The 72,089-nt window shown below is 37.9% G+C and overlaps 1 protein-coding gene across 1 annotated transcript; it reads left to right on the top strand.

The window, feature by feature from the left end:
- The first annotated feature begins 48,697 nt into the window (after nt 1-48,697).
- PCDH8 (protocadherin 8) lies at nt 48,698-54,552 on the top strand. The gene is made up of 3 exons (XM_074299206.1): nt 48,698-52,011; nt 52,174-52,381; nt 53,590-54,552. Exons 1-3 carry the CDS (start codon nt 49,378-49,380, stop codon nt 53,961-53,963), a joined length of 3,216 nt encoding a protein of 1,071 aa, XP_074155307.1. The 5' UTR covers nt 48,698-49,377; the 3' UTR covers nt 53,964-54,552.
- The last annotated feature ends 17,537 nt before the right edge of the window (nt 54,553-72,089 follow it).

Raw genomic sequence — 72,089 nt, 5'->3', positions numbered from 1 at the left:
ATTTTGCCTCATTAATAACTTCACTGCAGCATTAATTTGCCTAATTATCACATTTAGAATTCAACATGGTGGCTAATTAATTCAAAGCCTGAAAAACAAATCCAGAATTATAAAACATACCGACATGTTCCTGCTTCAGCATTTCTCCTTCCCTGTGTGTATATGTGTGTTTGGTAAAATTATATTTCATTATTCTGTTCCCAAGGAACATGAAGTAATTTTTTTAAATAAAAGCTTTTGCATCGGGTAAGGGTAGCATTCTCTGTGTCTTGAAATTTGATTTTTTGAGCTGTTTTCCATTCAATTGCTTCAGTTCATATTTCTATAAATTTTTTTTCTCCTGGGTTCTCCCCAAATTTTTCATGGGTGTGTATGTACCTAAAAAACATAAGGGCTATGTCTTTGGCATCTGGGGATGTTTTATAGCTCTCTTTTTCTAACTAATGCCATCAGCATTAGGTTAACCAGCAACATCTGTCCCCTTATCCTCCCTACAGAGAAAGCTCTTCTAACCTATTTTCTAGGAATTCAAAGTGAACATCAATCTGTACTGTCTAGAAATAAAAATTAAAATATTAACCAAATAGAAGATAACTTTTTTGCTTTTAAAGTTTTTAGCTTAAAAAAATAAAATTACAAAAACCTCCAGCTTCAAAACTCAGAGCAGACGCTGAGCCAGAAGCAATGGCATCCTTTCAACTACTAATTCATCCCTCTTGCTTAAATCTGATAGTAACAATGGGCCATATGCTGCCATTGTCATAAAAAGATACAGAAAAGACTAAGATCTACATAACATTATAAGAGAAAAAATAGTCATTTAAGTTAATGTGTTCCAGCTAGGCAGCCCTAAAGATTAAAAAAAAATTTCTTTGGTTAGAGCAGTAGCCATAGATACAAATGGCTGCTAAAGGTCTATGTGTTCTAGAAACCCAATTGGAGAGGAACGTAGAGAATGGCCCTGCTAACCACCTGGGAAGAAAAATGCAGCAGTCTTTGTTCTCCTAATACTCTGAAATAAATGTGGATTCTTAATTTAAAAAATCAAATACTTCTAGATTTTACATCACCTCTTGTAGGAGAGAGCATCACCATTATTCAATCACCTATCCAATCAATTATTTTCCTAAGATTGGAGATTTATAACAAGAAGAGACCTGGAAACCATCCAGTCCAACTCCCTCTTTTTACAAATAAGGAAGCTGAGACCCATGAAGATTACATGATTGCTTAAGATAATAAGTATCCCAAAGTTAGCATCCTTCCCACTGCATCCATATTGGACAAAGAATTTATTTTGTGAATTTAAATTGTTACTATTCCTAAATTACATATTTCATTGACTTTACAATCTAATACTTCCATGGCAATAAGTTCATATACCCAAACTTAAATTCATTCTAACCATTCGTAATAAATCAAATTCACCAGCTCACCTATTTACTTAGCCAAAGAGCCTGGTGAGGAAGGAGAGGTATGCAATTAATAAATGAAATCAGCACTTAGCACAGTGCTTGTCACATAGTAGGTATTTAATAAATATTTAAGGACTGACTGATTGTTGTAGTTTCCTCCTTGGTATACTAAAGACAACATGTGACCATATCTTTCTAGATCTCTTTAAATAATTTCTCTTCATACAAACAGCAACACTTTCACAAATTTCACACAAGTCCATTTTCCCATTGTAAGATGGCAGGACAGAAAAAACAAGGCCTTCTAGAGTTGGGTTCTCAGAGACATTGGTTTCAGTGTAGGATGAGAGAAAGGGGGAGGAGGTTTCATGGCATGTTAGAAGGTTGAGGGCCCAGGCCAAAAGAACATATGGGCCGATAAATCTAAAGCACAACAATCAATCCATGTCAAAGACATCTATTAAACAATACTATTCTGTGCCATCTCTTTTTCCTGTATTTTCCAAGGGATTGACTGATCAAAGTTTGTCCTTAGTTCACCCATGTACATCCTACATAAGGGAAAAATTTAATAGAATGCATTGATAAGGATAGCGCAGGCTTCTAGTCTTTTAGGAACCAGTTTAAGTCCCCAATTAAAGAGTCTTTCAGGCTACTCTGAAAACAGGCATGAATCCACATCGTAAAACTGCCACACAATCAGGCAAGATTTAGTGTTTATTCAAGAGACCCAGAGAAGTAGAATAACAGGGGGTCCGAGGTTAAACAACATGACCAAGGAGCTGTTTGAGCAAGCTGCACCTGCCAACATTAGAGCTACTCTAACCAATGTGTCTTTCCACTCACTGGCAAGGGCGCTGGATTCATACATAGCCATTTTTTAAATCTTAAGAATTTTCTAAGAACCCCAAAAGCATTTTTTTGGATCCTTCATGCTCAATAAAGACCGTGCAGGCATAAAATCCCTCATTTAAATTGCTGCAGTTTTAATATAAAACGTATTCTACAGAAAAAAGGTTTTATTACCACTAAACGCCTGCTGCAATCCAACAAAAGAGGAGACTGACCTTGATTTTGAATCTCTTGCTTTTCCTCCTTTAGTGTCTTCAGTTTGACTTGCTACATACACTTTCATTATTTCACTTCCTTTCCTAAGAAATAATGATATTCCCAAGAAGGTTAGAAAATGTGTATTGTTTTCTCAAGACAATCAAACATATTATTTTGCAAAGAAAGGCTAGTACAAAAATATTCTCTACCCTAGAGACCAAAGCAACTCAATCTTTGAAAATCACAAAGGAAGCCAGTTTTCTCAGCACTTGCAGACTCTCAGTATGAAAAATAAGGCAATAGAAATGGCAAAGCAAAAGGAGAGTAAAAGGGAAATAAAACTATTTGGTCATTCTAGCAACAACTTCCAAATGGGGGGTTCTTAAGAGAGATACAGAGACAGAGGGACAGAAAAAGAAAGGAAGACAGAAAGGTAAGGAGAGAGGGAGAGAAAGAAGAAGAAAAGGAACAAACGAACGAATGAACAAAGGAACAAAGGATTGAAGGATGGGAAGAAGGAAGGAACAAAGGATGGGAAAAAGGAAGAAAGGAACAAAGAAAGGAAAGAAGGAAGAGAGAGAGGAAGGAAGAGATAAGAGGAAGAAAGGGATAGAGGGAAGGAGGAAGGGAGGAAGGGAGGGAAGAAGAGAGGAAAAAAATACGCTGGCCAATAGAGTCAAATATTAATGATAGAGAGTAAATAAGAATATAATCAGATAGCTTAAGAAGATCCCAAAGACCAGTCATTAATGACAACATCATTTGAAAGGTTTCTAATAGAGTACCACAGGGAGTCTGCCTATGACCCTGTACTGTTTAATACTTTTATCAATGACTTGGATAAAGTATAGAGGGCTTGCTTAGCAAATTTGCAGATGATAAAAAGCTGTAAGTTATTACTAATGCACTGCATGACAGAGTCAGGATGCAATAATATCTCAACAGGATGGAACATTGAGCCAAGATGAGTTTTAATGGGAATAGATGGAAAGGCTTATATTTGGGTTCAGAGTCTCAAGGACAAGATGGGGAGGTGTGGTTAGACAACAGTTTTCTGAAAAACAAAAACATTTCCAAAATAGAACTCATTATTTTTCCACTAAATTCATCCATTCTCCTAATTTCTTTACTTTTATCAAAAACACCACCATTCTTCCAGGCACCATATTCACAAGTTGTTATGACTCATTCCCCAAGCTTTACTCTCACTTATCACCAGCCCCTTAACCAAGAAGTTGACAAGTCTTGGAGATTCTACTTCCTCAAGATCTCTCACACCCACTTCTCTCAATTTGTAAACAACCACCCTCGTTCTGGCTCTGGTCTCTTTTCACTTGGACTATTTCAACAGTCTTCTAATTACTCCTCTCTCTATTCATACTCCACAGAGCTGTCAAAGTGAGAGAACTAAGCTTACACTTGCCCATGCCCATGAAGTGTTACTGACTTGTAACATAAAAGACAAATTTGTCTCTTTGCCATTTAAAGCACCTAACTCCAGGCTATCTTTCTGGCCTGATTATACATTACTATTCTTCCCATTCTCTACTCTCCAGCCAAACTGCCTTGCCTACTACTTCCCACAGACCAAATTCCACCTTCTGCTCTCATGTCATTTTACAAGATGTTTACCCTACTCCAAGTCTAAAATGCTCTCCCTCCTCACTTCTACCTCTTAGAAATCCTAGCTCCATCCAAAGCTCCAGAGTCCCTCAATTGCTAATGATTTCCCCATTTCCCCCAAATTAATTTGTATTTGTTTATGTATATAATGTTCTCTCCTCTTCCTCCCTCTTTACCCCTTTCCTGAATATAAGATTCCTGAGGGCAGAAATATTCTATTTTGTTCTCTGCATCTGTAGCACTTAGTGTAATATCTCATATAGTAACTGCTTGTTGAATTGAATAAAAAAGAATCTCAAGAAAGGGAGACCAGAATAGTGAAGGACCTTCCCATTTTATGCCATTAGAGTCAGCTGTAGTAAACCAAAATGTTCAGTTCAAAGACACGAATGACCTTCAAGCTGTCACACTGAAGAGGGAGTAGAAATGTTCTAGTCCCAAAAAGCAGGAATTAGAAGCAACAAATAGAAACAAGTACAGATTTAAGGGGAGGAAGACCTTTCTAACAATTAGAGCTACACAAAAGTGGATTTGGCTTCCTGAGGAAGAAGAGGAATTGGGGAAGCTAGGTGGCACAGTGAATAGAGCACCAGTCTTGGAGTCAGGTCTCAGATACTCACTAGCTATGGGATCCTGGGGAAGCTATTTAACCCCAATTGCCTCCCAAAAAGTAAAAAGAGGGCTTTTCCTCCAATTTAAGATTTTCTACTAAAAGCTGGATGTGTTGAATAAACTATAGATAGAATTTTTGTTCAGATGTGGTTCGGATTAAATAGCTTTGACATTCTTTTCAGCTGTGAGATTAGGTGATTGTGTGGTGTTTGAACCAAACATGGTGGTGTTCAGTCATTTTTCAGTCGTGCCTGAATCTTCATAAGCCCATTTGATGTTTTCTTAGCAAAAACAGTGGAGTGATTTGTCATTTCTTTCTCCAGCTCATTTTACAGATTAGGAAACTGATCTAATAAGGATCTGAGACCAGATTTGAATTTGGGAAGATGACTCTTCCTGACTACAGACCTAGCTTGGTATCCACTGTGCCACCTAACTGTTCTAAATCATGGTAATTGTGCCTTTAATAGGCAAGAAAATTAACTGGAATATTAAAATATAGGAAAACTGGCTTTTTTGGCCCAATTTTTTATCAGTTTGACTTTTTTTAAACAAACAGAATAAAATTATACTGAATTAGAGTTAAACTGAATAGAATTAAACTATCCTCACATATAGACCCAGCAGCCTCATGGCACTAGGAAGGGGGAAGAATCATCTAGCCTAAACCCTTCTTTTTAAAGACAAGAAAATGAGGTATTAAATGGCTCTGTGGATGTCCCATGGGTAGCAAGTGGCTAAGTCAGAACTTGAACCCTGTCCCTGACTCCATATCAAGTTAGCCCACAGTATAAAATTGATCAGTTACACCACATCCTTTCTTGGTTTCTAGGATTTTACTCAGAAACAAATTACAGACCCCATGGCCAGAGAATTAGTCAGTGAAGATATTCTCCCAGAATCATCTGCCTCCCTCTCTGGCAATCTCCACAGGCAGCTGCACTGATAGCCCTAGAGTTGCCTCTGGGCATGTCATGTGGTTAGGCTGGAGTGGCTCTGGCGGAACATCTTTGTCCTCCTGGACACAGTTTCCCTTTGATTCACCTTAAATCAAAAGCATACAGGCGCTGTTATTGTACTAAAAAAAAAAAATTAGGTTATTGAATAAATCCCACATAGGAGCTTGACAGTGGTCACATTTAAGTAAAAAGGCAACTGTTTCCTTTTGTCTTTGGGGTAAATCTACATATTACTTCTAAAGCCCATTCACCTCCTAGTACAAAAATTGCTTGTACTATACTTTTCACGAGATGTGAGGAAGGAAAGTTTACAGCTCTTCTGTACTAAAATGTAATAACTTTCTCCACATTGCTGCACAAAGGATTTCTGGGGGAACAGGGGACCAAGTTTCACAGTTGCATAAATATAAACTAAAGTAAAAATCCATCTTTAAGCTTGCTAGCACATAGCCAACATTGCCATTTTTCAAGATTCTGAAGGTCATTCTTTACTATGTGTTCTTTCTGCTAGGCTTTAAAGTTAAGCTAGTTTAATAATTCATGACATCATACCCATTAAAATATGAGTATTCTCAACCAAAGGAAACAGTGGCTTTTCGTTTTTGTCTTTCACAGTGGAAGGGATTCAGACAAGCCCTTAAACTCCTAAATTTCCACAAAAACACTTGTTTCCTTCTTTGTCATTGGATATAACAATTTAAGGGGGTGAAACTTACCATGCACCAAAGGAGACAGGCAAGACTTACTTAACACTTCTGACAATGATTCACCTGAGTTTCTAAAAGAATACACATACCATGTTGGGGGAGAGGGGGGAGAATTAATACTGTAAGAACGAAATGAGCCTAATATTATACTGGGATAGTTATTTGTTTGAGTCTTTTTATTATTTATTATTATTATATTCTCCACTCACAGATTTGGGAGCTTACTGACAAAATGTCAAAACAGATACAATTTAAATATTTAAGAAAGGTTGTGAAACTGTTTAAAAATAAACCTTTTAAAGAAGGGCTGCATTGTACCTACGTTGACAGACTAAACTAAATGATACAGCTGGCCCAGCTCTTTAAAAGTCAGTAGACTGGATAATTATTACCTAGGTGAGAAATGAAAATTCCTCAAGTTATGGATCTTCCATGGAAAATGGTTTCAGGAGCCTCCGGCTTGTCTTAAGAGCTGTGAGAGAGAACAGAGTCTAATATAATAATAAAAGTTTACTTTTATATCCTATTTTAGAAAGTATTTTGCTTAGAATATCTGTGTGGAGAACATGAGTATTATTATTAGCATAGAAGGGGGTTCTCTCTTTCCTTCTCCCCCCCCACACCATATAACAACAGGAATGGAGAATAAGTGCTTCCTTCAAAAGCTTATCAAAGTTTCAAAGAGATTGTCATGGTTCTGACTATCATGGACATAACAGAAATTGAAAGGAATTCACTCTAATCTGAGTAAAATTGAAAAGGGTCTCAATAGATATTTGAGGGTCCCCTTTAAACAAAAACTCTAACAGCTTCTAGCCTGGGAGATATTGGTGCTATTGTGATCCTCATTTTATAGTTAAAGGAATTTAGGCAGAATTTAAATCATTTGCTCAGGGTCACACATCTAGTTCTGAAGGTAGGATTTAAACTCAGCTCTACCTGACCAAGCCCAGAGAGTTCTGTCACTGAGCCGCAGAGCTGCCTTTTGTGTTCCAGCCTAGTGTAACAATGAGTCTAACAAAAATGTCTTGAATAGTCCCCTAGTATGTTGTCCAGGTCAATGTCACATTTTAAAAATAATTCCTTGTGAAGATGAAACATCAGCAAAAGATGATAGAGGCAAAGAAACTACAAAGGACAGTTGTGGAGACTGACAGAGTAAAAGCAGTTTTTTGGGTGGAAATAGAACTGTGAGAGGTGCTGTAGATTCAATTCAGTTCTAGACCTGTGTTGTCTGGATTGTGTTTTCTCACCCATTTTGTGAGTGTATAGCTCTTCTGTGTATAAAGGATACAGAATGATTCTACTAACTGGTTTTTAATTTTTATTTTTGCTATTCTGATCAATTAAAAAAAAAACCTTACTACATATTTGATTTATGATTCCTCTCTGGTCTCTTACTACTTAGTAGTACCAGCAGATGCTTGTAATAGATAGGATCTCAGACTATATCTCCATGATTACAATTACCCAAAATACCTCTGAATGTGGCAGAGCAAAGTTGTTGCATAGTCACACAAAACTCAAGTTTTGTCCATTTTATGGATGATGAAACTAGGACTCAGAGAGGTCATGGTTATATAATTAGAAAGTAGCAAACTCTAGAGCTTTGCCACCAAAAAAAAAAGAGAGAGAGACGAGAGAGAGAGCCTAGCAGTGCCCACAGAAGTAACAATCAAAATCAGAGTTGAAAGAAGAAGATGACTTAAGAAGGGAAAGGGACCTATGTGCCAAAATGTTTGTGGCAGCCCTTTATGTAGTGGCTAGAAATTGGAAAATGAATGGATGTCCATCAATTGGAGAATGGTTGGGTAAATTATGGTATATGAAGGCTATAGAATATTATTGTTCTGTAAGAAATGACCAGCAGGATGAATACAGAGAAGCTTGGAGAGACTTACATGAACTGATGCTGAGTGAAATGAGCAGAATCAGGAGATCATTATACACTTCAACAACAATACTGTATGAGGATGTATTCTGATGGAAGTGGATATCTTCAACAAATAGAAGATCTAATTCAGTTCCAATTGATCAATGATGGACAGAGTCAGCTATACCTCGAAAAGGAACACTGGAAAATGAGTGTAAACTGTTTGCACTTTTGGTTTTCTTCCCAGGTTATTTTTACCTTCTGAATCCAATTCTTCCTGTGCAACAAAAAATTCGTTTCTGCACACATATATTGTATCTAGGATATACTATAACACATTTAACATGTATGGGAATGCCTGCCATCTAGGGGAGGGGGTAGAGGGAAGGAAGGGAAAATTCGGAACAGAAGTGAGTGCAAGGGATAATGTAAAAAATTACTCATGCATATGTACTATCCAAAAAAAAGTTATAATTATAAAATTAATTTTAAAAATTAAATAAAGTACATTAAAGGGGAAAAAAGAAAAAAAAGAAATAAGGAGATGATATAGTGGAAAGAGAGAAACAGAAAGAGAGAGAGAGAGAGAGAGAGAGAGAGAGAGAGAGAGAGAGAGAGAGAGAGAGAGAGAGAATCAAGGAGGGAAAGGGATGGAAGGAAGATTAAAAAAAGAAATAAGTAGAAATAGGGAGAAATGTAGAGAAAAGACTGACAACAAGCATTTAAATAAGTGCCTACTATGTGCCAGGCAATGTGCTAAGTGCTAAAGATGCAGAGAAGACAAGTTAGATTTATTTTTAACTTACAGATAGATTAGGCTGTCTATGGTACTAACTCCTTAGGCTATGAGAACAAGTCATACTCTCTTGGGCTCAATTATGAATTCCACAGTTGGTTAGAAGAAGGCTGATGAGCTCAAGGAAGACTGAGGGAGGCTTCAGGCATGTACAGTTGGTAGGAGGTGGTAGAAATTGCAGATGGTAGGAGATGTAGAAATTGTTTCAGGTCTCATTCAGGGATATATGGACCAAAGCTTAACCAAGTTTAGATCTAAACAATTCAGGATTTTACAATTTATGTAAACTGCATCAGTTTAACTCAGAGTCAGATTAAATAATCACCATCAGTCCCATATCATTGGTTCAGGGTAGTATAGTCCCATTTCTTAATGAAACCTCCAAATAAATAGAAAAGACCTTGCTGCACACTATGGTTGCTGAAAAACTGGCTTGAGCATGAGTTTCTGCCTCTATATTGTTTTTAAATGCCCTGCCTCCAAACCAGCAATCCTTCCCAATTTCCTCATTAATTGTAGCTCCATTCTCCCAGTCCTTTGAGCTTGCCATTTTAGAGTAATTTTACTTCTTTACCTCCATCTCTAATCTATAATTAAATCCCGTTGATTATTTTCTCATGATGCCCCTCATATACATTCCTTCCTTTCTGTTTCCATAGACAGGACCAGAATCTCAATTCTTATGACGTTGTGTAAGAACTATAATTTCAACTATATTTGTCTCCTATCCAGTATGTCTAACTGTGAATTCCATACTTAATTCAATCCTTTACACAGAACCTACAATCATTACCCAGCCCAATGCAATTTTCATCTTCTTGTTCCTCTGATTAATCATTTATGACATTTTCCAACTACTTGTCAATGAAGTCCCTTGGTCAAACTTTCAAAACTGTATACCAATTGCTTTTTCATACCCACATCATCCACCCCTACAACTCAACTACTCATCCAATCTCTTCTCTGGCATACCCAACACTACACAAATATCATTTTTCTGGACTCTTTATAAATTTGTACCCCAGGATCTCAGTCATGTCTCAAACATCATTTTGTTGGATCTGCCCAATACAAACTTATAAATCACACATACATAGGTGGGCCATATCTTAATTTCTTGAATCTTAAAAGAAAAATGTCTCAAGTCTGAAATCATGCTGTACATTGTTATACTGTAACCCAAGTTATTCACCCTAACAATGGCTTTAGTTGTTTTTATATGACTATTGTTGTTCTAATTGCCCAACTGTAACTGTATTTTAAACAGACCATTTTGCTTTCCTAGTTTCCTCATTTTTCCAAAAGTCAGAATGCCAGAGAGTACAAAGTTTTGATGGATGGAATTTGCTATCGGTTTAGAATACAAACATAAGCCTTAGGAAAAACATGAATCAGATGGTGTAATCTACACCTCTTTTTTCCTCCATTTTTGGGGTTTTTTTAAATTTGCACTAGTGGTGATATTACTTGACCCTTTTATGATTAAAGAATTCAATTATTCCAATCTCTCACTAAAAGGGGAAGGTACCTAAAAGATGATTTTGCCATCACTTTAGTGATCAAGAAATTGGGATCCAGAGAGGAAGAGTGACTTCCCTAAGTTTGGAGGAAGGATAGGGGAGAGGGAAAATAAATGAGCATTTATTAAGTATAGTGCTAAGAATTTCATGGTACTGTCTCACGATCTGCACAACAATCCTGGAAGGTAGATGCTATTATTATCCTCCCTTTATAGTTGAGAAAACTGAAGCGTACAAAGATTACACAGCTAGCCCAGAGTCACAGTTATCAAGTATCCGAGGCTGGATCTGAATTCCAAAACCAGTACTTTATCCTCTATGCTACCTAGGAAAGTAGCTACATTTCTAACAGAAGCTCTAATTGCAAGGAGGATTCTCTTTCCCTGGTTCTATGCTATCTTTACTAAACCACTGGAGTCATTATGTAACATATTTGCCAGCAACTTTTCTTCCTTAGGATCTTGTCTGATTTTAATAACTTAAGGAGTAACTATGGCCTTTTGTTTTAAGTTTTCCTTTTATTTACAAGCTTGCCTTTCTCTTGATTCTCCTCTACGTGTATCTATATAAAAAGTTGATCAGGGGAGTTTATGGAGGGATACACCCAGGTGGAGCAATGAATAGAGTGCTGACCCTGGATTCAGGAAGACTGAGTTCAAATCTAGTCTCAGACAGTAACTCAGACTGGAAAATCACTTCACCCTATTGACCTCAGTTTCCTCACCTGTAAAATGAATTAGAGAAGGAAATGTGAGCAAAGTGCTTGGCCTTGAAGTTCCTGCCCTAAATCATGAAGAAGAAATAACAACATTGCAGGGCAAAAGAAAGAAAGTGGAGTTAAGCATTCAGGGAGAACTCTAGTCTTTGAAAAAGTGTCAAGAATCCCAGAATCCAACTTTCTAGGGCTAAAAAGGAAAGTCACAGGACATCACCAGCCTTTGGAGAGAAGAACATTATTTTCGTGGCCCCAGGACTGGAGGAACAAGGAACAAGGAGGAACAAGGAACTTACTGAGTCATAATAAAGCTATCCCAATGATATCTCCTTGGCAACCCCGAGTTTGTCTCCATCTGTGGGAATTCAAGCTCTTAAAATAATACTGGAAGTCTGCCTGTATAGGTCCCTGAAATTAAAATAAGGACTCACCAAAATGAAGGGAGGGCTGCTTCTCTAGAAAGCCCAAATTCTTTTCCCTTCTAGGATGGAACCCCAACCACAGAGTGGAGCTTAGAATTGGGTAGATTGTGGACGTAGGACTCACCAGAAAGGGAGGAGTACCCTGATTGCTTAGGAGTTACTTTGAGTCCTTTGTGTTTCCTGCCTTCTCCCAGTGATGCTTTTCTATTCCAAATTCCTTTAAATGGTTACACTGTAACTGGAGGGGCTCTGATAAAATCAATGGAAGCCTAGATACAATCTACATTATAAGATTCTATGGGGAAACTCAGAGTGGGTAAAACCAAGCCAAAATTCAAGATGGTGGAGAGGGGAGGGGAGAAAAGCCCACTCCAAAGTCTCCAGGTTATTTGTTCATATAAGAGAGGAAAATAGAGACAGAAAGAGAAAAGATGATTCTTTAAGTAACACTAACCCTTTCCCTGTTTTGTTTTTGTTATTTTCCACTTACTATTACAAGATAATATGTCAAATTCTAGGAATAAAAAAACATAAATAAGATAGTGTCTAATGTCATTATATTCTATCAAAAGGATACAAGGGTACAGAAAATAGGATTTCAGAAGAAAAGATAAAAGTAACTAATTAAATGGATCAGGGAAGGGTTCAATGAGGAGGTAGCACCCTATGCAATCTGGCATCTAACCTCATAATTCAACTGAAAACTGCCTTCTCCCATAATAATATTGATATCTTAATTGTCCAATCAATGTCTGTTTCTCTATTTTGATCTTTCTCGACATCTCTGCAGCATTTTACATTCTTGATCATCTACTGGATATTTTCTCTTCCCTAAGTTTCCATGACAGTATATGCCTACCTGTATGATTTTTTTCCTCAGCATCCTTTGCTGGACCCAGGTTACATCCACTAACCTCAGGAGTCTCCCAAAACATTGTTCCGTGACAGATTCCCTCTATACTCTCTTATTTGGCAATTTCAGCAGCTTCCCCGGGGTTTAATTATCATTTCTCTGCAGATAATTCCCAGATCTATGAATCCAGTACTGCAACATGCTGCATTTTAGATATTTCAGAATGGATTCCTGTAGGCATCTGAAATTTAGCATGTCTAAAAAAGAGATTATCTTCCTCTCCCCAAAAATTCATCCCTTTTCTGAACTTTCTTATTTTCATCAAATAGCCATCATTTTTCCAGACACCTAGATTTATAGTCCCCATATCATTATCTCCTTTTCTCTCTCAACCATTTATGCAATTATTTGCCAAATTTTGTATATAATATTTTATTTTACAACTTCTCTTGCATCTGTCTTTCCCAGCTACCACCTGATCCAAACCCTCATCACTTTTTGTCCGAATCATTAGAGTAACCTTCTAATTGGTCTTCCTGCTTTAATTCTCTCCCCACTTCAATCTATCATCTCTTCTACCAAAGTGATTTTCCTAAAGTATTTGTCTGATTGTGTCTGGTGGTACCTTATTGCCTTTAGGATCAAGTATAAGGTCATCTGTTTGACTTTTAAAGTTTGTTTTTTTTTATAATTTAACCCTTCACAAACTCTATAATCTAGCTATATGTCTATATGTTACTCCTTACACAAATACTACATTTTTAGTCTCTGTATACTTGAACTGGCTTTTAACCATGCCTGTAATGTTTTTTTCTCTTTACTCTCCACCTTCTATTTTCTCTGACTTACTATGACCAATCAAATTTCATCTTCTATTGGAGACCTACCCTTTCCCCAGTAGCTACTAGAGCCTTTTTTTCTGACATTACCTTCCAACAATTCTTTGTGTATATATGTGTATTTATGAGTGAGTAAACCCAAATCATTATTTATTTCAAGATCTATAAATTCTCCAACTAAATCAACTATCTGGTAATATCCCCTGTCCTTTCTGTTATCCTTACATCCCCATTCTACCCATGAAAGAATTTAAGATTTGTAATTGAAGGAGAAAATCATTCCAGATAGCTTTAAATCTTTTAGTCTAACTCTCAGACAATAGGATCTAGATTTGGCTATGCGAGAAAATGGGCCCCTGTTTTCTGCCAAAAACTATAATTTCTTGTTCCAAATGATTCCTGTTCTGTTTCTCATTGGCTTGGAGTTTAAAGGCCTCCTGTTATAAAGTATACCATTGCTCACACATTTCATCAAGCAGAAACTTATGGTAGAATTGCAGCCTGAGCCAGAATCCATTGAGTCTTTGATCCTCCGCAAGCACACTCCTCATCTCCACCCACCTTCCTATTTGAGTGCTGTACAGTCACAGGCTGTTACCCTTCCTGAGCCCTGCCAATCAATGAACTATTGACTCAAAAAGCCTCTTAATAGCATGAATATACAATCATCAATCTTTTTTTTTTTAATCTGGAACTGTGATCTCATTGTTGTAAAGAATTCCTGATCATTCAACTAATATAAATCATGTTTGGCATGTTCATGGTAGTTCATGATTAGCAACTTCCAGTTTTACAGAGCTGCTATAACATTGGGAGATTTAAGCAACCTCCCTAGTGTCTGGGTCAGGATTTGAACTCAATATTTTCTGATGGAGGCCAGTTCTCCATCATCGTCACATAGAATTTTCACCCATTGTAAAGAAAGCAAGGATCAAAGATGAATGTCGTACTGGTATCCATGAAAAGTGATTAATTCAATTAAATTGTCCCAGAACAAGACATCCAGAGTGATTTTCTATAAAAGTTTCTATCCTCCATTGAAAACAAAGAGACCATACCAAAGCTTGTGATGAATCATAGAGCGGGGTGTCTCCAGAAATGACATTCAGTCAGGGAGGGGTCAGAGACCGCCTAGGGACTGGTTCCTAAAGGACATCAACTCACACTGCTTCATCATTATGGAAGAATAAGCATACTGAAGAAGAAATTATGGAAATAGACAACTAGGTAAATTTAGTTCAGAATTAGCTATTTGTACCCTCAGGTGTCACTTGCACATTGATTACTCATTAGATAATGCAATTGCACTCGACAGAAGGCACAGCATGGGGACTAAATGATTTTAAATACCATTCGCACCATTTGGGGCTGAAACACACTGAGAGTAACTAAATGCTATTTTTCAGATGTTATACCTGCGTACAGCTTTTTAAAATGCTCGTCAAATGGGTCCAAAAATGTCATTCCCTTTCCAGATTTGCTATTAAATTTTGATGACTGTCTCTAACATGTTTGTTTTCAAAAGAGAATAGAGACTTACAGATTGGGGGAATCATGGAGAAGGGATGAGGTGAAGGACCTGAATTACAATTCACTTAGGTGTTGCTACAGATGTAGGGATTTCTTACAAGGTGGGATGTAGGAACATAGGAACCATCAACATCTTGTTCTATGACTTCATAAAATCATTTTCTTGCCTTTGGCCTGTTTTTTATTGGCCACAAGAAGCCAGAAGTCCCTCTTGTGTCTAGGAGAAAATGTAAAAGAAAACTCATAGAAGTGACCATAATATCTTCTGAAAATAGCAATGGCCAATACATCTTAGGCACTTACATGCCATCTCTATCTTTCCCTAGGCATATGGAGCATATACTAAATGTCAGAACCTCATCTTCCAAATGTATCAGTCAGATGGAGTCTGTTTCAGGTTGTGAAACAAGGGTCAGTACAACCTGTATGCCACTAATCCCAGAAATAGTAAAATTCAATATCAAATACTTCTTCACATCCATTCTTGACTGTTTTCAGAAAGAAGACATCACTTTGAAGAGTCTTCCATCTGCTCCAAGAAAAGCCAGTGTAGTGATCTTCAAATACCTTTTTTCCTCCCATATTTTCACTTTGTTTATGTCACTACTACTTTCCCAATTTCCATTCTATAAAATTTTAAGATTAAAACAAATAAACCATTATTAAGAGTAGACATTCTAAGTATGTGAGGATGTGTTGTTATTCTCTGACCATATTAGAAGCCCTTCTCTGGACTTCAGTTTTCTCATTTGTAAATTGGGGAGAGGGGTAGAATAAATGAGCTCCAAGTTTACCTCCAATTCTGAAATCACTGTGGTAGTCATAAACTTGGGGGTTGTGCATTTAATATTTATGTACACATTCCTGTCAAATCTATGCATATGTATTATTTAGAACTTGTTAATTATTGCTTTTGCCATATTAAAGTTTTTCTTCTGGGATGTGGGGAGAAAGCTAGATCTTTATCTCACAGGGATTTTTTTGTAAATGATAGCAATGAGCCTTCATAACAGCTGGAATGTAAAGGCATGGTTCCAATACAAAGGATCATGGGATGTAGATCAGTGTGCACACACACATGCATATATTTATACACTCTTTACAGATGAGGAAATTGATGCCCAAAGAGATTTGCTAAGATCCCACAGGCACTTGAACTCAGTTCTTCCAACTAACTCCAAATCCTGCTCTTTCCTATGCACTACACTATAAAATGATGTCATGAAAAGAGAGATGAATTTGGAGTTACTTGTCTAGGGTATGAATCTCAGCTTTCTCACTTGCAGTTGCAGAACCTTGAGCAAACTATTTCAACTTCTGAGTCTTGTTTTGTTCTTCCTTCCTTCCTCTTTTCTTCCTCTCTTCATTTCTCCTTTCCTTTTTTCTTTCCTTCTTTCCTTTTTCTTTCTTCCTTTTTTTTCCTTCCTCTCTTCCTTTTTTTCATTTTTCCTTTTTTTTCTTTCTCCTTTCTTCTTTCCTTACCCTTTCTTTCTTTCCCTCCTTATCTTACCTAGGCTAAAATATAGAGATCAGTCACAAGAGTCTGGTCACAAGTCTGTTTGGCTTGGGAACTTTGACCTACTTCATTACAATTCAATAGAATTTGCACCTTCTTAAGCAACCTGCGGCCTCTTCCTTCTTGGGAGCTCTTCATATCAATTCTGTTAGATTTTTTTAATTTGCTGCTTTTCCAACTTTTAAAAGTTGCATAATCAAATTATCTTTAAGATTTTCTATATTAGTCATGGCATAAAAACAAACAATGAAAAGCAAGAAACATAAAGAAAGTTTAAAAAGTAAGTTTCAATCTACACTCAGAGTTAATCAGATCTCACTCTGGAGGTTTATAGCATTTTCATTATGGGTCCTTTGAAATTGTCTTGGATCATTTTCTTGTAGCTGTCTTTCACAGTTGACCATTATTACAATATTGATGTTATTGTGTACCTTCTTCTTCTGGTTCTGCTCACTTTACTTTGTATTAGCTCATTTAAATCTCCAGGGGGTTTTTATTTAATATTTTTATTTTTCCCCAGTTACATTTAAAACAATTTTTACTTTTTTAAAAACTATGAAAGCTACAGATTCTCTCCCTTGTCCCCAAACCTATCCCCATTAAGAAAACACATGTGAAATTACATCATAGCAATTCTGAACTTAGCAGAGAGATACAATTGACTCAGTCAACTGCAGCAGAACACCTAAAAGCAAAAGATCCACCAGATTCAAGCTCTCTGGTAGCAGCCGTTACAATACCACCACACTCAGCTGCCTCTTTTTTCTCAGCTGTAAAATTTGTGTGTGTGATGAAGTACATTATATAATCCCTAAAGTCCCTTTCAGCTCTAAATCCTATGATTCTAGACATTTAAAATCCAAATTTATGTGGCATTCCATCCCCTAAGTGGACTGTGGGTTTCTGCCCTTACCTGTAAGAAATTAGGTTTTGCCAATCTCTGTAGGAATAAAAGAAAAACGTGAAACCCTTGGTTGTCTGCCAAACTCCTAGACTCCTCACTTAAGGGATAAATGGCTTTAACACCTCACTAATAGCTGTCTCACATGTAACCCTCTCATCTTTAAAAGTGCCCTTTGAAATTCTGATTAACCAGGGGACTGCTGATTCTGGTAATCATACAGCCTGCCAAGTCAGAAATCTTCCCAGCTACAACAATTGCCAGGGTTCACAGATGATTGAACAATATCATTATATTCCCCATTCTCCCTTCACCCCCAGGCCCTAGAAGAGTGTCTGGTAGGAGATTTGCCACCATCAGATTTGTAACTAGGAATTGTCACACCTGGGACAAGTACTAAACATTATGCCCAGGTCAAGCAGCACACATTTAGTTCTTATTGGGGTGGAAAGGGACGGTTAAGGATGGATATCACCCAGTTGGTGGGGGAGAAAGAGACAAAGATTTAAGGATTCTAAATAATCAGCTGTGGCTTCAATAAAGTGTTAAAATAGTGTTGTAACTCTTACAGAACACAGGATCTCTTAGAGAAAGGGTGAAAAAAAGGGCATAAAGACAACTCCTCCTCCAGGAAAATCCTCAAAGTATCAAGTTAAAAGCTGGGAGGGAGGTAGAATCCACCGAAATCCAAAACTCATAGGATCAGAGGTTGTTTGAGCTAACAGGGACCTGGTTCAAGATCTTTTTATACAAAAGATGTAACTCCTAGAGTGAGTATCAGGAAGAGATTAGAACTCGGTTCTCCTGATTCCAGTAAAATTTCAACCAGATTAATGAAATTTGGCTACCTCCAGGGACATAAGAGATTGGGAGCATCAATTTTTCTGAAATAATAGCCTCTAGTGTCATGATTTAGGACAAAAAGCTAAGTGGGTACAGGATTCCATTGATTTTCCTAAGTCCAACTTAGTTTCCCAGACTTTGTTACCCATACACTTTGAAAAAAAAAAAGATTTAGTAGCTTGAAAAAGCTTTTGGGAAAAGAAAAATCCTGAGGATGTCTGAATATCTATTCAGAGGTGTTCTAAAAGTTTACAATTGCACCAAGACTTTTGGGACACTATATTTATCAGAAAAGGCTAAAGGGATGGCTTCAACTTCTGTTTTGCTGCACTTATAGCATCCATCTCCTAGGACAGATGTTTTCAGAGTCGGAGAGAATTCCTAGATCTAGAGAAGCCTGTAATCCAGGGCAACCTAAAGTACCCGGCCTTCTCCCCTCACAAGATGGCCCACCACATTTCTAACCTGGCCCTCTTTCCCAAAATCAGGGATTCAAGAAATTATAAATAGCAAGAAAAGCAAAACACAAGGAAATAAGAGGTCCATAGAATCAAGAGAAAATGTACCAAACAAAGCTCAGTACCTAAAAGGAGAGGAAATGCTTTCTCCCTTTGCTATCATCTCTCTTGCTTTCCTTGCACATTCCAGTACCACTCAGAGGAAGAGGCTCTGCTGATCTGGCTTCTGTTCCAAGGCTGACCATAGTTCCTACATATCTAACCATTTTCTTCATTGCCACTTCCCACTTCTTCATTCTTTAGAGAAATATAATACCTTATTCAAATGTAGAAACAAATTCTCTATCCTTGGACAAACTGTTCATCCTGGGGCAAAATACTACCCTGTCTTAGTCACATCTCTGCCTACCACTATGGAATGAAGACATCTAAGAAAGATTCACTATACATCCTCTCCTACACACCTCATTATTTTGCTTCTTGTGAAAGGATGAAGCAACGTTTCCATAGCAATGGCCATATGGGACAAGAAAGCCTTTTCTGGAAATCAAAGGAGGAAGAATCTGTGAAAGGGGCTAAGGGAAGATTTTTGTTCCTTTTGTAGCAAATAGGATGTACTTCTGATAACTTCCTAGGAATAAAGGGAAGAATTAAATATATGAGAGAAAAAGGAGAAATAGAGACAGATAACTATATATGTATATGTATAAATATATACAAATATACATATATATGTACACATGGAGTTTTACTGAGAAAACAAAAAGGCTCTGAATTAATGGAAGGGAGGGAATCAATTGCAGGGAGTAAACAAGAGGCTCCTTTCACAGCATAATACCTCCTTGTCAGGTTGTGGGTCAACTCAATCATAGATTCAGAATCTTAGAACTGGAAAAGTTCATGTAATTTAGCTTCATGTCTTCAGGCATAATAATGTTAACAGAGACTACAACAACCTGCATTCATACTTTACATAAAGGTTTACAAAGTAATCCCATACACATTGTAAGGGAGAGGAATGGGGATAGAGAGCTCACTATGAGGCAGTTCTCCCAATGCTACTTACAAAGTCTGAGAGAATTACCTGAAGACATTCAGAATTTAAGTCATTTATCCAGTATCACACAACTGGTATATGTCTGAGACAGACTTTGAACCCAGGTCTTCCTGGCTCTGGTACCAGCTTCTGATCACTAGTCACTGCCTCTCATATGAAGTAAATAGTGAGTCTAAAATCTCTGAGACCAATAGTTATCTTCTTTTTTAGTATCTACTACATAGAAGAGATTCTACAATCTCTTCTGATATTCCAGTATTTTATCAGCCTAAATAGTAATGTTTTGGGATAAGTTTATTTCACTCAGAAAAGAAAAAAAGACAGAGGGGAAGGAAGGAAGGAAGGAAGGAAGGAAGGAAGGAAGGAAGGAAGGAAGGAAGGAAGGAAGGAAGGAAGGAAGGAAGGAAGGAAGGAAGGAAGGAAGGAAGGAAGGAAGGAAGGAAGGAAGGAAGGGAGGGAGGGAGGGAGGGAAAGAGGGGAAGGAAGGAAGGGAGGGAGGGAGGGGAAGGAAGGAAGGGAGGGAGGGGAAGGAAGAGAGGGAGGGAGAGGGGAGGGAGGGAAGGAGGGAGGGAGGAAGTAAGGAAGGAACAAACGAACGAAGGAAGGGAGGAAGGGAGGAAGGGAGGAAGGGAAGAAGGGAAGAAGGGAGGAAAGGAGGGAAGGAGGGAGGGAGGGAAGAAGGTAGGGAGGGAGGGAGGGAAGGAGGAAGGAAGGAAGGAAGGAAGGAAGGAAGGAAGAGAGGAAGGGAGAGAGGAAGGAAGGAATTGCTTTTATTCATAAATAACATTTATTATTAAACTCTTTCTATGTGCCAAGGACAACCACGACTCAAAAAGACTACATGCACTCCCTGGTTTTCTGAATATTACTTTAAGCTACCTGTTTGTTAAATAGATATTTAAAGGGGAATGTGCTATTTGGCACATTCTACAAAGCCAAAAAGACTTTGGGTCATACTCACTATGTCCTGGCAACAATATGTCCTAGTCTCCTGTACAAGAGCCATCCCAAATACAAAGAAGCTTATCATCAGTGGACCAGTCCCTAGATGATGAATTCTTTGGCCATGGCACTCCATATAATTGAAGACATTTATCAAATGACCACTTAACTTTCTCTTCTCCAGGCTCAACAGTCCCAATTTCTTTAAACTTATCTCATAATATACAAGATATTACATATGAAAGGGCCATTTTTATTCTTGCATATGTGTATTATTTGTATGTCCTGGGGCGGGGGGAAACTCTGTAATTATTATGCTATATTCTTAATTCTTTTATTTATATGAAGCGCCCCTATAAATCTACATATACAAAAACAATTGAAGCATCACTCCCCAGTGGTCACAGATCTGAAGTAAAATGTCCAAATACTCCCAGAATGGTGTTGGTTGTAATATTCTAGCAACCATGCAGATTAGCACACTTTTGGAAGATCCAGTAACTTCCCACATTTCCTATTTTACACTTAGCCACAACCTCCTCTGTTGTTATAAGAGCACTAAATGACTTAGGACTGGACATCAGGATTTCCGTGAGGATTTCTATAAAGCAGGTTAAAATCCCACTCCCTTTTCCAAACCCAGTGAGATCTGATTACCAGAGATACCATTGGATCTTTTGTAAGATTCAGGCTCCAGAGACAGGTTCAGAGTGCTGGGGAAGAAAAAAAAAAAGCTGCTAAAATTCAGTGCAATTGCATTTACACCTCAAAAAAACTCATTAGCATGTGTCAGAAATGCACACTGAGTACCAGTGTGTGAAGTAAGAAGGAATGAGTCCTACTGCTGTGGAATTCAACTGCCTGACAATCCCAGAGCCTCTGTCAACCATGTAAGCCACAAGCAGACCCAAGAAAACTAACTGCACTCCCTGGTTCTTTATGTATCATCTCATCTACCTTGTTTATTAAACAGAGACTAACCCCGAGGTTTTTGTGGCTTGACTCTGCCTTGACTCCACTAAGTTTATGGTTAAATTTATCCTAAGCCAACAATTCATTTTAAGGTCCCTATAATCTATTTAGCCAATTGGGAAATGCCATTAAATGTGAAAAAGTGTTAAATACTACCGATAAATAGTGCTGAGTTATTCATTAATGTTTGTGAAGTAATCTGGGACTTTGTGTCCACATGGGTAAGGAGGGAGGCTAGGATCAGAGAGAAAGTAGAGACACCAGCATTTTCTTTTCTTTCTTTTTTTTTGTTTTGTTTTTTTATTTAGAATTTTTTTCCACAGTATATATGCATAAGTAATTTTTTTATAATATTATCCCTTGTATTCATTTTTCCAAATTATCCCCCCTCCCTCTACTCCCTCCCCTTGATGACAGGCAATCCCATACATTTTACATATGTTACAATATAACCTAGATACAACATATGTGTGTAAATACCATTTTCTTGTTGCACATTAAGTATTAGATTCCGAAGGTATAAGTAACCTGGATAGATAGACAGTAGTGCTAACAATTTACATTCATTTCTCAGTGTTCCTTCTCTGGGTGTAGTTATTTCTGTCCATCATTGATCAACTGGAAGTGAGTTGGATCTTCTTTATGTTGAAGATATCCACTTCCATCAGAATACATCTTCATACAGCATTGAAGTGTACAGAGATCTTCTGGTTCTATTCATTTCACTCAGCATCAGTGCATGTAAGTCTCTCCAAGCTTCTCTGTATTCCTCCTGCTGGTCATTTCTTACAGAGCAATAATATTCCATAACCTTCATATACCATAATTTACCCAACCATTCTCCAATTGATGGGCATCCATTTATCTTCCAGTTTCAAGCTGCTACAAAAAGAGCTGCCACAAACATTTTGGCATATACAGGTCCCTTTCTGCTCTTTAGTATTTCTTTGGGATATAAGCCCAATAACAGCAATGACCAGCATTTTCTAAATACAAAATGATGAAAACCTAAAACTAAGCTGGTGAATGATGAATGAAAAAAGGAAAAGTTTCCCAAAAGTCACTAAACTGTGCATAACCCTTTGACCCAGAAACCCCTATTAGACTCATATTTTGAGAGATCAAAGAAAGAGGAAAAGCACCCATGTGTAGAAAAGTGTTTATAGCAGTTATTTTTGTCATAGCAAAAGAAAAAAGAAAAGTCCAGTCAACAAGTATTTATTAAACATCTACTATATGTCAGGTACTAGGCTAAGCACTGGGAATACAGAGAAAAAAAAAGGAAAACAGAAGTCCCTGCTTTCAAAGAGTTGGTTCCCATCAACTGCATATCACCTGAATGATTGTGGTCACAAATGCAATGGAAAATAATTGTGTTGTAAGAAATGACCAAAAGGACAGTTTCAGAAAAACCTGATGCAGAATAAATGGAACCAGGAGAACAAGTTATACAATAATATCAACATCATAAACATACAAAGGGCAGTTAGGTGACACAATGAATAGAATGTCAATCAACCCTGAAGTCAAAAGGATCTGAGTTCAACTGAACTCAGATACTTACTGGGAAAGTCATCTAACCCCATTTGTCTAGGTTTCCTCATCTATAAAATGAACTGGAGAAGGAAATGGCAAACCACTCCAATATCTTTGCCAAGAAAACTCCAAATAGGGTCAAGAGCACAACTGAACCAATTGAACAACAACAGAAGACAAACAACTTTGAAAAGCTTGAAAAATCTGACCAATAAGATGACCAACCATGATTCTAGAGGACTAATGATGATTTCTGTCACTCAGTTTCTGACAGAAAAGTGAGCAACTCAACATGTAGAATAAGATGTACATTTTTGACATGGAAATGACAGGATGGGATTTGTTTTGTTTGAAGATACATATTCATTACAAGAGGGTTGTTTTCTTTTTTTTTTTCTTAGAGGGGAAGGGAAGGTTGAAGAGAGAAAATACAATGCATGTTAAATTTAAAAATACAATAAAATAAAAATGACACATTTTTTAAATATGTGACAGCTTCGGAGGGGGACACAAAAAGCAAATACACAGAGAGAACAGGAAAAAGTTCAGAGGAAAACACAGACAATAGGACAGTTTATAAAGAAATGTGTTGAATTTATTAAATATTTTTTAAAAGGACAAGCTACACAATACAGTGATCTAAAACAATTCCAATAGATTTGGGATGGAAAAAGCCATCTGCTTCCAGAGAAAACTAAGGAGACTGAATAAGGATAGAAACATATTATTCTCACCTTTTTTGTTTGCTTGCTTTTCCTTTCTTGTGGTTTTTCGCTTTTGTTCTTTCTGATTTTTCTTTCAAAATATGGCAAATATGGAAATATGTTTTAAATGATTGTATATGTATAACCTTTATCAGATTGCTTGCTGAATTGGAGAAGAGGGAAATAAAGGAAGGAAGGAGAAAAAATCTGGAACTCAAAATCTTACAAAAATGAATGTTGAAAACTATATATGTAATTAGGAAAATAAAATACTATTGGAGGAAAGAACAAGCTACATAAAATAGAATTGTGGTTTCATGTACAATCCTATTTTTTTTCTAATCTACTTAGAAAATGGATAGAAATGCTCACCTCTTTTTTTGATATTTCTGCAGAATAATATACACAGGTAATGATGAAATTATCAATAAGGAATGGAATGTAACAAAGAATTTAAGAATCCCAGAATTGGAAAGTTCCTCAAAGGCCTCTTAAATCCCAGAATTGAAAAGTACCTCAGAGGCCACTTAATCCAACCTATTATTCCAGGAATTGCTACTAAAACATTCCTAGTTTTAAAAAAATTTTCATCCAGCCTTTGAAATACCAAAGTTTAGAATCCATGTGACAAAGAAAATGGAGGTCTGCTGAAAAAAATCAGGGGAAAAAGCCCAGGTTTTCTTTTGGGGAGAGGGGGCAATAATAATAACAACAACTAATATTTACATAGCACCTAAATTGTGCCAGGCATTCTGGCAAGTATTTTTACAAATGTCTCATTTGATCCTCATAAAAACCCTGGGAGATAAATGCTATTATCTCCATTTTACAGATGAAGAAATTAAGGTAGACCACAATAAAGTGACATGCCCTAGGTCACATAGCTACTAAGTGTCCAAAGCCTGATTCTGGTTTTCCTGACTCCAGCTCCTGTTTGGTTCTCTCTATGTTGATTTTAATATGATCATCAAGCATACAAATAGATATATCCAATAAGCAGTTAGAGATAAAGATATGGGATTCAAGTGATTAATCAGAGCAAAATTTGGGAGTTATCTACATAGAACAGACAAATGAAATTATAAGAATTAATTATTCAACAATGCCTCTAACATGTCTTATGTTATTAACACTACCTTAGTTTAGATTGGGGCTTCTTAAACTTTTTTCCACCAGTGACTCCTACACTCAAGAAGTTTTTATGTGATCCTAGGTAAATAAGTACATAAAACAGATATAAAAATCAAACACTAATTGATAATTAATCATAATTATGTGACCCCCCACATTCAGTTATAAGACATCATATGAAGTAATGTTTGTTTAAAAAGCTGTGATTTAGACACATTTCTCATTTGAACTATTGTAATAACTAGCCTTTTCCCCGATCTTCCCACTTAAATTCTATTCCCTTCCAGTGAACATCATACAGCATTGCCAGGTCTCCCTAATGATCAGTAAAAGAAAACTTTCTATGACACTCCATCTACCCAATGAAGCCCAGTAATCTTAGTATCTCATTAGTCCATTACAATCTGACTTTTGTCAGCCTTTCCAGTCCATGAAATAGGGCTGCAATGCTAGGATCACATACTCTTTGTTCCAGATAATCATATTTTGTACTAAATTTATCTATGTGCATGTATCATTACTCATTAATGGATAAGTTCCTTGAAGACAAGAGTTGAATTTTATTTTTTATATCCCTTTTAGCTCTTAGCATAAAACAATGCTAAGAGAAAATAAATGCTTTTTCATTTTTAAAAATAGTTTAAAATAAATTATAAAAAGTTATTTTTGTTTTGGAGAAAAAAAACATTGAATCAAATTCCTCCAGAGGATAAAAGATAGGAGCATATAAAGTGAAGGCTGAGCACTAAGTATTGAAAAATGTTCACAGTTAAAGAAACAATGAGAAAGGTGGACTGCTGAAAAAGACAGAAATAGAATGATATGATAAATAACTTCTTCCCTCATTAGGCATATTGTGATTTTACCTCTTTTCTGATGTAGATAGTTGATTCTGAAGTAATTCTATAATTGAATCAAATCAACTTTTGTCTGTTAAGAAGTCAATTTAATGTATTTGTTGCTTTTCAATGTTCACTATATCTAGCATATTTTGGCTTTCTTTTTGAATAAAATATTCCTGCAAAGAATTGGAAAGTGCTGTACAATCAAATAACATCAAAAGTCAACTTAACTCTGTACCGCATGAGATCAGATTTTTCCTGGTTAGAACAAAGGTAAAATCAGCATCAGATTGGGGGAGGGCGGAGTTTAAAATGAGAAAATGCTATGAGCCATCACAGCAATCCCAACCCAACATGTTTCATCAAACTTCTGACCTTGAAAAATGGAAAATATAAAGCAATTGACTATATTTCCATGTATTAAATAACTTTAACTGACACAAAGCAGTTACTATAGTGAAGAAACTTTTCAGTCAAAAAACACGCATCTTTGCTATGCTGACAAAGATATGGCAGCCAAAGGGTGACATTAGTTGAAAATGCAAGGTTTTTTATGAAACATTATAGAGGAAAATTGCAGGAGATTATGAGCAGTGTTACTTGAGCAAAGGGGGTAAATAGAAAATTATCTTGCCCAGTGTTTGACAAGAAACTCAACTAAACCAGAACATAGTGAGAGCATTTGTAGATGAAATTAGAAGGGAAAATGAATGTTTAACATGGAACAAACTCATGTGTCCTATGAATCTATTCTCATTGACAACAATAATGGAACTGCCACATTTTGATTGCATTAACTTAATACTCATCTACTATTTGGAGAAGTCACAATAGTACTTAAATGAGGAAGTGATGGAGGTTGCTGAACCTGACCAAAATGTACACAGAATAAATCCATGAAGGAAGTGATTCAATTTTCTAGTCACTCAGAGATCAGTTTTCAAATCAGGACAAAGAGAATGTTACAAAAGAAGGGAGTAAAAACACAGATGCACTTTTACAAAAATAAAGAGAAGGAAAGGAAGAAGAAGAAAGAAAGAAAAAGAAAAAATGGAAGATAAAAGAAAAAAGAAAGAAAAAATACAACATCAATTTGCTTTCTTATCTCTGCCAAAGCTTTATGAAAAAAATATTTTGTGCTCATAAAAGTTATACTTGATGAAAATATAAGAAAGAAACCATCATCCCCCAGAGTCATCAAGTGATTAAAAGGCATATATAATGTCAGCTATTTCTGTTCTATGGCCTATTAATTTTTTAATTGACTGTAGAACAAAATATAAGGCCAAAAGACTACAAGCTATTTCCCATGCATGTGGGATAATTTTATGAGATGATTCCATGGGATTCCATTAGAGATAGAACTACAGAAACATGTGCATTAATGGTCAAGAATCTATAACCTCATCTTGTGAGTTAATAGGTGAGAGAGAGAGAGAGAGAGAGAGAGAGAGAGAGAGAGAGAGAGAGAGAGAGAGAGAGAGAGAGAGAGAGAGAGCTTTTGAACACTGTCCTTTAAAGTCTGGAAAGTACCTATTGTTTCAACGGAAAGATTTCAAGTTCCATGAGAACGATTTATTTCTTCGTTATTATATGGCGCCTAGGAAAAATGTTTGGTATAAATGGGTTTTTTGATAAATATATCTTCAAAATTATACATATAGAACAATAAATTGACATAAGAATTGAATAAGAGGAGAGATCAGGTTCTATAATATTAGGAAATCAGACACCAGGGATTCCTGTTCCCAATCTATTCACTTCTGCATCTTTTAACACCAGTTTTCTTTAGTGGTGTTATATGATTACAGATCAGGGAAAAACCTCAATCTCAGAAGATTCAAAATTATAGGTAACTCAAAGTTGTGAAAAAAATTTTCATGGCCCAAGAGAATTATGCTGCCTAATGTTACCCCAATCACTTGAGTGAGGGGACGTTAAAAGATGTCACATGGATTTCTAAAAGTGAAAGGAAGTGGGATAAAAAAAAATAGCACAGGGTAAAAAGGCATCGGATGGGCTGCAGTTTCCACTGAAAAAGTAAGCATACTGATGAGATCATGGATTCACTGCAAGATCGAATAATTTGCTATATAGTAAACTTATTTTATGGATATGACAGTATATCATATGCTTGGGGATTTGAGGGGAGGAGACAGGCAGAAAGGGCAACCAGCATAAAAACACAGGAACTAAATGTGGAGGGTTGTAAGTGAAAAAACAGCAAAATAAAATAAATTTCAACCAAGAGAATTGAAGACCAGAGAATGATATGTAACTGGTAGGAAAAGGAATAAATATGTATATGTGTAAGATGCATACATATATACATACACATACATATATATATACATATGCATACATATTGCCCTTAAAGATAAAAATCTCAGGCCCTTTTCATATAGATTTTTGCTCCAGATATTTTTCACCTTTGATTTAGATCATCATTCTACTAAGGTATACTCTGAAAACACATCCATTTCTATATTTTATGTAATTTGTTTTCTTTTTCCCTTAGTTGCCTATCTGTCCATTTATTAAAGCATCAAGTACAGTGCTAAATGGTGGAAATACAAAGAAATGGGGAGACACAACATATACATATATCAGTTCATACATGATAAGTACAGAGTAATTAGAAAATAGACTCAAAGGCAAAAGCAGTAGTAACTGCCTAAACCAAAAAAAATGGGTATCATTTGAGCTTCTTTAAAGTAAACAAGAAATTCTACAAGGAAGACGTTAGGAGAGAGGGAATTTCAGGCAGAAGAGGCAACCAGCTCAAAAGCACAAGAACTAAAGATGGAATATTGTAAATGGAAAAACAGCAAGCAAACCAGTACAGCTGGATCCTATAGTAAGTACATGGTGGGGAGTGATGTGTTAAGAGACATGAAGAATTTGAATACCAAACAGAAGACTTTATATTTGAACCTAGAGGTTTATGACATAGAAGGCTGAGATGGTCAAATCATTTTTGGACCTATGTGGAGAATGGATTGGAGAATGGAGAAGCTTGATGCATGAAGTCCATTTAGGAGTCTGTTGCTGTGATCTAGAGAAAAGGTAATGACAGCCTGAAGTTGGCTGTTGGCTGTGTGAATAGAGACAGAGAAAGAAAGAGACAAACAGAGAAGTGTGGTGAAAGAAATTAGAAGCTATGAAATCGGGGGAGGAAGGGAAAAAATCTGAATAGAAGTAAGTGCAAGGGATAATGTTGTAAAAAATTACCCATGCATATGTACTGTCAAAAAATGTTATAATTATAAAATAAAATAAAAAATTAAAAAAAAAAAAAAAGAAGCTATGAAATCTGATTGCATATGTGGGATAAGAAAGAGTAAAGAATGAAGAGTGAAATAACAAACTAGGTTATTAAGAGGATATTGATGTCTTCTACATTAATAGGAAAGCTTGGAAAAGGAAAGGATTTGTTGGAAAATATCAGAAGTTCTGTTTTGGGCATGTTTTTGGTCTGAGATGCCTACAGAAAAATTGAAATTTCCAGTAAGCAGTTGGTAAGAATGAAGCTCAGAAGAGAGATTCCGTCTGGATGTAGAGCTTAGGAATCATCCACATAGTTGCTGTCCTTTGTTCTCAAAGAGGAACAAAGTAACATCACTAGGTTAGAGTTAAATTACAATATGTCTTGACTGGCTGATCAATCCAATACACACTCAGAATACAGGCCAATCACAAACAATCACAAATGTGAACATTTGGAGTACCTCTCATGTTTCTTTTAAGCTACTTCAATTCTGCTTTACTCATAGAGCAGAACCCATCTGAGCAGTCCTGTGCCAATATCTCCCAAATCATGCAATAAGTCCTAAAATTCTTAAGAGAGACCATGAAAATGTCCTTGTATGTTTTTTCTGACCACAATATGAAGGCTTGCACTATGTGAGTTCTCCATAAAATAGTCTTTCTGGCAAGCATACATTTAACATTGGACTAATGTGGCCAGACCATCAGAATTACACTTTCTGCAGGTGAGTTTGAATGCTTGACAGGTTAGTTCAAGAAAGGACCTCAGTGTCTAGTAGCTGAACCTGCCAGGTGATCTTCAGAATATTCCTAAGACAATTCAAATAAAAGCGATCCAGTTTCCTGGAATGGTTCTGGTATCCTGTCCAGGTTTCACAGGCTTTCAGCAATGAGGTCAGCATAGTGGTTCTGTAGTCCTTCAGAATGGTAGTCAATCTAATACCTCTTCACTCTTTTAGTTTCTTTCAGAGCCTCCCAAACACTGAGCTAGCTCTGGCAATGCATGTGTCAATCTCATCATCAATGTGTACATCCCTGGAAAGTATACCGCCAAGGTAGGTGAATTTGTCCACAGAATTCAAAACTTCACTTGCTGTAACTGATGGTTCCACATATAGATGATATACTGGCTGAGGGAGAACCTTTGTTTTCTTGGTGTTAATTGCTAGGCCAAAATTAGCATAAACAGCAGAGAACTGATCCATATTTTCACACATCTCAGCTTTAGAGGCTACATTGAGTGCACAATCATCTGCAAGCAAAAAATCATGCACCAACACTCCTTCCACTTTAGTCTTGTCTTATAGCCTTTTCAAATTGAAGAATTTGCCTTTAGTATGGTAGTTGACCTTGATGACATGTTCATCTTCATTTAAGACACTTAACAACATGATTTAAAATATCATGCTAAAAAGCATGGAAGCAAACTCATTTCTTTGTTTCATTCCTTTGGTGACTGAGAAAGCATGAAAGCATTATTCATTATCCAGAATCTAAGTAATCATGACAACATGAAATTGATATATAATACTGATGAATTTCTCTGGACAACCAAATTTTGACATAATTTTCCATAATCCCTCATGAGTGACAATTTCAAAGGCCTTGGTCAGATCTACAAATGTGTACAAACCTCTGTTCTGCTCCTGGCATTTCTCCCAGAGTTGTCAGGAAGTAAACATCATACTGTTCATACCTCTGCCTTTTCTGAAGCCACAAGGGATCTCAAGTAGATGATTATCTTCCAGGTATGGCTCAGACTGTTAAGGAGGACTCTGGCAAGAATCTTTCCAGCAATGACTAAGAGAGATACACACATAACCTCATCACTACCCATAATTGTCACAGAACAATCTATTCCCTTTTTCCCTTATAAAGATGGACAATGGCGTTATCCTTGAACTCCTGTGGCATAATCTCTTATCATATAAACTGTAAAATTTCAGTCAGTGTATTTATGAGCAATGGACCTCCCTACACACCAGAACCTTGTAAAATCAGTCTCAGATGCCACTTTTGTCATATTTTGGCATTTAAAACCTCTTCTTCATTGAAACTTCAGCTAGGGAGAGATTGTTTTCAACCTGAGGTAAACAGTCATGACTTTAGCATTGATTCATGACTGTCTATTGAGAACACCATGGAAATGCTCAGTCCATCTCTCTAGGATCATGTCCTTATCATTAATCAATGTGGCTCCAGAGTAGAGATGCACCATAGGCCATTGGCTTATATATAGCCTCTGGAGCACTAATAAAAATGCTTTGGATTGTAATTATCATCATAAAACCAAGTTTCCTCTGCCTTCCTACTGAGCCAAGTATCCTGTAACTCTCTAAACTTCACTTGTACTATACTTTTGCTGGTATCGGATGCTGCCTTCTTAGAGATGGATGAGTTATCCTGTTGGCAAACCCTGTGGAGTTCTCGTTTTTCATTTAGTTGCTTCTGAATCTTCGCCATCATTTTTATCAAACTAGTCTTGATGCTTGTGAGTATATTGACAAAGATGATCAAACTCAATGAAGCACACCAGATCTCTGAAAACTGCCCCCTCCTTTTCTGTTCTGTTGTTGCCAGCTGTGTGTTGACTCAACTTTTCGTCCAAGTTAGTAATAAACTGTTCCCACTCATAGAAGTACTATAATCTGTTGACATTAATCCTTCTGATAGTCATTTTGCCTTAGGTGCCTTTGTCAACACTTTTGTTGAATGCAAATATTTAGCTTGAAGAGCATAAGTTTATGATCAGTAGAGAAATCTGTACCACACATTGCTTCATCGCTCTTACATCCTGTCTGTGTCTTCTCACAATTGCACAGTCTATTAAATATCAATGTTTGCTGCAAGGGCACATCCATGAAGCTTTATTGCATTTAGCTAAATGAAAGACAGTGTTGGTGATGAGAAAGTCATGAGATACAAGGGTTTTCATAACCACAGACAACTAATGTTGCAGTTTCCAACTCCATCCTTCCCAAGGACTCCCTTCTATGTCTAGCATTAAAGTCTCACAGAATTATAAGATTGTTATCTTTGATCACATTGATGATAAGGATCCCCAGGTTTTCATAAAAATTTTTCTTTGGCTTCATCAAGGTTCATGATAGTGGAAGTATAGACACTAATGAAGGGGGCAAGTGGCAATCACTTTGTCATGAACCTGTCATTCACTCCTTTGGATAGACATACAAACTTGTTGACTAGATTAGTTTTGACTTTAAAACCTACACCAGCTCCTCTTCACTGTGGCCACTCCAGAAAAAATGTGTATATAGCTCCAACTTCAGTAAACTGGTCTTCATTTGTCAGCCTTGTTTCACTCAGGATTGCTATTTGGATGCAATACCTGCTGAGTTATGTCACCACAAGATCTTTTCAACTTTCATGTCTACTGGATTTTGTGTTGTCTATAAGTGTGGGCACATACCATGTATTTATCCTTTTTTTATGTTTTGACCACATGGTGGAATCCCCCCTTGTCACAATAATCAGGTCATGGTTAGGTAAGCAGACAATTTTAGAGCATCTTTTCTAGGCCTTTCCTCACACAAGAAAGTGAGCAGTGTGATCCTTAAAAACTGCTCTGATACCCTGGAGGCTGCTGAATTCCATTGCTGCTTCCAGTGAAAAGAGCACTCTATGGCCTGAGCTGTCTATGGGTTGCAACTACAGTTCCCATCACTTTGTTGCCCTAAGATTTTGAGATAAGTAAAAATGATGAAATGGCTTGGATGATGTCTTTTGATTCACGTATAAATTGGAATTAAATGAGGCAATGTTGCACTAAGTAATCAGCCTCACTCTCTCTTCCAGAGACGTCAATAGTCCAATAGTAGGACAAAATCAAGATGACTAGCGATGGCTCAAGAGGCGGTGGATACCCAGACAACTATAATGTTAACCCTGTTATAAGTATTCCACAGCCATTGCCTTCATGCCCTTTGGAATTGTTCTCATCTGCCCCATTATGCCAGGGGAAGTCTTAACCTGCTTGGGATAGACATTCCCCCTTAACTCATTAACAGGTCTGAGACCCTTCAATTACCCTCAACCTGGTAAACACCAGAAGTGGAAAACATCCATGAAAAGGGCTTGGCGACTCTCACACCAGAGATACTAGTCTTCCCTAAATACCCTCTACATCCTAATCTATATAAAAATGATCGTTAAACCTATGAAATCACCAAATGAGAGAGTATCAATAAAAGAAAAGGAGAGATTCTAGTTAAATTCCTTTTGAAAAACTGGAATCTAAGATTAAAAAGGTATTCATCTACTTCTGTTCCAAGAGCTATTAGAGAGTTAAAAACCCTTAAAAACCAGAGGGAGTGTTAGCAGCACATATTCCCAGATCCCGGGAATAGCAAAGAATGCAGTTATTAAAGGGATGAAGACATTCAAAGAAATTTATCAACAAGTCTTTATTAATCCCTGACAGGCACTACATTCGGCATTAGAGACGGAAATACAAAGAATGCCTAATCAGAAAGCACTTATATTCTGATATGGGAGTGAGGTACATAGAGGTATCCACATAAACAGAATAAATGCAAAGTAGTAAAAATTGGGAAGGAGGGGGCAGCTAGTTGCTGTAGTGGATAGAGCACCAGTCCTGAAGTCAGGAGGACCTGAGTTCAAATCTGACCTCAGAAACTAAACACTTTCCTAGCTGTGTGACCCTGGGCAAGTCACTTAATCCCAACTGCCTCAGACCAAAAAAAAAAATTGGGAAGGAGATCAGTAGCAATTGGGGATATCAGGAGAAGTTTCTTGTAGAAAGTGTTTTCCTTTAAGGCATAGGAGATTCTATGCATTGGAGAAGAGAAAGGGCATTCTGGGCATGAGCAATGGTGTGTACAAAGACAGAGAGAGACAGAAGATGGAATGTTATATGTAAAGAACAGCAATTAGGCAATTTCACTGGATAACAGAGTGAAGAAAAGGAAGTAATGAACAATGAAACTGGGAAGCTCTTGTGATAGGTTTCGAAAGTTAAACAGAGAGGTTTATGTTCTGTCCTAGGGGATAATAGAGAGCCACTAGAAGTGATTGAATAGAAGAGATATGGTCAGAGATGCACTTGAGAAAATCACTTTGGCAGCAGTAGGTACGATGGTCTGAAGTGGAGAGGGACTTGAAGCAAGGAGATCAATTAGGAAGCAGATGCAATAATCTAGGTAAGAAGTAATTATAGAAGGTGATAGTTATTTAAGCAGAAAGAGTGAAGTGGAAGAGATGTTATGGAAGTAGACAATGGCAATTGAATATATATTTTGGGTAAAGGAAAGTGAAGATCCTGAAGTTACAAACCTGGGAGTCTAGAAGGATAATAATGCCTTAGAAGTAATAAATTTTGAAGGGGGTTGGGGTGGAGGTGGAGAAAGATAGCAAGTTCAGTTTGGATCTGCTGAATTGGTGATGTCTCTGGGAGGTCTAGTTTGAAATGTTCAATAGTCAATTATTAAGGTTCTGGGGAAGAGACTGAGACTTAGTATGGGAGAGAAAAAAACAAGCAAAGTTTCAGCTTAAAAGGTTAATTGTTTTTGACCTGAGACATCTTCTAAAGTCACCAATCCTCTCAGTTTCTTCCTAGGTTAAATCCTATGCCTGAAACAAAACACTCTCTCCCACAACCCTAGCTCACAGAGCTTTCTGTTTCAATAATTTCCTGAAATCCAATCTCCTCCCCATGGTTCTATCCTATTTTAACATGCAATAAATAAATGAACAGGCATTTATTAAGTATTTACTATATGCCAAACATAATACTAAGCATTAGGGATTCAATTTAAAAAACAATAACAAAATTCTCTGCCCTCAGAGAGCTTATATTCCAATAGAGGAATACCATTCTTCATGTAATGATTGAAATTCAACAAACTATTGTGAAGCTTAAAGTTTGTATTAGGTGTATCAGGCAGTATACACACAAGCATCAAAATGCCATCATCATCATCAAAAATCTTACATTCTATGGAGGAACAGGTGCAAGGGAAATAACGATACAAAATACCCACAACACAAGGTAATAGTGTTAGCAAATTAAAGATCCAAAATACTCCTTTTTTTTTTCCTCATGAGGCAATTAAGGTTAAGTGATGTAACCAAAGTCTCACAAACTTGACTGAGGCTAAATTTGAACCCATGCCTTTCTAATCCCAGGACCAGTATTCTAACCACTTCGGCACACTGAAAGTACTCCTGAATAATTGCAAGAGGAAGAGATCACTTTAAATTGAATAGAGGTGAAAAGAAATAATTAGGGAAAGCTTCTGGGAGGTATTAGTACCTGAAATGGTCCTGGAAGGATCTCTTGGAGGAGAGATAAGAGAAAGTATATTATGCATAGGAGATAGTAAAGGTAAAGAAAAGAAGGTGGAAAACAATAGGATGTAATGGGGAGCAAAAAGCTCAGTTTGGTTAGAATTCAAATTAATCTAACTCAGAATCATTTAATATGTGTCGGGAACTGTGCTTAGTAGTAGAAATACAAAAAGAAAAGTCTCTTGCTTTCAAGGGATAGGAACAACTTATATATATAGATAAGTAAATACAAAATATAAGGTAAATTAGAAAGAGAACTAATAATTAAGGTAATCAGAAAAGCTTTCATATTGGAAATGGCATTTGAGATGAGTTCCAAAAGATAACATTGAGTAAAGTTCCAGACATAGGGTAAAATCTGTACAAAGACATAAAAACTAGAGATCTGGTATGACTGGAAGGCAGAATGCATAAGGTGGAATAATATGAAAATAATCTGAAAAGATATATTGGCTCTAGATTGCAAAGGCACTTAAATACAAATATCAAGCCCTAGAGAGCTACTGAAGCTTCTTGAGTAGTGGAGTGCTATGTCTATAGGAATATCAATCTGGCCTCTTTGGAGAGAAGGAAATGGAGAGGAGAAAGATTGGATATAGGAGAAACAAGTAGGAGACTATTGCAATCATAGGAAATAAAGACTTTAACTAGGGTGGTGACTATATAAATGGAAAGAAAGGGACAGATTATATCTGATCTCAGCTCCTTTGACTTCTTCTAGAACTCTAAACATTCATCAATCCTGCTTGCCTTTGAATCATTGATCTCTATTGGTCCACTGGTTCCTTCCCTGCTGCCCATAAACATGTTTGGGTCTTCCACATCCATAAAACAAAAACTCTTGGCAAGGTCATCTCTTTCTTCGATATTAGAGCAAAGAAAGAGAGAATTGGGAATGATGTTGAGGAGAGTTGAGCTGTAGAACTGGAAAAAAAAAAAGGAAGTTGATCATAGATGATGTAATTTTCTCTTGGTAAAGTCGTAAACAAGATCCACTACTGAGAAGGAGGGATGAAAAGGTAGGTGGTGAGGAGCAATTAAATAAAGAGAATGAGATGGAAATAATTTTAAATGAAGCTAGAATGGTAGATTGGATCTAGGTTTTGTAGAGCTTTAAATGTCACTGAAGAGTTTATATTTTATCCTGCAAACAGCAGAGAGCTAGCAAAGGTATGTAGAATTCTGTTTAATGAGCATTTAATTTAGAGAACATTTAATTTAATGTTCCTCTTCATTATTTGTTTAGTTGCCTTCATTATTGTCACCTATCTAGATTCATGATGTTGTCTCAAATGATAAACTTGTACATAGCAGCAACCATATCTTTTTTCATCTATATTGCCCCAAATAATAGAAATTGTTTAATTGGTTTCACAAATATAAATATATGTATTATTTAAATGTATATATGTATAGAATTATGATAATGATGATCATAAAAAATCAACAGTAATATTTTGATTAATGAAATTGTCCTTTGAAAGTTGTCCCCAAGCACTGGCGAGGACAACAATTCCATTATCACTGCTCAGACTTCTACTTTTTGAGGCTTTCCTAGCTAATCAGTCAAGGTTAAGAAATTTATCACATAAGCACATTTCTAATTTACTTCTGACCTTCTTTGGATTTGAAGACATATATGCCTTTGAGCAGTGCTTTTTCCAACTGTCATTTTCTATAGCAAAGAAAAATTAAATTATATGTTCAAAACCTCAATTCATTGCAACTGGAAAAAAAAACATTTATTACACACCTACTATGAGAAAGACATTGTGCAAGATTCTAGAAATGCAAAGGCAAAAATGAAATCAGTAGCTGCCCTACAGGGGTTTATATTCTATTGTCTCACAAGTCAAAATCACATCCCAAAATTAAAGAAATAAGCTTTGACTGAACATTAATCATGTGTGGAGCACTATATTAGGCACTGGAAGAAATGCAAAGTTTAGATAAGATATGGTTCCTGACTTCATAAAGTTTATAATTCAGTTGCCTGAGATGCTAAGACTTCAGTTTTGTCTGTAAGCCATCTGGAGCTGTACAATCTTTCCTCTACCACCAAGGTCAGTAATGACAGAACAAAATCCATTTTGCAGGTGAATATGTTATCACAGCTGGAAACTCAACTTTTAACAAAATACGCGATGTTTTTTTCAGACAAGTTTATCCCCACAGGTAACTTCAGTGAATGGCCTTTCTAGCCCTATAGAATCAAGGTCTTTGCTCCAGCATAAATTCCTCCAAATCCTCTTTCTCTAGGAAATCAATTCAGATGATTCCACTCCCCGGCAAAGAGGCTCCATTCCTCCTTTTCCAAAAGTCCAGCAATAGACTTCACTGGGGTTTTGATGGAAAGGTGTGTAATCCATCACACATCCTATATTGTTCCTCCTCCCAGCTCTCAGCTCTGAAGGGTATGGGGCCAGGCAGGGCCCCCTGGCCACAGAGCGCACAGGAGTCACCCAGTCGCCGTGTCCTGACAGCTTGTCACATTATTTTTCCCTGTGGGGGCTCTGATCCTTCCATCTAACCCTCTACTCAGTCCCCTGAGACCAAGGGTCTCCTATACAAGGGCCTCGAGGCAAAGCAAAGCAAGATTGATGCCCTACAAACTGTTGTGCCCGGGAGGGCTTGCAGTTCAATGAACGAAGAGGTTTATTCTTCCTGATTTCAGGTTCCCACACTGGACACCAAAGCAAAGAGCTTGGAGCCAGGGCAATGAGAATTCAATCTTCATTCTTTTTCCAATACAAATGATCTGCCACACTCCCCTAATCTCCCCAATTCCAGACCTCTCACCTCACCAACTCAAAAACTTTCTAAATGGGCCTGGAGGCTCCTTAGGGTAACAACATGTAATTCACATTGCCCTTTGGACAGCCAGAGGAATCAACAGGGATTCAGGAAGTTTTGTTTTTCCATGGGAAAAAAATATATATACACATATAATTTAAATATTGGCAAGGCTAATCCTTACCTTCCATTATAACCCTCCAATTCTCCACTCTCTATTTTCTCTACTAAAATAAATAAAGCATTGTGAGACTAGAAATAGGGCAATTCTTCTGTCTAAGAATGAAAAGCTATGCTTTGGCTTCCATGTGACTAATATGTGATGAAAGGTTATTTATATCCACAACTCTCTGTACACATAGACACATAGGCATAGAGAGGGGGAAAAAAACTCTTTAAGACTTAGCCTTTGGAGCTGGGCAATGGAGACATCTCAGTGGACTTCAAAATAACATGCATAAGGAAGATTGAATCTAAATTCCCTGGGTAGTTTCACAGATCAAGATGCATGGGAAAGGCACATAAACAATTATTTAATTACCTGGGAATAGCTGCATATAAAATAGGGATGAAAGGGGTGCAGGGTTAGGATTGTGAAGATTGCTACAACTAATCCAACTAGCTCATTTCTTCTCATGCATCTGTAACTAAAAAAACAAAAACAAAAACAAAAAATCTACCCAAAATTGTAGCCAATTTGCATACGGTTTATGATTCCTCATTCCATCTTGTTCTTGAATAAATGAGATCAATGGTCTAAAAATGCTTTCAGATGTATAAGGAAATTTATAACACTAGACTTTCACTTGCATTGGGCAGTGTCCTGTGGTCCTGGGCTCAACAGGCCACAGTAAGCTTCATTTCCATATCAAAAGTGAACTGTGACCATTTGCAGAAGCAAAGTTCAAACTATCAGATACAGAGAAAAATCCAAGTCAAAGTTTTCTGAACTTAGAGAACAATGAATTTGTACAAAAAGGCTAGTAAATTACATACAAATTTACTCCTATCTTGAAAAAAACTGTAGCTTTCTATCTCCATTTCTCCTGGGCTATGTATTTTATTAATAATAAGACTTAACATTCACAAAGGTGTATCTGTTGTGTTTTTTTAACAGCTAAAATCATCCAACTACTTAGTATAAGGACAAGATGTAATTGATTACATGGTTTTTACAGGAAATTATGGTCACTCTTCATTGATCATTCACGTGGACTACTACAACCTTTGTTTTTCATAAACAGCCACCTAATCCCAAAAAGTGCTGCCATAGAATTCACTACCATGAGCAACAAATGAAATCCTTAGAATCCTTACATTTCTTCATTGTTCCATACTTAAAACTTCAAAGAGATGATCATTCTGCCTCAATGCCCTAAACTATAAGGGAATTTTGGCTTTGTTCCCAATCATGAAGAAATTGCAGGATCCCAGACTTCCAAATAAGTGGGATGAGCAGTCAACAAGACACATTGAGAAATCACTTAAATTTTTCCTGAGTCTAAAAAGTCACTATTAAGTCCAAATCAATAAACATTTATTTAAAAAATACATTTTATTAAATACCAAAAACCGTTTATTAAGTTCCTACTATGTATTACGTTGAGAAGGAAACAGAGACAAAAGTGAGAACAGTATTTTACTGGGCAATGCCACCTTTTAATACTTATACATTTTAACTACCTTTTCCTAGAAGAAAGATTGATTCCCCCTCTCTCTTTCACCATATTCTTCCAACTAAGCCAGACATGTGCCAGGATCTACAAGATCTTTTCCAGGTCTCCTTAATCTTAGGGCTCACTGAGATAATTTCCAATTTGCCCTGTATATGTAATGGATGAATGTATACATATACATATATAGAGAGATATAGATATCCACATATACACATGTATACATACACATATTTTTGTATGTACATATATAGTATGTATATGTATAAATATGTTTGTATAGATAAGTCTTGTTTGTACATAGTTGTTTGTATTTTGTTTCTCTTTCATTATACTAGGAGCTCCTTAAGATTGAAGAATAGAGTATGCAGGGAAATTTTTAGCCCTTTTTGTATCCCCAGTGCTTCCCACAGTGCTTGACACATCATAGGTACTTAATGTTTGTTGATGTGGAAAATGTTGCCTAATAGGAGGAGAAAATTACTCATAAATGCAAGCATTCACTAGGGCTAATAAAAAATTACTTTCTAAATTTCTTTCAATCAAATTTTAAAAATTTTCTCCAGTACCAGGCCTACAATGTTCTCTACCAAGTATTCATGCATAAGGAGAATCAAATCACTTTTCATTCAACCCACTTATAAGCATGAAAACATTCTATTACTCTTAAAACAATTTATTGTAAATGCTAGGGTAGACCATTGGGCTTTGGCTTCTTTATCTGTAAAGTAGATGACTTCTAAGGGGGAACAGGCATGCTGACAAATGTTTAACAACTGGCTCTCCATGAAAAAAGTATATGTGACACACTTTTAAGTCTGACCTGCATTATTAACATTTTTTAAGTCTAGACAAGCAACAAAACAATAAACCAAGCCTTGGTTTGAATCATTTGCTGATTCCTAAGATATAAATGCTCACACTGAAAATTTAACAATTGATTCTCAATTCTATATGAGCTGGCTCTAGCACATCCCTGCTTCTAAAATTCAATGGTACTCCATCTTTATTCTGGATGCCATAAAATCTATTTAGAATACTAGACATGAACTTCCTACTAAGCTGAGGCAATGATGTATGATCCTGAACTCAGCCACCACTTGGACAGGATTCATTTTCGTATCAAAAGTAGACTGTGATCCATTTTAAGAAGCAGTTTAAATCACCATTCCTCCTTTACTGTCCTTTCCTCACCACTCTTCCTTCTTCTCTCAGTTCCCACTATTCCTAATAAATGTACTAATTTCAGGAAGGACAAGTAGAGAATCACATATTGATTTTCACAGACACTAGTGAAGCATTCTTCTTGAACACTCTGTTGGCTTCTATAACATCAAATCTTTTAGAACATTCCATGTGCTTATTCAAGAATTGAAGGCAGCAATTTCTCATTTCCCTCTTCTCTCATGAAGATGACCATAAGTGGGAATAGATTCACATCCACTAAAATAAATTTTGCTAAGTCCTTTTACTTGTTAGATGCTAGATGCTAGGATTAAAAAATAAATGATATAATCCTTGCCTTTGAGAACCTTACATTCTAGTAGGGAGGATGAGCAAAGAACACCAATAACTATGAAGCCCATCATAGCAGTATAAATGTTGGGGAAGACACAAACAAAAAAGTTGAGGAGAGAAGATACCTTATACCTGGGAAAATTATGGAAAGAGATGCTTCACAAAAGAGATGACATATGAAGGACTTGAAGGAAAAAAGAATTTCAGTGATTGAGAATGCATACATTATGCCCCTCACTCTGTAACTGAAATTAGCCAACAGTACTTGACATTTCCTACATATAGCATCCTATCTCCATCTCCAGGTCTTTGTACTATTCCCCATCCCTGGTACATTCTCCTTTCCCATGATGAACTTGTTAGTGCTTTATCTCCCTTCAAGGCTATTCTCAATGTCACTTCCTATAACTGGCCTTTCCCATTTTCCCAGTAGTTGGTGCCCTCTAAAATTATTTTATATTTATGCTGTATACATTTTTATTTACTTATTGCATGCATATCATTTTACCCTTCCCCCTCTAAGTAGAATGTAAGCTCCTTGAAGGAACATATTGGGGTTTTTTTGTCTTGGTAATCCTAGCACCTAGAACAATACCTAGAATATAGTAGGTGCTTAATAAATGCATTTTAAATTGAATTTAGTATAGGAAAGATCATTCCAGGGTTAGGAAAGATCATGGGCCACAGCACAAGGTATAAAAAGGGCAAAATGAGATAAAGTAACAGTGAATAGTCCAATCTTGCTAGAATGTAACTTGAATGAAGGGAAGTGATATCTGATCAATCTGGAAAGGAAGACTAGCACCATATTCTAGTGGGTCTTGATTACCAAAGAGTTTGTATTTTTCACCATAAGAACCAGAAATCTGAAGAAAAAAGTAGTTACACTTGTGCATTATGAATATTATCTGCCAGTGGAGTAAAGAATGTATTGAAGTGTGAAAAAGCTTGGAGGCTCAAAGGCCAATTAGGAGATTAATTCTAATGTAAGCGTGTTAGTAGTGCAAAAGGGTTTCATGAGACCCATATCACTCCCAAATATGGCCTTAAACAAATTAAAATGAAAATTCCTAAATATTGAATAAAATATAGGTGCTGCATTTTAAAAATTAAGCCAGTGTGTACTCAGTAGAGGTCTTTATATATATATATATATATATATATAGATAGATAGATAGATAGATAGATAGATATATAGATAGATATATATAGATATATATAGATATATATATAGATATATATATATGTATATATAGATATATATATAGATATATAGATATATATATCTATATATACATATATATAGATATATATATGTTAGTAGCCCTCCATTTCTATTTAGTCTATACTGGTTTAAACAAAAAGGCAATAAAAGCCAGACTTAGGCAATTTCAACAAGGATGAAAAGGAGGGGACAAATGAGAGAGACATCAAATACATAAAATCAACAGAACTTGACAATTGACTTACTGATGAGGAGGAGAAGAAATTAAATATCATTCTTAGGTTTCAAGCCTTAGTAACTAGCTAAAAGAAAGATGGTGCCAAACACAGATAGAGAAGCAAAGGGAAGGAACAAATTTTAAAGGCAAAATTAAAATTCAATTTTACACATACTGAGTATGAGGGAACAAGGCACACAAAGGGGATGATGTTCAAATAACAGTTGGAAAAATAAAGCTCGGAAATCAAATAAGAGGTCTGAAATCAAAACACAGATTTGTGAACAGGTATAAAGATACAGGCTTCGAATTCATTTGTAGAGAGCCTAGTAAATAGAGGGCTTAATTTTTGAGTCAGGAAGATGTGAGTTTGAATTCTGCCTCTTATTAACTAAGAAACTGTAGTCAATCAAGTCTCTTAACATCCCTGAGCCTCAGGTTCCCTTTCTGCAAAATGTGAACAATATTTGTAGTACCTACCTCATAGTATTATTGGGGAAATAAAATTAAATAATCTTTGTAAAGCACTTTGCAGATGCTAGAATTATTATACAAACCAAGAGGGAGAATAGACAGAGAAAAAACAAGAATATAGTTTTAGGAAATGCCCATATTTACTAAGTAATAGGAAGAAGGAAAGACTTCTTCCTTCTTCAAAGGAGGAGAAATCAAGGACATGGGAAAAATGAATGAATGAAAAAGCATTTATTATTTGCTAATTGTATAGAAATCACTGTGAAAAATATTGGGGTTGCAAAGAGAAAATTAAGACAGTCCCTGCTTTAAAAGAGTTCACCTTCTAACAAAAGAGGCTACAATTCAAAAAGGCCCAATCCTCCTTTGGGTGCAGTGGTGAGACAGATGGTAATAAGTCTTCTTTAGTGCTGTTTCCTTTGATAAAATATTATCTGTTTGAACCATTTGACAGTACTAAGGATATTAGTTGTGATAACTTTCTTTTCTGATTCTTCTATAGTTTTGACTACTGAAGAAGCAATGGCTATCTCTACAAAAAAAGAAGAGCCAAGAGAATAAACTGCCAAAAATTCAAAGGATAGAATACCCAGTAGTGGGTGGCCACAGTGTAAAAAGCTGAAGTGGAAGTCCAAGAAAATAAAAACTATCAAGAGGCTCAGGAGACACTTCTTCCTCTCCCCTTCCTCCTACAGGAGCCATTGCAGTACTCATCCAGGACTTCAGGATGAGGCAGAAAGATCCAACCCCACTAGGATGACTTTCCCCCTTGTTTAGGTACCTTGGTTCCCTCTACTGGCCCAGGCATTGGGGCAACAGCAGTGGAAATTCATCTGAGTGCTCCTTGGGATTCACCACCGTCCCCTGGCCACATGCAGGCCCCAGAATAATCCTGCTCAGATGCACTGAAATCCCTCTCTGAGCCATCCCAAAAGACCTTTTTTGGACATTTTCTTCAATGAACCTGATTTAAGTTTTACCTGGGGTTGAGAAACAATGGTCTATGACAATACTTTTTTGTTTTTTATTTCCTTTAAGTCGTCTTTCTTTGAATGTTCACCTATTTCCCAAAAATCAGAACCTGGCTCCTGAATCCAAAACAAAAAATTTCTAATTCTACCTTATCGACTTAGCCTATGGCACATATCCTCTACAGAAATGGATAAAAAAGTAATTGGAACTTCCTTCCTGTCAATATTTGGTTGTAGCCAGGTGGAGAAGACTACTAATATATTTTGCAAAGGCCTGAGAACAATAATATAGACTTCATAATCCATGCTCCTATCACCATGTTTACTTCTATAAATGGGATTAGACTTTTTGCCAGGAAGCAGATTCAGAGCACAGATGTTACTGAGGCAAACAAACAGACATGGAAAATGGTAATTATCCAAAATGCATTATTCCATTACAGCATCTCACATAAAGTACTAAAGATTTGAGTAAATAATAGTGAACATCCTTTTGAGGAAATTGAACATGCAGTTTTCACTTTTATGACACATTTCTTATCTGTAATAATAATATTAGCTTTGATTATATGATTTCCCATCCAAGCATCAGGTTGTATGATTCTATATGATTAATATTTAAAAGGAAAGTTGGAAGGAAACCCTGACTAGTTTTGTGAGAGAGATTCAGAATTTAGTGGGAGGGAGAGGCTGGGACTAAGGCCTAGAAAAAATAAAGGATTTTTGTTCCTCTGGAAATAGAGGAAGTTGACACATGATAAAGTTCATCAATTAAATTAAAAGAATACATTTTCACAGTAGTGAAAACCCTACTGCCCAAACACATTCCCTACTTTCTAGAAATTTATTTAGGATTGTGGGAATCAAAGATCCTCCTTTTAAAATTATTTAGGGTCAGATTTTACATATAAGAATGACTGTGCCAGTATTCACAAAAAAAATTTTTTAATGCATTTTGGGCACAATCAGAAAAAAAAAAAAAAAAACCTACTAGTGAGAATCCAGATTGGAAAAGACAAGAGTTCAACTTTTGCAAATCTAACTCAAGCAAAGTCCAATATCTTCGGACCTGTAAGGGCTATTCTGCAAAATATGCTTCCCCTACAAAAAATGAACTGGATGCATCTGAAAAGCACCTTCTGATCTCTGCTTCACTGAACATTTGATACAAACTTCTCTGGGAGGTTTATTCCATGAAGAGAGTGTGTGAGGGGAAAACATGGTCCTGAGCTCTAAAAAGTTAAAAGGTTAAAAAATAACCCTTCTTTCTCCATCCATCCTTAGAATTGCACTTTCCAGTAGCCTAGTTTCTCTTTCCCGGTAGATCTAATCCTAATTAAAAATAAATTACATGCTGTATAGAACTTGAAATGGAAAAGATAATCCTATTACATATGAGAATATATCCTGATTCTTTCCCCCTCTAAACTGTGGGAGATATCAGATCAAGCTGAGCCACCCATTGTCGAGGCTTTGAAAACTTTCCTATAGATCTAATCCATCACGTGACACCCATGTCAATCTCGCTGTCTGCACGCGAGTTTCACAATGCTGGTATTAGGCTGAGTCAGAGAAATCCAGCTTTTCTGAGCCCACAACATTTGCATTCCGAGAAAATGCCAACCATTGTGGGCCATGTTTGTTCTCATGATTGCAGAGACAGTTGTCTGCTAAGTTGCTAAGATAAAGAGAAAGGGGCTCCTTTGAGGCTGCCCAAGCCTTTTGGTATGATAACAAGGCGATTTGAGCAGCTTTTGTAGAGCCAGATCAGCGCCCGGCGAACTTTTTTTTTTTTTTTTAACCCTGCTCCTTCCTCTTCGGGGATTTGATCTGGGCGCTGGTGCGCTATTTTAAATCCCATTTCCATAATCTGACTGCTACAGCCAGCAGGGCTGGAGAACACTGGCAATCCGCAGGCACCCGAGCTCACTTCGCTCGCGTGCCATCACACCTCTCGTGGTAATTACTTTAAAAGGGATCTTAAGCACTCATTACAGACCTGGGCTAGGGGTGGGGGAGGTGGGAGGGGGGTTCTTGGCACAGCTCCGGTGGCTGCTGCTTCCATAGCGATGAAAGACCTGCCGGGGTAGAAAATGAAAGAGGAAGCCCGCTACCTACATTTATTATTTCCTTCCTCGTCTCTTTCCCTCAAGCTATTCCCTCCTTCATCTATCAGCCCTTCTTTATCTCTTTGTCAGTCTGACCTTCCTCCTCACAAGCAAATCAAACGCATACAGTCTTTAAAACTGAGTAACCCAAGCCCTGAGACCCATGACTCACAAAGAGAAAGTGGCTTGACTTTGGAACAGGATGTTCCAATTCTCTAAGGTAGAGAGAGAACACAAAAATAAACAGCGATACGCGATTTCCCCCGGGTCTTTTTATGTTTAGGATGTAATAGGTTGGTGTAATAGGTTGTTTCCCATCCAAGACCCGTGGACACACACTGACAACGTGGGGAGGTTTTCCGAGAGGAGAACTGAGCAACTAGAAATGCTGCTTATCGCTCAGAAGAATTCATGCGGCGACCAGCGGAGATTTGGGCAGATGTTAATACTCAGGGTAGCAGCTGGAGTCACCTTTCCCCGGCTCAATGACAGATAAGATTTTGGCACGGAGCACTCAGTCTAGGTTGCACATTTTCCTCGATTTCTCTTGGAAGTAAAGCTCTCTAGGTGCCTGACATTTTCCTTGTCACCTCTGGCAACAAATTCGCTGTCCGCAGGGGTTGAGTTCTGAACTGACAGCAGTCAGTGGCTTTCGAGAAAGGGGGAAGGGTGGGTTGTGGAAACGTAGTGGGTGTCTAGGGTAGGAGCTGGTCAGTGAAAGTTTCTCCCCAGAACCTAAAGGGGATTGAAAGAAAGGCAAACTTACTTTGCCTGCACATAGGAATCCTATGTGCAGGATTCCTTCCTAATGGAGAGAAAGATGTTACTAGGCAGTTACGAGGAAAGGTAGAAAATAACCACAAGGAGTGGCGTTCATGGAAAGAAGTCACCTAATTGCCCTGAAATTTGGGGCACATTCCATTGTGTCCCAGTTTTCCAGTACTGAAGATACTTGCCTCATTTTTTTTAGCAAAGGGGGAGATGAGAAGGGGTAGGTAGGCCTCAGTTCCCCAAAGAAAAGTTATGCAACTTATACTTTACTAGGTTCTCTTTTTCTCTAAACATGGGACTTTTGCAGTTTATTCAAATGTCAGATAATTACCACACCATTCTTTCTCCCCTCTCCTTCTATATGCTACTTATGTGGGCAACATCTAAGCAAATACAATTATAAAAATCCAAGAAAGTCATTCAGACATTCAGATTCTTTATAAAAATCAAGGCTTATTAGTTAGCTATTTCAGAACATCAGCTATTCATTCAATAGAATCTACTTAACAAGTTCGTGAGTCCTATGCTGGTTCTCCCTTTCCTTTGTTTATTTTATTTGAGTGCCTCGAGAGGAATGTATTTGTAATCAGGCAATAGTCACCTTCAGTCCAGTCACCCTGAACATCAGGGTTTTTTTCAAGGAAAAAAAAAGGAAAAGTATCCAATGTACTGCATATGTTAGTAATGTTACTGTATCCCTCTGGATCAAGGAGCAGTAAAACTTAATGATTCACTCTGCTCTGTCTTCTTACTTTTGTAGGCAGATGGTTTAGTCCCCCAAGGTTCGTGCCAGGTTTCAACCTCACGCTGTTATTTTGTTCTTCTGAAACGAGACTAATGTTGCTTCCCAGAGAGGCCCTATTAGGACAAAAAGAAAATCCTCTAACTAGGCGTAACAGGGCATCAGGAGGGATAGGTCTCTAAATGTACTTTAATAGGAGCTGGGCATTGTGTGTGATTCAGCGCCCATCATCGTTTAGTCAAAGAGTTATGGCAGTGATTGGGAATGAATAGAGACACATAATGGATACATGTGGCGTTTGCTCATTATATTCAACTTAGTCCAACTCTGCTGTGGAAACTGTTCAACTTTCTTTCCCTTTCCCTTCACATACTGAAATAATACAGACATTGGTGCCTCCAATGGGATAGCCTGCCATGCTATTATATTTCTACGGCTAACGAGAGCTTCATAAGCCTTTGATACAGTCTGATCTTTGAAACCTTTCCAAATATCCACAAGCTTATGCTAAATCCTATTTGGACCTTTCCCCCCCCCTCCCTTGCCTGCTAGCGCCCACGGCTTAAAGAAAGCCATTTGGACAGTGACATGAATACTAAAATATCCCAGGAATATTTTTTGAAAGACAAATCATTTCTCTGATCGCTAGATTTCACATGAGTAAAACACAATTAGGGACTCAAATTTGAATAAAATCAATTTCCAGTTATCCTTCCGATTCCCTGTTAAGTGGGAGGGGCTAATCAGATCACTATTGATGAAAAGAAAAAAGAAACCAATACCTCAAAAGCCAGGGAAAGTATATATTGAGAGAGGTCAGAGGGTGTATGCATCTGTAAGAATTGTAGTAAATACAAACTAGAGTGTGGGGGGGAGGGGAAGCAAGATTAGGTAATAGTGAGCGACTAGTTCAAATCTCCAGATACTTGCACTCAAGGCACCTGTTCAGCAGCAGGGTGCTTGAGTGGCACAATTAACAAAACACTCAGCTTATTTTACTCCACGCTCCCAGTGCCAACTCATCTGCAAATTGCTCTCCAAAAATTTTTTGAAAAAGAGTTAAAGAAAACAAAGAAAAGATTCCCTAATTTTCCTTTCTTGTTTTCCTCTCTAAGCCTTTCCACATTAAAGGGATTTTCTGAGAGGCATTCAGGAGAACAGTGTGAAAGGGACGCCTGTCATTGGCTGTAAAGCTCACTCAATTTGCATATCCGCGTCTACTAAAGGCAAGATCTTGCAGCTCGGCTCGGAAGCCGGAGAAGCAGGAGCGGGGAGGGAGGGAGGGTCCATCGGCATCTCTAGAGCTAGAGGGACTCGAGCTGCAGACCGCACACTCCATTTCATAAGAGAATTCGAGCAAAGCATGTTCACGGAGCCTGACGAGCGAAAGGCTTTAAATTGAGAAATAACAATAGATAGTAACTGCAAGAAGACTTGCCCCTAGCTTTGCAAAAAAGCAAATCGGAGCAGGTGGCATGACTCCTGTCAGGCAAGGGGGCAGCCCCTGCCTTTTTTCTTTGCAGTTTTTCTGCCTTTGCTTGCTATTCTCACTAACTCTGAGCAAAACAGTGAGATATAGCACTTTTGAAGAGGATGCCCCAGGTACAGTTATAGGTACATTGGCTGAAGATATGCATATGAAAGCATCCGGAGAAATGAGCTTCCGTCTGATGAAGCAGTTCAACAGCTCTCTGATCCGGGTGCGAGAAGCGGACGGACAGCTGACCGTCGGGGAGAGCGGCATTGACCGAGAGCAGCTTTGCCGGCAGTCCCCACAGTGTGTCCTGGCTTTCGACGTGGTCAGCTTTTCGCAGGAACAGTTCCGGCTGGTGCACGTGGAGGTGGAGGTGAGAGACATCAATGACCACTCGCCCCGCTTCCCCCGCTCCCAGATCCCCGTAGAAGTGTCAGAGAGTGCGGCTGTGGGCACCCGCATCCCCCTGGAGGTAGCGGTGGACGAGGACGTGGGCTCCAATGGTCTCCAGAGCCTGCGCCTGGCCGAGCCACACAGCCCCTTCCGCGTGGAGCTGCAGACGCGGGCGGACGGCGCTAAATGCGCTGACCTGGTGCTGCTGCAGGAGCTGGACCGTGAGAGCCAAGCTAGCTACAGCCTGGAGCTGGTGGCCCAGGACGGGGGGCGCCCCCCGCGCTCGGCCACCGCGGCCCTCAGCGTGAGGGTGCTGGACGCCAATGACCACAGCCCAGCCTTCCCGCAGGGCGCTGTCACCGAGGTGGAGCTGGCGGAGGACGCTCCCGTGGGCTCCCTGCTGCTCGACCTGGACGCCGCAGACCCGGACGAGGGCCCCAACGGTGACGTGGTGTTCTCCTTTGGTAGCCGGACCCCACCTGAGGCTCGGCGCCTCTTCCGCTTGGACCCGCGCTCAGGCCGCCTCACTCTGGCCGGACCTGTGGACTATGAGCGGAAGGAGACCTACGAGCTGGACGTGAGGGCTCAAGATAGAGGCCCAGGGCCCCGCTCCGCCACCTGCAAGGTCATTGTGCGCATCCGCGACGTGAATGACAACGCGCCAGACATCTCCATCACCCCCCTGGCGGTGGCCACGGCCGCGGTCCACGACCCCCCCGGCTCACACTCGGCGGCCTCCTTCGCAGCCCCGGTCTCGGCCTCCTCTGCAGGGCCTGGAGGATCGGAGGCTGGGGTAGCCTCCATTATCCCGGAGGGGGCGGCGCGAGAGAGCCTCGTGGCACTGGTCAGCACCTCGGACAGGGACTCGGGAGCTAACGGGCAGGTGCGATGCGCCCTCTACGGACACGAGCACTTCCGACTGCAGCCGGCCTACGCGGGCAGCTACCTGGTGGTGACGGCGGCGCCCCTGGACCGCGAGCGCATCTCCGAGTACAACCTGACCCTAGTGGCCGAGGACCGCGGCTCCCCCCCGCTGCGCACTGTGAGGCCCTACACGGTGCGCGTGGGCGACGAGAACGACAACGCCCCGCTCTTCTCCCGCCCGGTCTACGAGGTGTCCGTGCGGGAGAACAACCCCCCGGGCGCTTACCTCGCCACCGTGGCAGCCCGAGACCCGGACCTGGGCCGCAATGGCAAGGTAACCTATCGCTTATTAGAGGCCGAAGTGGGGCGGGGCGGGGAGGCCGTGTCCACTTATGTGTCAGTGGATCCCTCCACGGGCGCTATCTACGCGCTAAGGAGCTTCGACTACGAGGTGTTGCGCCAGCTGGACGTGCGCATCCAGGCCAATGACGGCGGCTCCCCGCAGCTCTCGAGCACCGCGCTCGTGCAGGTGAGGGTTCTGGACCAGAACGACCACGCCCCCGTGCTTGTCCACCCCGCGCCGGCCAACGGCTCCCTGGAAGTAGCCGTGCCGGGGCGCACGGCCCGAGACACTGCTGTGGCGCGCGTGCAGGCCCGGGACGCGGACGAGGGGGCTAACGGGGAGCTGACCTTCTCCCTGCTGCAACAGGAACCGCGAGAGGCTTTCTCCATAAGCCGCCGCTCAGGGGAGATAGTGCTCACTGGGGATCTGTCCCAGGACCCCCCGGGCCGCGTGTTCCGGGGTCTGTTAACAGTTTCGGACTCTGGTCACCCTCCGCTCTCCACCACCGCCACGGTCAGCTTCGTGGTGACAGCGGGAGCCGGTCCTGGCTCGTCCCTGCCGGCAGCAGCTGGAGGCCCCGAGCGCTCCCGGCCCCCGGGATCCAGACTCGGCGGCACGGGGTCCATGCAGTGGGACACCCCGCTCATCGTGATCATTGTGCTGGCGGGGAGCTGCACACTGCTGCTGGCTGCCATCATCACCATCGCCACCACCTGTAACCGCCGCAAAAAGGAAGTGCGCAAGGGCGGGCCCCGCAGGGAGGAGAGGCCTGGTAGCGCCAGCGGGGGACCCTCGTCCCCGAGCACCCCGGAGGACCGAAGTCTGGGGCCCAACTCTCGGGCCAACATGTTCGACGTGCTCGCTTTCCCTACGGGCGGCAGCGGCAGCAAAGCGCCCTTCGGAGGCTCCGCGGCGGAAAGCTCCCAGACCGCGGTGGCTGCCACTGAAGTTCCGGGGACCGAGGGCGGCGGCGGGACCCGGGAAAGTGCCGGTCATTTCGAAGGACAGAAGCGGCTCCGGGGCGCACATGCTGAGGTTAGGCTCCCACTCGGGTACTAAGGGTTCCGGAAAGGGTAGGATTGGGGAGAGGAGAGATGGTAAAAGGAGGTAGGAATGGGATGGATGGCTGGTAGATGTTAAGAAATGCCTGAATCTTTTCATTTCTTTCTAACCCTTTCGACCCCTTTCCCTCTCTAGCCCTACAACAACTCCCCTGGTTATGGAAAGGAACCGGCGCCTCCTGTGGCCATTTGGAAAGGTCACTCTTTCAATACCATATCTGGTCGGGAAGCCGAGAAATTCAGCGGCAAAGATAGTGGCAAGGGCGACAGTGATTTCAATGACAGCGATTCTGACATCAGTGGAGACGCCCTGAAAAAGGATCTCATCAACCACATGCAGAGTGGTAAGACTCGGATGATTTTCCTTGCCACAGGGGGCTCCTCAAAACTCATTCTGGGTCCTTCTTTTTTTAAACCTCTCCTTTTTTTCCTTTCTTTTTTCTCCTTTTTCTTAAATGAAAGTATTCATTGGATCATAGCTTAAGAGCTGAGAAAAACCATTAGAGATGTACATTCAAAGGCATTTGGGCCAATTCCTTCAATTTACGGGGGATGAGGTGACTTTGACAGGTCACACAGGAAATTGCCAAGCTAGGATTTGAACCCAAGCCTTATGACTATAAATACGATATTCTTGCACTCCCTACGGGTCTTGGCCACAAATAATCATCTTAAAATTAATTTTTGAAAGGAGGAATTAAAAAATCAAGCAGTCATTCTTTTAGACAGAAAATCATGGTTAGTCTCTCAGCATAGATTTCTTTAATAAGAAACACTTCTTGTCTGGGGAAAATCTATTGATGGCCTCTAGTTTTAAAGCTCCCATTGAAAGGTAGGGGAGAAATTCATAATATTAATGTTATTTAATGAAAATATCTTTAATCAATCTCAAAATGTTTCAAGTCACATTTTAAATAAACTCAAGAAATGAATCAGCAAGTATTTTTAAGTGCTTGCTATGGTCCAGGCACTATTTGGTGGGATAGAACTACCAAAAAAAAAAAAAAAAGGAAGGTTCTAATGAGACTGACAATAAATGAGTGTAAAACTACATGCAGAAAGATATGAAATAAAAAATGCAAGTACATACAAAGACATTAAATATAATATATTTGGGGTAGGACACTAGCAATTGGTTGGGGGAAGCAGGTGGAATTCAAGGAAATCTGCTTCATGTACAAAATAGTGTCTGAGTTATGGAATCTTAAAGGAAGAGAGGAGGAAGTGCATTCCAGGAAAGGAGGGGGTGGAATGCCATTGTAAAGGGACAGAGATAGAAGAGGGTGTAGCTAAGTGAAGAACAGAGAGGAAAAGTGTGTATATCTAGTCTGAAAAGAGATGGAGTTAAGTTATGTAAGACTTGAAGATATAAACAAAGAAATTTATATTTGAACCTAGAAGCAAAAGGAGTCACTGGAGTGGTTTGAATAGGGGAGTCATATGATCAAGTCTGCTTAAATAATATTTATTTGATAGTGTGTAGGAGTGAAGAAATATAGGTGTGTATGTATAACCATAATCTTCATGTTTTCTTTTTTTGTTTTTTCCCTAGGATTATGGGCTTGTACTGCTGAGTGTAAGATCCTAGGCCACTCAGACCGATGCTGGAGCCCATCCTGTGGTCGAACCAATGCTCACCCTTCCCCTCATCCATCAGCTCAGCTATCAACCTTCTGTAAGAGTACCTCCCTGCCTAGGGATCCTCTTCGACGGGACAACTATTACCAAGCTCAGCTACCTAAGACAGTAGGGTTACAGAGTGTCTATGAAAAAGTATTGCACAGAGACTATGACAGGACAATCACTTTGCTTTCCCCACCCCGCCCAGGGAGACTCCCAGACCTGCAAGAAATTGGAGTACCCCTCTATCAACCCCCTCCTGCTAGGTACCTGCCCCCTCAGTCAGGGACCAATGACAATGTTTAACCCCACACTGCATGTATTCACACATATACAGGTCACTCCAAAAGCCCCTAAGTTATTGGCTGGTTTCAATGTTGTATATATAAATATGCAAGATGTGCCTTAAAATGAAGTTGTTGGAAAATATTTCCAATCACGTCAGTACTGTTTGGTATTTGCAAACAAAAAAAAATGTAGTTAATGTAATTTTTATGAAATGTGCAGTATTTAATTTTTTTTACCATGCTTTAGATTTTAGTTCCCTTGCAGCTTGTCATTTTCTTAGTGTTTTTAACCTGTACATTGTGTAATGTAATGTTTGTACATAATGAAATTTTGTTCTATTTTTATATAATAAAAGCTAAAACTGGAAGTTATTGCCAAAGGAACTGTCTGTAAGACACAAAAATCTCAATATGTTAGAATCACTTACTAGAACTTTTATCTTTCACCTTAAACAATCTAGTGTTTGTGAAGTTTGCCTTGCCAACTGTGACTTGTATACCTTGAGTCTGTGGTAGATTTCAAATTCAATGTTATTTAATTACATTTGGTTTTATGTAAACCGTGTCACTTATAAGCACACTAATAAAGGATTCGTCATGTGTTTAAGGACTTTGCTGTTGAATTTGGGTTTAAGTTCATAGTTTTAAGTTAAGTTTTTTAAATGAGCCCCAGAAGTCTAATCCAACTCCCTCATGTTATGTTGAGTAAGCTGAGGTCTAGAGCAGGTAAGTGACCATACAAGTCATACAAGTAGTAAATAGCAGATCCAAGATTTTAACCTAGATTCTTTTGGCTCCAGATCCAGCACCATACTGCCTCCCAGTTTCCTGTACTTTGGTATTCATAAATAACATAGAGAACTATATGTCTTTTTTTTTCAAGCACAGATTAATTTTTTGAGATTAATATCAATCTTTCAACAGTCAGATTTTGAAAACTAAAGCATCTCTTCCCTAGAATAAAAAAACTATTGTTTTAATATTAATAAATACATATGTATATATACACATAGAGATATGTATAGATATGTATATACACATGTATACATATATAAATATTTATACATATTTATATCAAGCACTTTATAAAATCCCTATGTTAAAGATAGAGAAGTTGGTCTGGAGGAGAAAAATTACTCAGAAGATATGACTAAAAGAAGAAACCTGGATTTTCCCTAGAAATTGTATTATTCCTTTTCTAATCAATGATTTCTAAATGTTGGAGAAAGATTTGCTTATCTTCCTTGAATAGTTGAACAAAAAAGTGAGAATACATATAGAGCCCAAAAAACAAAATTGTTTTTTGCATTTAGTTGCATTTAGTGAAGTATTATTATTGAGGACCTTATAAAATGCTTTGTGCTAATTTATCATTAGTTATAACTCATAACAGTAAATAAATAGAAACTAGCATTGGAGTCCTATAGAAATCATTATGTAAATGTGGCTTCTCCTGTGCTTAGCAGAAGCATAGGCATACAAGAGCTCAGCTACTCACCAAGTTTAGACAGTTCAGTTGCAGGTAACTAAACTTCGCACTAGACAGATAGAGTCTTGCCTGTCTTTAAATAAACCATCTAATGGACGTTCCAACTAGATTCTAAAATTGTAACATGATCTAGCAGCTAAAAATTCTAAAATTGTTTTAAACATGATCTAGCAGCTAAAAATTTTTAAAAAAAAAAAGTAGACTTAGGCATGAATGCACTTAAACTGTGCCCTAACATCTCCAATATGGAAATATGCATTAGGCAGAAGAAAGAAGAAAGAAGTAAGAAAGATAAGAAGAAAGAAATAAGAAAGAAAGAAAGAGAAGAAAGAAAGAAAGAAGAAAGAAGAAAGAAAGAAGTAAGAAAGAAAGAAAGAAGAAGAAGGAGGAAGGAAGGAAGGAAGAAGGAAGGAAGGAAGGAAGGGAAGGAAGGAAGGAAGAAGAAGGAAGGAAGGAAGGAGAAAGAAGAAAGAAAAAAGAAATAAAGAAAGAAGGAAGGAAGGAGGAAGGAAGGAAGGAGAAAGAAGGAAAGAAAAGAAAGAGAGGAAGGAAAGGAGGAATGAAGGAGAAGGAGGAGGAAGGAGAGGTAGAGAAAGAGAGAGAAAGAGAGAAAAAAGAAAGAAGAAAGAGAAAGAGGAGAAAAGGAGAGAAGAAAGAGAGAAAGAAGAGAAAGAGAAAGACACAGAAGAAAGAACGAAGAAAGAACGAAAGAAAGAAAGAACGAAAGAAAGACAGAACGTACAAAGTAAGAAGAAGAAGAAAGAAAGAAAGACAGAAAAGGAAGGAAGGACGGAAGAGAATTCTATTACAAGTATTTCAGTTTACTGGGAAGGGGAGGAAGGAAAATGTATTCCACTGAGAAAATTCAATCCCAAATCTGAGGGCATTCATTATAGCTTATGCCACCACCATTAAGAATAGAAATAAGAGACAAAAGTATAAACTATCTACTATTACTTTGATTTTCCTAGATGATTCAGGTGGATTCCAGTTTTTTTCCCTAGCTGGATAATCAGGCAAAATTAAGAGGTTCAGTAAAACTAGATATCATAGGGGAGCACCAGTCCTGAAATCGGGAGGACCTGAGTTCAAATCTGACCTCAGGAACTTAACACTTCCTAGCTGTGTGACCCTGGGCAAGTCACTTAACCCAAATTGCCTCAGCCAAAAAAATTAAATATATGTGTTTGTGTGTGTGTGTGTGTGTGTGTGTGTGTGTGTGTGTGTGTGTGTGTGTGTGATAAAGTAGTTATCTTTATCTTAAATGCAATATCTTATGTAGCCTTAAAGATCTCTAGAAGTATTCCTAATATTTCTTGCTTAAATATTACAATAACAGAATAGTGATGGGTGAGTCCCTATAAAGATCTCTAGAAGTATTCCTAATATTTCTTGCTTAAATATTACAATAACAGAATAGTGATGGGTGAGTCCCTAATACAGTGCTTTTGAGTTTGCTCTCAGGATTTCTTCAACCTCTGACCCCTTAAGTCTTATCACTTGGAATGGAAGATCTTTCAGTACAGTCACAAGACTGTGCCCATGCCCATCACCCTTTTATATGTCTAACATATATTATTCAATTATTCAAAAACAGCACAGAGGCAGTTGACAACCTATTATAATTTGAGGGGTCCCAAATGTACCCTTGTACAAAAATATTTCTCCTGTCTAAAAGCCAAAGAGCCTAAAATACCCAAAAGTCCTACCCTAAGGTTATTATATCTACGATCCCTTGAAAAAATCCCTTGAACATGTTCTCCAAGAGGAATAACATATTAAATCCTTATCTGTTATAGACACACTAGCATGAAGTCTCTTATTAGATTAGTCCTTGCAGAAAACAGAAATAGAACCCTGAGGGAACAGAACCAAAGAAAAGTTTTGAATGAGAGGGAAGGAAATTAAAAGTCTGAAACCTCTATAGCACAGTCATGGAGAGTCAGAAAAAGTTAAGTATCCCACCTCTAAGAAATCAAAGCATAACTTCAACAACAATGATACTGTATGAAGATATATTCTGATGGAAGTGGATATCTTCAACATAAAGAAGATCTAATTCAGTTTCAATTGATCAATGATGGACAGAAACAGCTACACCCAGAGAAGGAACACTGGGAAAGGAGTGTAAAATGTTTGCACTATTGTCTATCTATCCAGGTTACTTATACCTTCAGATTCCAATTCTTACTGTGCAACAAAAAATTTGGTTTTACACACATATATTGTATCTAGGTTATACTGTAACACATTTAATATATATGAGATTGCCTATCATCTAGGGGAGGGAGTAGAGGTAGGGAGGGGAAAATTTGGAAAAGTGAATACAAGGGATAATGTTGTAAAAAAAAAAATTACCCATGCATAAGTACTGTCAAAAAAATTATAATTATAAAATTAATAAATTATAAAAAAAAAAAATCAAAGTATAACATCAACCTAGATTTCAGGACTGGTCAGAGGTTTAAGGAGAACAAAGTATGTCACCAGTGAGAAAGGTGACACAATTATCTACTCCACAATTTTGTCTAGGGCCCACCCTGATGGCAAGACTGTCCTACACTTCCTATAATAAAATATCCATCAAGGAAACCACTTAAGAAAATTAAAATGTAAGTGGTTGCAGTAGATGTTGGAAAGTGCACTCTAAAATAGAATGAAAACAGGATACATTTCTCCAAATACCAATATTTTTAAAAGAGAAAAACACTATTCTATAATCAGGATGAGTTAGTTGTCATCCTTTTCGCCCCAGTTATTTTTAGTAGGATCTTCAGCTAATTTTACTTGGCAAATACAAGCTTTGATCGTTTTTAAAAACTCATTTTGAAAGAACAAACATGTTCACCATGATACTACATTCACTACCACAAGGGTAATTTGAACTACTGAAAGGTCTGGAAGCAAACACTATCAAAATAATAAGTGCTTGGAATCTCTGCAGAGCTCTGTAACTTAGAATTCCCTAGGTCTTTGCAAATACCCTATCCATTTTCAATATTCTCTCTATAATAACTCAGTACAATAGTTATTAACCTCTCCTTATGAAAGGAGACAAGGTGCCGTGGGATCAGTGACAGCCTCACTGTCTCATACAAATTGAACAAACCCATAGATATAGAAACTCAATTGTTTTTAAAAGTCACCATTTACCCACCAAATCCCAAGCCTTTCTTTAAAGTAGTGAGGAAATTGTCATTAAAAGTGGGAGTAAAGGAAGATACTTTTATGAAACAAGCTTTAAAATTTCGAATTTCAGGACTTCTAGTAACTGAGAGGAAGAAGGAAAATTCTATTTGACAACCAACAAAAAGTCAAGCACAAAAGGCTAGGACTTTCTACAAACCTGGCAAAGGATTCATTCTCTCCAGTTGTTGCATTTTATTAAGGACACATCTACACAGAAGCAGCAGAATCAAATGTGATGGGAAACAATTCAACCTGTCAGATTTGCTGCAGTCTGCATGACTCCATGAATTTTGGTGAGTCCAGAAGAACCACATATGCCAATTAAGAGTAAGCCTTCATGACTTAAGAATAATTCACTAAAATCTTTCATTCAGTCACAGCAAATTTAGTTGTTTCCCTATAGACTCAATGTGAAATATTTCCTGATTCTTTACCATTTTCCTTGTAAGGAATAGGCAGTGGATCAAGGAAATCCCTCATCAAATTAAAGAGTTCCCCAAATCAGATTTTAGGATGTGATTCATTGTTAGTCTAGAATTGAAGAGTTTCCTAATCAAACTGATGGAATTACAGCATAGGAATGTGCCATTATTTGAAGGCAACTGATGGGAAAATAGTACCTTTTGATTGTTGTCCTTTGAAGAAGTCCAAAATGATATCACTATATTAAAGTCAAGTTAGCATGTCCAACTGTGGCTGATTAGTCCAATACAAGCTCAGAATGCTCTGCCACAGGTCAGACAACAATAGTTCTTCTTTACATGTGGAATGGATTCTCTAATTTCACACATCTTGAATTTTTCCTGAGCTAATTCAATTCTGTTTTGCTCAGAGAGCACAGCACCTTCTTTTATTTGCCATGCTGCGTGCTCCTGTTCCAGTGTCATACAATCAACTCTAAAATTCTGGAGAGACTTTGAGTGCCCTGGTATCGCTTTTTCTGATAACCTTGTGAGCACTTGCCCTGTATGAGTTTTCCACAAAATAGTCTTTTTGGCAAGTGTGCATTTGGCCTTTGAACAATGTGGCCAGCCCAATGGAGTATCTCCTAGCAGCAGACTGATTGAAGATCCTTTACTTCTTGTAATGGCATATAAAAGCAAGTTATTCTCACTCTCTGGGATTCAGTTCTTTGGAACTTCGGTCTCCTTTTTACTAGAACCTTTTTCTGAATTAAAGAATGGGGAAAGGAACATGTACATACACACACCTCAAAAAAAAAAAAACCCACAATAACAGCAACTTAAGAGAACAAACACATGGTCACTGTAAGATCATGTGTTTGCTAATGTAGCTTGAGAGAAGATTTCAAAAAAGTCCACATGGTTCTTCTGAAGCATCTTACTTCAAGAATAATTCAATGAGTTATTCAGACAATGCAAATCCAAAGAGAAGGGTTTTGTTTGTTTAGCAAAGTCCAAAACATCATTACTTTTCGAGGGAGATCTAAACTGCAGATTGGTACTTTTAGTCTCAGGGAGAATTTGGTGTAGGACTCCATGGAAAAGAGGAAGTCATTGGAATGGCAGAAAATTTCTCCAACACTAATCTCAAGCTTGGTGAACTTTTGACAGTAAAGGGACCACATGGGATATTTGAGTGTTTTGTGTATCTGTATTTGTTGATTCCAGCGAATTCTCAGCATCTTAATCATCATCTATGGAGTGAAATAAAGATTGTATCTTATGCAAGAGCTATATTGTATGTTGAATAATTATGCATGATTTGAAGATCCTGTGCTTACCTTTGGGCCATCATAAACACGACTATGTTTAAATTTTATTTTGAAAAATTTTCCTGAATTTTGGACAGTTTTACTGAATTAATCTAGGTGAAGGCAAGAAACCCAAGAAAGAAAAACTTTTTCCTTGTGGTCAAGCTCCAATTAGGAGTTGATCCAAAAGAGTCCAGACTCTTTAGGGAGTGAGTCTGAGAGGAGGAAGGGATGGTAAATGGCTCAGCCACAGGTTATATTTTTTAATGGAAATTTAGAAAGAAATCAATACAGATCACAGACCAGAAACCCAAGAGTAATCATTGGTCCTGAGAGGCCCTTGTAAATCAGCAAAGTCAATATATCAATCAACCATCCCTGCCCTCATCCCTAGAGACAGCAGTTTCTTAACCCAGGAAATAGCCGCAGTGGGAAGTAGTGGTGAAGTAGTATATGGTCCTGGACCCCAAATTCTTTGCCTCTGGGTGCTATGACACAAGCCTAAAAGAGATGTATGATGGTTGCATATCCTGTCATCTACATGGCTCCAGGAGAGAGAAAACACATTTCTTAGTAATAAAAGTTGCTGAAACTCTGGCCATCTAGAGAAAAAGGAGGTGTTCTTACCATAGCCTCTCTAACAGTCCCAAATTAAAATGTTCTGGAACCTAACCTAATGAGAGGAGATGGAATGCTCCAGCAGAATCAACTTATTGAAGAGAGTACACATGATTTCAAAAGCTTGAAGAGTAGTCAAGGACTAAGCCTTGACAAGAGAGAGGTGGGAGTGGGGGAAAAAAAGAAAGTTTTAAAAAAGACTTTGGGGGCAGCTAAATGGTGTAGTGGTTAGAGCACCAGCCCTGAAGTCAGGAGGACCTGAGTTCAAATTTGACCTCAAACACTTAACACTTCCTAGCTGTGTGACCCTGAACAAGTCACTTAACCCCAATTGCCTCAGTAAAAAAAAAAAAAGACTTTGACTTTTGTGATTACATTCAAACAGTAAAGTGCTCACTAGAAAGATGCTAACAATTCCAAATTCATTTCCTTCCAGGAAGGGTCCAAACTCTTAGGGTAGTACTAGAGTCAGTCAATGAGCATTTATTACTTGGGAATATAAAAAAAAGGCAAAAAAAAATCATCCCTGTCCTCAAGAAATCTATTCTAGTAAAAGAAGCCACATAATAAAGAGTGAAAAGGCAGAGTCAGGAAATGAAATTCAAGTAATCACCAAAAGGCCAACATTTCTGAACCAGAGTACATAAAGGGGACTACCATGTAAGATTAGAAAGATAGGAAGGCATTGGATTATAAAAGGTTTTAAAAGACAGAACTTTTACATAATAAAAATCAATGCAGCTAAATTTAGAAAAGAATCAGGTAACTGGAAGGGGAGAAAATCTTTTCAAGAGGTTTCTCTGAGAAGGTTCTCATATATAAGATATATAAGAAACTGGTTCACTTTTATATTAAAAAAAAAAAAAGGAAAGCCTAATTGGCAAATGGTGAAAGAACATAAATAGGTATTTTTCTGAGGAAGAAATCCAATCTGTCAACAATATATGAAAAATACTGCAAATAATCAATAATTAGAGAAATGAACATTAAAACATTAAATGAAGTTTCATCTCCAATGTTGACAAAATTGAAAATTGACAAATGTTGAAATAGCTGAAAGAAAATAGAAACATTAAGGCATTGTTGATGAAGTTGTGACTTAGTATTCTGGAAATCAATTTGATTCTGGAAATCAATTTAGATTGCACACTCTTTGATCCAATGATATCGCTACTAAGCCTATACTCCAAAGATATCAAAGAAAGAGAAAAAATAGCAATATTTTTTAAATTTTATAGCAGGTTTTTTTGTGGTAGCAAAGAACTAGAAACCAAAGTGATGCCTTTAAGGAGTGACTAATGGAAAGGCATTTTTCTATAAGAAATTTAATCATTCCTCACTCCTGCTACCTTCCCTGCACCATCCCCACCTTTCAGCTTCTTTCTGTATTGTCTTCTCCCATTAGATTGTAAACTTCCTGAGCTTAGGGAATTGTCCTTTGTCTGTCTATCCCTAGTACTTAAGCACAATACCTGAAACATGGTAAGCATTTAATATAGATTGACATTTTCAGTGAAACCTAGACTGGATGAAGAACTGGTGTAGTGTGAAATAAGAAGAAACAGAAAAATAACCCCAAATATCAACAACAATATTGTAAAAAAAAATTAACAATTTAAGAAAGATTTAAGAACTCTAATTGACACAGTGGCCAACCATGATTCCAAAAGACTCATGATGAAATATGCTACTCGCCTCTGGAGAGGAGTAATAGAATCAGAGGGCAGTTGAGACAGATATTTTTGACATAGACAATTCCTATATTGTTTAAGTATGCATATTTAGCACAATAGGTTTCTTTTCCTCAGTGCAGCAGTGGGGGAAGTTGGAAAAAGCTAAATTAGATTCTTATATTGGGGAAAAAAAGTAAAAAATACAAATAAAAGATTTTCAATTTGATCTTGAAGATAATGGAGAGTCCATGAAGATAATGGGGAGGTAACATAGTCAGACCTGAACCTTAGGAAGATTATTTTGGAATGGAAAATGTATAAGAATAGGGAAAGACTTGAGGAAAGGAAGCCCCAGAAGCCTTTTATAACAGTCCTGGCAGAAAATGATAAGAGCTTGAACTAGGGTGTAGAGAGAAAGGGATGATGTGAAGATAGACTGGAAGCTTGTCTAAAACTTAGGGATGAAAATGCAACTCATTAGAATGTAAAAGGTGGAGGGTTACCTCTCAAGTAGCACCAAGTTTATTTCCCTTCTGAAGAATTAATGAAACTATGAGTGGACTATGCTGAATCCTGAATAGACGTTAGAATTCTAAGAAAAGAAGGAGATTTCTGTGGGGTTTTTATGGACTAATATGTGATTTCTATACTTTCCCTGAGATGAAATAAAAATGATCATGTGTTAGTCTCCTACTTTAAAAAAAAAAACACTCCATAAGGAAGGTTATACTCTTTTTCAGGCTCATTTGATGAGCTGAATTTTCTGGATTGACTATCAACATACAACAAATGAACCCAATTATTGTGAAATTCTCACTTCACTGAATCATAAAATAGTTTGTGTTGGGCAGGACCTTGTATCCCACTCTCACATAACAGATTAAAAAACTGGCCCAGAAACCAATTGAAACCTATAATTTATTTACATCAAAGCTAGAACTCATAACCAGATGTACTCATTCCCAGCCAAAGTCCTTTCCACATCACTATATTATACCAACCAACAACTTGGTATTGTATAAAAACAGCAGGTGTGTTGCTGATTAAAGTATCAAATTACATTCTGCCTGTATAATTATTTTCCATGTTCGTTTTCATTTTTAAGCTCCTCTTTTCAGAACCTTGGCTAATTAGTCCATTTTTTCTATACAACGTAATTCGCAGAAGGTAAGTTGGAGGTGTTCTCTGTAGGAAATAGACCCAGGGCAAGTCTTCATGGTGATGCTATCCCACTTCAATTTTAGAAAGATCAGGGATGGGCTATGCAAAAAAAAATAGTTGCTCATAGATATTCAGCAGATGTCTTGCAACCATAAATTAACCTCTCTGCGTTTCATACTCCTTCCCTGAAAAATATTCTTAATTGTTTCACTGGAAGTTTTTGTGGATGACCAAATGATAATAACTACAAGGATGCTAAGAATCTCTGCTCTTTGCTCACTATGCACATACTTTACATGAACCATGATTAATGCTCATTTTCAATCTTTCTTCAATTTTTGTATTGTAAATTTTCTTTCAAGCTAGGATCTACATATAAAACTAAGGAGGAAACTGAGGCACTCTTCTAGTTCAAAATGAGTTCTTTTTGTCCCAAAAGTCAATATGTTACAGAGGCAGGAACAATTTGAAAGCAAAGGACCTGGGTTTAAATACCACCTCAACCACTTGCCAATTGTGTGACCTTAGAAAAATATAAAGATTTTTGTTTGAGTGTGTATTATTCTGTGCTCCAGAGCTTTGCTAATGTTCCCTATCTCCAGTAATGATTTTGAGATGAGACTGTGAAAGAAAAGGAAAGATTCTAGAGTCAGAAGTTTCAATGCTCAATTCTTTCCATTTTTCCATGTTTGACTGAAATTTCATCCTCTTGCATCATATTCTAATTTGGCATAGGGTGTAATGTACAAGTCACATACTAATCTACCAATTTTGCTAAGAATCAATTTCCTTTCTCCAAATAGAAAAAAAAATAACCTCATAGAGCAGAGAAAATATGGTGGTATGGGGTTCTCTCTACTATATTCTTTCTCTTTGTAATCCCATCTGCTATCACTAATTCAATTCTTATCTCTTTGCCAATGAAACCTCTACATTCTGATCTAGTCTTTTCCCTGAACTACAGTCCTACATGTCCACCTTTGTAATGGACAACTCTATCTGAATGTCCCCTCTGATCCTCACATTCAACATTCCAAAAGTAAACTCATTATTTCCCCCTTGAAACGTTTCCTTTTTTTCCTGTTGAAACCTCTGTTCTCCCAAATACCCTTGCTAAAAAAACTCAGCAACCTCTTTAAATATTCCTTCTCCCTCATCTCCACAGCCACCCCCAATCCTACATTCAATCAGTTGCCAAGCAGCAAGGCACTGTGAGGAAGAGACAAGAAGTCAAATGAACCAAGTAAACCGAACCATTGTCACACTTCAACCACCACAGACTCCCACATACCCCAGTGGAGACAGCCAAGATCTCAAGCCCAAGATTTCTGGGAAAAGCAAAAAATTTCAGATCACTGATCCTGCTTCCAGCCTACCCTCATAGCCATCATCCAAGGCTTATAGAGATTTTGATTTTGCAAGAATTATAGCTTCTTCCATCTCTGGATTACTGGATTATGATTACTGAAAATAACAATAAAAATGATAATAACAATGATAGCCTGAATTTGTATAGCGCTTAATGTCATCCAAATTCTTTATAGATTCTGTCTCATTTTATTCTTACAATCCTAGGAAGTAGGTATTATTATTATTATTATTATTATTATTATTATTATTATACCTATTTTACAGATGAGGAAACTGAAGCAATTGAGGTTAAGTGACTTGGCTACAATCACAAAACTAATAGGTATCTGAATAAAGATATTAACTTGAGTCTTCCTAACTGGAGCTCCAGTTTTCAATCCACCATACAACCTAGTTACCTCTTAAGTCCTTAGCCCTATGATTCACTATCAGAAATGGATGTAGTTTTACCAATAGAAATAACTGTAGTTGTTCAGTTGCTTTTTTAGTCATGTCTAACTCTTCATGTTCCCATTAGGAGTTTTCTTGGTAAAGATACTGGAAATGTTTGCCATTTCATTCTCTAGATCATTTTACAGATGAGGAAATGAGGCAAACAGGGCTAAATGTCTTGGCCAAGGTCACACAGCTAAAAAGTGTCTGAGGACACATTTGAACTCAGGAAGATGAGCTTTCCTCACTGTAAGCCTGGCACTCTATCCACTGAGCTACCTAGTTGCCCTTGGAAATAACATTAGAATAATGCATTTCCATCTGCTTTATAGCTGAACCTTAAAGACCAGTAGGCCATGTGACTTGTTCCTGTAATCTCTTATATGGATTATCTCCCCCATTAAAATGAAAGTTCTTTTATTCCCAAAGGGCTATCAAATTGTGCATACTCTTTGATCTAGCACTGTCTTTACTGAGAGTGTATCACAAAGAGATCATAAAAAAGAGAAAAGGACTCACATGTGCAAAAATGTTTATTGCAGCTCTTTTTTGTAGCAGCAAAGAATTGGAAATTGAGTGGATGTCCATCTATAATGGAATGGCTGAATAAGTCATGGTTTATGGATGTAATAGAATATTATTGTTCTGTAAGAAATAATGAGAAGGCTGATTTCAAAAAAGTCTAGAAAGACTTACATGAACTAATTGAACTAATACTGAGTGAATTGAGCAGAATCAAGAGAACTTTATACACAGTAACAAAATTATGTGATGATCAACTGTGATGGGCTTGGCTTTTCTCAACAATTCAAAGCAATTCCAATTGACTTGGAATGAAAAATGCTATCTGCATCCAGAGAGAGAACTATAGAGATTGAATATGGATCAAAGCATGGTATTTTCACCTTTTTGTTTGTTTATTTTTTTATTTCTCTTGGGTTTTTTCCATTTTGGTCTGATTTTTTTTTCTTTCACAATATGACAAATACAGAAACACGTATAAAAGAATTGAACCTATTTAACCTATATCAGATGGCTTCCTGTCTTGGGCAGGGAGAGTAAGGGAGGGAGGGAAAAAATTTGTAACACAAAGTCTTACAAAAAATGATCTTTACATATATTTGGGAAAATAATATACTATAGAAAATTTTTTAAAGAATGAAAGTTCTTTGAGAGCAAGGATCTCTCTCTCTCTCTCTCTCTCTCTCTCTCTCTCTCTCTCTCTCTCTCTCTCTCTCTCTACATATATATATATATATATATATATATATATATATATATATATATATATATGTGTGTGTGTGTGTGTGTGTGTGTGTGTGTGTGTGTGTGTGTGTGTGTGTGTGTGTGAAGTAAGCACTTGATAATTTTTATTCATTCATTGATTGAAAAATAATTATCAATTCCATCTCCCCAAAATCCCTTCCATCTGTTCTCTTCTCGACATTTCACTTATGTATTCATTACCTCTTAGTCTAGAACTATGAAGACTGAGTATGGTTCAAAGCATACTATTTTCACCTTTTTTGTTTGCTTGCTTGCTTTTTCCTCATGGTTTTTCCCTTTTGTTCTGATTTTTATTTTGTGGCGTGGCTAGTGTAGAAAAGTGTTTGGAATGGTTGTGCATGTATGGCCTGTATTGGATTGCTTATGTCTTGGGAAAGGGGTAAGGGAAGGAAGGGAGGGAAAAAAAAGTTTGGGGCTTGGAGTCTTACAGGGATGAATGCTAAAGGCTGTTTTTTCATGTGGTTGGAAATGAAATGTTGCTGAATTTTAAAGACTTTTCTATATTTATTATTTTGCCTCCTTCACTTCCTTATCTTATATTTATTTAGAACAACATTCATATCTTTTCTGCACCTTCTCCAAGTAGATTTCCTTAAAGATCAGATTATGTGCAATTTTTCTTTGTCTCCCCCAACACAGAACCTGTCTTGTATATAAGATTATAAATCTAGAACTGGAGGGGACCTCGGTTCAACATTCTCTTTTTACAAATGAGGAAACTGAGACCCAGAGAGGTGAAGTCCAAAATCATACAGGTAGTAAATTTCAGAAGTGGGACTGGAATCCAGTCCTTCTTATTCCCCCATCAGTGCTCTTTCCATTTTGATTCTGTTTCTATAGTAGTACTTGATAAATTTTGTTGAAAGAATAAATAAATGGGCCTTTTGTTTTCTGTCACATTGTATGAATCAACTCTATAGGGCTGTTACTTCTTTGTAATGCCCTAGATGGAGCCTCATTTTCCAAGCCATTTGAATCATTTTTATCCATCATTCCTCACATGAATTCAGGAGGGAGGTCATGATTACTGCCAGCAAACCATTGAGCCATTTTCCAGAAAAAAAAATGCCAGCCTGGCTTTTTCCTAGCTATACCACCCTCTCTGTCTTTAGCATCAATTAAACAGAGATATTTATTCAGGACAATTACCTGGACTCATATTGATTTTTAAATCATTTACCAGTTGAATTGCTATGCTGGTATTTTGGCTGACCCTCTCCATTCCATCAGGTGATAAGGAGGCAAAACTCTCCAGACTGGTTCTGTACAAAGAAAAATAGAATCAGATACAACCATGAAATCACAAGAATCTGGTTTGCATGTGAAGACTGCTCTATGAATAGCAGGAACTGATACACTGAAGAGTTCAACAGCCATAAAGCCAAGCAGGCTGACTTCAGCCATCAGCTCCATCAAATATTTCAAAAATCTTTAATTCTGCTCTATTCATATACGTCTGAGTCCTAATGCCTTTCCCTAGTACTCTGGATAGCACCTTGCATGCTCCTGGAAAAATAAATGGTAGGATGAGATACAGTGGTCCTGGAAAAAATTAACTATAATTTCTAAAAACAAATGCAGAAGTGCGCTCCCTCCAAACCCCACCTACAGCTAAACCAGATTAAAATATAATTGAGAAATACTTAACTAAAAAAATAAAAATACAAAAAAACACAGATAATATATTTTAAAACTGTCCATGTGAAGCCAGTATGGATCCTTAATATGAATTAGTGGCTCTCCTCTATTTGAGTTTGACACCTATGGTTTGACACCTAAGGTTTACCAGATACTTAATGCTGATTATCTTATTTGATCCTCACAATAACCCCATGAGGTAGGTAATATAAATAATAGTCTCATTTTTAATGTGTAGATTCATATTCAGTAACTTGTCCAAAGTCATAAAACTTATAAGTATCAGGGACAAGAGTCAAAACCAGGTTTTCCTGACTCTAGATTCAAAGAGTTCCCACTATATTATACTAAAGTTTAGATGTCTTCTGTCTAGCAGTAAAGAGAAGAAGAGGAGGTGGATCCACTGGGAAGATAGCTTGCTGCTGACCTGACAGCAAAAGACTCATCTCTCTTTTCAGGAGCAGAGCTGACAAACATTAGGTAAGATGAGCCCCATTTATTTACTCAGGCACTGTGGGGAGAGAACAGAAATGTGATATAATCAGCTCCCTACAAGAAGTTATAGTCTAGTTAAAAGCTAGTTTAAAAATCTAGCACCCAAAAAATACAAGACAGGCTACAAGAGCTAAATTAGTACAAAAACACAATTTATTTTTTCTTTGCTGGTACAAAAAAGCATTTCAGGCTCTCTTCATGCTGCAGTCAACAACGCAAAATTATAACTGTCATTGGATCATAGAAATAGGAGTTAATAAAGGCCTGGTCAACAGAAGAGGAAGTCACAGACATTATAATATTATGATTCACAGAATCTCAGAGCAGGAAGGAACCTTATAAGTCATCTATGATTCCACAGTCATCTGAATACAATCTATCATAGTAAATAGGATGTTGGACTGAGAATCAAAAAGACTTGAGTTGAAATCCTGCCTCAGATACCATATAACCATAGCAAAGTCATTTCAATGAATCTGAGTTTTAGTTGCTTACCCACAAAATAAGGGGTTTAGACATGATAGGTCCCTTCCAGCCTTTACATCCATAATCCTATGATCTCCAACAAGTGGTCATACAGTTTTTGTTTGAAGACTTCCAGGGAAAGACAATCACAACTATAATTATTAGAAAGTCTTTTCTTCTTTTCTCATATTTAGACAAAATCGACCTCTTTTCAACTCCCAATGGCTGTTCCTGAGTCTCCTTTCTGGAGCCAAGCCGACCAAATCCAATTCATCTTTGACATAATGGCCTGTTAATTGCATGAAGATAGATAAAATGTGCTGCTAAATCTTCCAGCTTCTTGGCTAAATCTTTTCTTTCAAATAATCCTTACATGACCTGGTCTCCAATCTTTTTAAGATTATCCCTCTCACTTTCCTCAGGGCCCATACCTGTTTATCAATGTCCTTCCTAAAATATAAAACCCTGAACTGAAAACAAAACCCTGGGTGGGGTCTCTGAAATGTACATAAATAGTGCAGGCATTTTCCCTTGGTTTTTGGACAAGTTTATTAGGAATATACCCAAAAGGCAGTGAGGGCAATGACATACATGAGATCAACCATATCCCATGAGCTGGAATCTCATAGAGATTATCTAAGTCAGCCTGGATGTGGGCAGGAGAGAAGGATAGAGAAATGGTTAAGAACCTCCAGGTTAGAAAAACCTGGAGAGACTTACATGAACTGATACAAAACTAAGTAAGCAGAATCAGGAGAATATTATACAATAATAACAATATGGTGGGATGATCAACTCTAAATAACTCAGCTCTTCACAACAACACAATGATCTAAGGCAATTCCAAAAGACTCATGATGGAAAATGCTATCCACATCCAAAGAAAGAATTGAATGTAGTCTGAATGCAGATTGAAACATATTGTTTTCATTTTATTTTTTTCCTTTGAACTGTTTCTTCTCTTACAACATCACTAATATAAAAATATTTTATATGATTACACACATATAACCCATAAAAAAATTGCTTACCATTTCAGGGAGAAGAAAAGAAAGAGACGGGGGGGGGGGGGATTTGGAACTCAAAAAATTTTAAATGAATGTTAAAATTATCTTTACATATAATTAGAAAAATAAAATATATCACTTCTGATCAATTGATGAAATTATGGGCCATAAGGGATAACAATACTTTTATAAAACCCTTTAAATTTGCAAAGAACTTTAGAGATTTTATCTCATTTGATCCTCAAAATTACTCCCCAACAAAAGATTAAAAAGATAGATGCTATTTATTATTTCCATTTTATAGATGAGGAAATTAAAGCAGACAGTTATTAAGTGACTTGCCAAGCACATTACAAATATTATCTCACTTGATATTCACAACACCCAGGGAGGTAAGTGCTATTATCCCCATTTTACACTGAATTAATTGAGGCTGGACCAAAGTTGTCACACAGCTAATAATTATCTGAAACCAGATTTGAATTCAGATCATCCTGAGCTCCGAGTTCAGTGGTTCCATGCACTGCTCCACTTAAAAATTGATGGTGAAGGCCCAGGGTCTCCCAGATCGTAAGAGGCAAGGCCAGAATTTAAATTCAAGTCATTTAAAATCTACTCCTAGTAACTTCTCACTATACAGCATCTCTCCTTTCCTATTGCTTCTACAAGAGCATATCTTTCTTGCATCCTTCTGGTGAAGGGAAATGAAGCCCCCATTCCTATAAATAGTGGCAGCAGGGAATTGGGGAGGGTGTGGGGACCTTCAAGGAAAAGGGACTTTGAAGAGGGAAAAGGAGCAGTTCATTCCTGTTTCAGTTGTTGGTACCCAAAACATGTTAAAACTCTAATGATAAGCTTAAAAAAAACTTCACACATGGATTCACTTAGCTTTACCAGTCTTTGCCAAGTTTATGTTCCAGATGGCATTTTGCATTCCACATCTGATTTACTAAAGGGGAGAACAGCTGTGTCTGGTACAGCATCTCAACATAGGGCAGATGCACATCTGGCAGCCAGTTGGTAAAATTCTCTCTATATGACATTTGTGCCCTCATATGATATTCCCCAGAGCAATTCTCCCTCTACCTGTCAAGATTTTTTATGTGTTTTTCTCTTCTCAGTTTACTCCTAGAACTACAGTTGAATATGTGTGACCAATAGGTCCACGGAGGTGTCTTGTTGTCAGAGAAAGGACTTTGACTGAAATATTCTGACAATACTACCCACCTGCCCAAGGAGAGCACACATCACTGAAATCCACATGTAGCCCTCAAATTTCACTTTTAATCATTAGTTTCAATCTTCTTCACTGACAAAGAACAAACTAAAACAGTATGAGCTGTCATTCTGGCAAAAATGCCAACAAGCAAGTGATATTGTCTAAAATCAGGCAAAAGGAGGGAAAGGGGGAATCAAGAGACATGAATCCTCGGGCTGGGTAATCAGCCCATAGATACCCTGAAATTAGAAGAGGGACAGTCATTATACCTTAACCCCACTGCTGAGCAAACTGTCTGACCTTCTTTATTGCCTCTTGCCTGGTTTACCTAAATAGCCTCCCACATTAATTGGTTTCCTGGCTTCTAGTGCCTGCCTCTCTAATCCA

This window comes from Sminthopsis crassicaudata, chromosome 3 (assembly GCF_048593235.1).
Source record: "Sminthopsis crassicaudata isolate SCR6 chromosome 3, ASM4859323v1, whole genome shotgun sequence".
Taxonomy (NCBI): Eukaryota; Metazoa; Chordata; class Mammalia; order Dasyuromorphia; family Dasyuridae; genus Sminthopsis; species Sminthopsis crassicaudata.
This window is presented reverse-complemented; position numbering and strand designations above follow the sequence as displayed.

Coding starts and splice junctions, on each gene's coding strand:
- PCDH8 (XM_074299206.1), top strand. CDS start 49,378: ATGACTCCTGTCAGGCAAGGGGGCAGCCCCTGCCTTTTTTCTTTGCAG. Junction 52,012..52,173: donor TCCGGGGCGCACATGCTGAG/GTTAGGCTCCCA, acceptor TTCCCTCTCTAG/CCCTACAACAACTCCCCTGG. Junction 52,382..53,589: donor CATCAACCACATGCAGAGTG/GTAAGACTCGGA, acceptor TTTTTTCCCTAG/GATTATGGGCTTGTACTGCT.